At 35.6% G+C, this 72,089-nt stretch overlaps 2 protein-coding genes and 1 long non-coding RNA gene across 3 annotated transcripts in view; 1 reads left to right on the forward strand and 2 right to left on the reverse strand.

Annotated features, from left to right (window-relative positions):
* Positions 1-1,758: 1,758 nt before the first annotated feature.
* LOC144350754 (uncharacterized) lies at positions 1,759-17,512 on the reverse strand. Its single transcript, XM_085493052.1, has 6 exons — positions 16,172-17,512; positions 13,894-14,098; positions 9,224-10,342; positions 8,893-9,079; positions 7,681-7,781; positions 1,759-3,636 (listed from the first exon to the last, which is right to left on the reverse strand). The coding sequence occupies exons 1-6, from the start codon at positions 17,510-17,512 to the stop codon at positions 3,521-3,523; spliced, it is 3,069 nt and encodes a 1,022-aa protein (XP_085349178.1). The 3' UTR covers positions 1,759-3,520.
* Positions 17,513-17,630: 118 nt separating this feature from the next.
* On the reverse strand, positions 17,631-29,607 carry LOC146731999 (uncharacterized). The gene is made up of 3 exons (XR_014927094.1): positions 29,535-29,607; positions 28,758-28,847; positions 17,631-17,674 (listed from the first exon to the last, which is right to left on the reverse strand). It is a non-coding gene; the product is annotated as an uncharacterized LOC146731999 (long non-coding RNA).
* Positions 29,608-36,347: 6,740 nt separating this feature from the next.
* Positions 36,348-72,089, forward strand: part of LOC146732000 (high affinity 3',5'-cyclic-AMP phosphodiesterase 7A-like) — a 150,147-nt gene continuing 114,405 nt past the window's right edge. The window contains exon 1 of the mRNA XM_085493113.1: positions 36,348-36,827. Coding sequence (XP_085349239.1) covers positions 36,675-36,827 — 153 coding nt within the window. The 5' untranslated portion in view covers positions 36,348-36,674. The remainder of the gene's footprint in view (positions 36,828-72,089) is intronic.

Consider the following 72,089-nt stretch of genomic DNA (forward strand, 5'->3'; position numbering starts at 1 on the left):
AATCCAATTAGTGAATTATCCCTAATAGTGCATCTATTACAACAATGCATATCCATATCAAAGTTGACTCAAAGGACAAACATTAGTCTCTACGAGTTTTGGATATATATCAACATAATGTTATCATCGACGCTCAAGTTCATTTTTTTCTTCAAAATGTTTAATTTGAAAACGACAAGTTGACAACATCGAGTTGTGTCATATCAGTACCTACCGATGATGTTGAATAATATTTTTGTGTTTGATTCCATTTACCCACTGACATGATTGACCACATTACGATTTTGTGTGCTTCGCACAGACCATGGAGCTAAAAAAATTCCATGCACAGACCACCCATGCTCAGGCGAAGCGAACGGTACTCTCGATGAATAGCTGTATGTGGTTCATAGCTCTCTTGTCGCCGCCCGACTTTTTTATTGCTCGACGGTATTAGTCGGCCCCAAAGGCGACTGACAAGATACAAAACCATACTACAAATATAAAATAAAAATGTAAAAATCAGTTGTCAGTCGTACAAAAGAGCTATGGAACCGCAGCTATGGATATAGCCGCTGGTTGTTGCCTGTCAGTGACCAGTTCGTGCAATAAAACAGCGCAGCAAGTGTTCAATTCGTCCAATAACACACACTACGGTATAGATCAAGCTCATTCAATGATCGTGACTTAATTTTAAAAATTGAATGTCAAATTTTACCAGACGTGGACCGATGTGGATTCGATATCGTTATTTTTGGAATTAATCACTAACATTTCCTCGTTTCTCTGCTCTGTCAAAAGGAGTTACCTAGGCTTTTTTCACGTAACTGTCTCATTAAAATAAAAATAAAAATATTACATCTAGAACAAGCACCCAAAACACGTAACAAGAAGTCCCAGTTCAGTTGCTTTCACGATACAAGTGTAATACAGCTATTAGATTTGAAGTGTCGTTCAGAATGTAATAATAGTTAATACTAGTTGTATGTTCACACTTTACTATCAAAACCACCATTTCGACCACCCATGTGCCAGTTTCCAGTGTTTGGGCGAGCGGTCAATGTTTTCAATGAGCGAGCGAGCGAAAAAAAAAACGCGATTAAAATGCGGTCGGTTTCCGGTCGGACAAGACCGCGTGGTCGGAAATTAAGCGATAAGCGGTCGATGTAAAAGCGGAAGGTTGGGCGAAATGAGTACTGTATGACCATGTTTCTCCGACGAAGTCTCGACTGACAATAATGCTGACAATGGACGTTAGATAAACACGCATTGTTTGCAACTGGAAGCTTATCACCCGTTATATCAGAATCGTCAACAACAGAGTATACAGATAAGATGTTATCATTTAATTCCTTCCAAAGATAAACACTATGCAAATATCCACGAAACGGCAGTTGTAGTCTTTTCTGCTAATGTTTTAAAACACTAATTTGAGCAACGTTATTTCGCAATTTCGATCTTTTGTAAACCTGGGGTGATGTATCAAGGTCTAAAGTAACCGTTTTATCAATTTTTGAAAAATCAAGAAAAAAGTGAAAATTTCCCTTCTCGCTACCTTAAGACAGCGCCCATGTAATCACAAATACACATCATGCATTGTATTCTATCAAAACTATTACTAGTATTATACTGTAATTTTCATAGCGAAATTTGAGACGTCGAATCACACTGTCATTTTATGCGTAACTGCGCATGCATGATAAATTCAAATTAGTACTATTTAATCTATCATTAAACGAATAATTTATGCGATAAACCATCACAACATACATGAACACATCAAATAATATACATTCTTTATTATGAAACTACAATTTGATAAGAGAAGTGTGTATCAGAAAAAATAACACAAAATGTTTACTATGCAAATTGTGGCACTCACCATGTATGGTAATTGAACAGAGATTACCTACACTAGAAAAGTCTGATTTTGGGAGGTTTTGGGGCCAAAAAGTAATTTTAAAATGATTCAAGCCAAATAAAACAAGCCATGCATGGCACAGTCCCCGTTAGTTATCAAATTTAAGATATATAATTTTATTTATAGTGATATATCTGGAATATAACCATGGCAGGAATATGATTTTTTAACATTAAAATGATTGACAATTGTATCTGATCGTCAAACAAGTACTTGTCCATATTGAGAGATATTGCTCTGGAACAGCATTCAAAATCAGCCATTTTGAATACATGTATATATATAACATGATGTATAACGAATATATAAAATTTGAATATATAATCAGTTAAAGCATTTAAGAGATATGGCTCTAGAAGCCCATTCATTAAAACAAAATGGCCGCCAGACATCCATTTTGAATCCGATCTGAAAAATAAATGATGTGCATCAGGAACCTGTAATGTCTAATATATGTACCAAGTTTGAACAAAATCCATCCATAAATGCCAGAAATGCTTGATATTTTATGATTTTTTAGCACAAAAAATGACCACCATTCGGCCATTTTGAATAGGATCGTCAAACCAATATATCTGTCTATCTATGACATGATGTATAATGAATATTTGAAATTTGGACATAATCGGTGAAAGCAAGTCAGAGATATGACACGAGAACCACATTCATTAAAACATAATGGCCGCCAGTTGGCCATTTTTAATCTTATCTGAAAAACAAAATTATTTGCATCAAGGTCCCATAATATCTAATGTATATACCAAGTTTGAACAAAATCCATCTGTAAACAGCCGAGAAATGCTTGATTTTTAGGATTTTTTAGCACAAAAATGGCCGCTATTTGGCCATCTCAAAATCAGATCGTGAAACAAAATGATGTGCATCAAGGTCCCATAATGTCTAATGTATATACTAAATTTGAACAAAATCCATCTGTAAACAGCCGAGAAATGCTTGATTTTTAGGATTTTTTAGCACAAAAATGGCCGCCATTCGGCCATCTTGAATCAGATCGTAAAACAAAATGATGTGCATCAAGGTCCTATAATGTCCAACGTATATACAAGGTTTGAACAAAATCCATCTGTAAACAGCTGAAAAATGTTTGATTTTGATGATTTGTAGCACAAAAATGGCCGCCATTCGGCCATCTTGAATCAGATTGTGAAAAAAATTGACGTGCATATGTATAATATCATGTATGATGTATGTGTGAAGTTTGATTTTGATTGGTCCAGGCATTTCTAAGATACAGGTCCGGACACACGCACAGACGCACGCACGCACGCATGCACGGACACACGGAGGTCAAAACATAAGTCCCCGTTTTCGGACTGCATCCGAACGGGGACTAAAAAAATGCCCTGGAGATATTCACACAAGCTATTATAATGCCAAGTTTCAGAAAAATAGACTGAAGGGTTTTTGAGATATCTTCGTCAACAGCACACGGTCTACGGCCTACAGATTGTGATAGCATTAGTCCATTGGACCGTTGGTTCAAAGGACTAATAAAAATGACAATATTTTCACTTTTGAGTAATATTCAAATATTCAATATAGGTGAAATATTCAAGTATTCTAGGAGTGAGACTTCCTGTCAAGGCAGTGTATTCCTGGTCAGGTGGTAATCTCATTATAGTTGCCAACTTGTACACTACTATATTTTATATTGAAATGATAATTCTTCATACTGGGGCTATTTACTATAATTTTCCCTTTGTTGTTCTTCTCATCTGTAAGAATAAAACGTAATAAATTAAATATTTATTTGGCTATAGTGTTTGATGGGGGTTAGTTTCTAACTTTCACAATTACCTGAACATGTGCAGTGGAATGGACGACTGTTTATGGGTAATACCTTTTTTATCACCTACAAACTTACTAGGTAGGGCTTCAATGATTGGCTAGATGGAAAGGTAAGGCTTCAATGATTGGCTAGATGGAAAGGTAAGGCTTCAATGATTGGCTAGATGGAAAGGTAAGGCTTCAATGATTGGCTAGATGGAAAGGTAAGGCTTCAATGATTGCCTAGATGGAAAGGTAAGGCTTCAATGATTGGCTAGATGGAAATGTAAGGCTTCAATGATTGGCTAGATGGAAAGGTAAGGCTTCAATGATTGGCTAGATGGAAAGGTAAGGCTTCAATGATTGGCTAGATGGAAAGGTAAGGCTTCAATGATTGCCTCGATGGAAAGATAAGGCTTCAATGATTGGCTAGATGGAAATGTAAGGCTTCAATGATTGGCTAGATGGAAATGTAAGGCTTCAATGATTGCCTAGATGGAAAGGTAAGGCTTCAATGATTGGCTAGATGGAAATGTAAGGCTTCAATGATTGGCTAGATGGAAAGGTAAGGCTTCAATGATTGACTAGATGGAAAGGTAAGGCTTCAATGATTGGCAAGATGGAAATGTAAGGCTTCAATGATTGGCTAGATGGAAAGATAAGGCTTCAATGATTGGCTAGATGGAAAGATAAGGCTTCAATGATTGGCTAGATGGAAAGGTAAGGCTTCAATGATTGCATAGATGGAAAGGTAAGGCTTCAATGATTGCCTAGATGGAAAGGTAAGGCTTCAATGATTGCCTAGATGGAAAGGTAAGGCTTCAATGATTGCATAGATGGAAAGGTAAGGCTTCAATGATCGCCTAGCTGGAAAGGTAAGGCTTCAATGATTGGCTAGATGGAAAGGTAAGGCTTCAATGATTGGCTAGATGGAAAGGTAAGGCTTCAATGATTGCATAGATGGAAAGGTAAGGCTTCAATGATTGCATAGATGGACAGGTAAGGCTTCAATGATTGGCTAGATAGAAAGGTAAGGCTTCAATAATTGCATAGATGGAAAGGTAAGGCTTCAATGATTGGCTAGATGGAAATGTAAGGCTTCAATGATTGGCTAGATGGAAAGGTAAGGCTTCAATAATTGCATAGATGGAAAGGTAAGGCTTCAATGATTGGCTAGATGGAAATGTAAGGCTTCAATGATTGGCTAGATGGAAATGTAAGGCTTCAATGATTGGATAGATGGAAAGACAAGGCTTCAATGATTGGCTAGATGGAAAGGTAAGGCTTCAATGATTGCATAGACGGAAAGGTAAGGCTTCAATGATTGCCTAGATGGAAAGGTAAGGCTTCAATGATTGGCTAGATGGAAATGTAAGGCTTCAATGATTGCATAGATGGAAAGGTAAGGCTTCAATGATTGCATAGATGGAAAGGTAAGGCTTCAATGATTGCCTCGATGGAAAGGTAAAGCTTCAATGATTGCCTCAATGGAAAGATAAGGCTTCAATGATTGGCTAGATGGAAATGTAAGGCTTCAATGATTGGCTAGATGGAAAGGTAAGGCTTCAATGATTGGCTAGATGGAAAGGCAAGGCTTCAATGATTGGCTAGATGGAAAGATAAGGCTTCAATGATTGCATAGATGGAAAGGTAAGGCTTCAATGATTGCCTAGATGGAAAGGCAAGGCTTCAATGATTGCCTAGATGGAAAGGTAAGGCTTCAATGATTGCATAGATGGAAAGGTAAGGCTTCAATGATTGCATAGATGGAAAGGTAAGGCTTCAATGATTGGCTAGATGGAAATGTAAGGCTTCAATGATTGCATAGATGTAAAGGTAAGGCTTCAATGATTGGCTAGATGGAAAGGCAAGGCTTCAATGATTGGCTAGATGGAAAGGTAAGGCTTCAATGATTGCCTAGATGGAAAGGTAAGGCTTCAATGATTGCCTAGATAGAAAGGTAAGGCTTCAATGATTGCCTAGATGGAAAGGTAAGGCTTCAATGATTGCCTAGATGGAAAGGTAAGGCTTCAATGATTGCATAGATGGAAAGGTAAGGCTTCAATGATTGCCTAGATGGAAAGGTAAGGCTTCAATGATTGCATAGATGGAAAGGTAAGGCTTCAATGATTGCATAGATGGAAAGGTAAGGCTTCAATGATTGGCTAGATAAAAAATAGGTCTTCGTAGATTGTCAAGAGGTCTATATATATGTTTGTATTAAATCTGAAATAATTCATACGAAGCGAATGGGAATGCCAAACGGTGATTCGCATAACTTAAACTATATAGATCACACTTGTTGTGGGTTCTTTTCACGGGCCATAAAGGCATTGGAAATCATTAAGATGGTTATCGTTACAAGACGACAATGATCTCAGGCCAATAACAATTGGACATCTAAGAACCATAGAGAATTTATAAATAAGGGAACGAACACATTCATCATACACGCACAGCACTAAATGACACCAAATTTGAATTAACTGCAATGTGCGTACGCACACTTTAATACAAAGAGCAAAAGTTTGACAGTAAATACACAAATAGCTTCACAAAATCTGCTAATTAAATATTACTGCATTGCCTAAATATTTTAGACGGTTCCGATAAAAGTAACCGCGGTCGAAATATGCAAGTAAGGCAAGGGGAAACTGAAACCTGGCTGTTTGTGCGTGTAAGGCAGATGTACTATACCGGACGTAACGATGTCGAACTGCAGCAACAAACGTGGCGACAAACTTCAGACGGCTTGGTTTCCAGGGGTGGCTCACATCACGAGGACGCTGTACAGTACTATAGCTGACACCAGGACGACCAGAGAGTGAATTCTCAATCCGGAGTTCCATGGTGATGTTATCTGTGTTATACCGTACTTCTGGTGGATCGTCCAACACGCCCACCAAGGCACGCTTTCTTGTTCAATTTATTGTGCACCATATGTAAATCGAGATGACACCCCTTTGTTTACACTGCTCATTTCTAATTGGTCGAAACCAGAAGAATTGCGAGAAACTACCACATCAGGTGCGACAGGAATGTTATGCAAACTGACAGAAATGCAAAACCGAGTTTGTTGACCCGGCTAACCAAATTCACCAAAGTTTATTGACCTCAAATTCATTCTGATTCTCGGGAATCAAGTCTTCGGTACCATAGTATTTGGAGACAAATCTCACCCCAGGTAAATTCTTTGTCGTCCAATCAGGCTGCTCCCCTTGCGAAGAATGTAACAATTCGTGCATGCAATATATGTATTAAGTATTTCTTTATTTCTCCACCTATAACAAGTAACAAAGTATTCCCCTTTCTATGTAAATCATGTATGCATTTAAAAGCTTATAAGCCTAACAGGGAGGGCGTAATACTTGGAAATAAATTAAACTTTGGATTCCTGACATAGATGATTGGCCACATGGTTAGTAAATGTATTCTGTGATTGGCTAGAAGATTGGATAGGTCTCACTGATTGGATACATGGTTATATTTTGTCTTCAGTGAATGGAGGAACGGTTATTTAGGTCTTCACATATTTGCCAAATGTTTAGTAAAAGATTCACTGATTGGATACATGGTTATATTTATGTCTTCAGTGAATGGAGGAATGATTATTTAGGTCTTCACATATTTGCCAAATGTTTAGTTAAAGATTCACTGATCGGACACATGGTAAGGTAGGTTTACCATGATTGTTCGTATGCTTAGGTAGATCTTCCCTGTTTGACCAAATATTTAGATGGACCTTGACTGATTGGTCAGATGGTAATTAAGGTAGGGGTTTAGTGATTGGCTACATACATGTTCAATACTGTTTTCTGATTGGTTACAGTTAATCACTGCCTCATTGCAGTTTGAATTTAACCATTTTATCATTACATATCCTAAAAATGATCCAATAAACAATGTATTTACTTGCATTTTATATGATGCATGGGACCCACACACACGGTGTGACAACTGTGATACCCTAGACTGAGGTTTGTTGAACTCACCTGATGCAACTGGCTGTACTAAATCATATTTTATTTTTTTGTTACACCTGTCTTCACCTTCACATTGCATCATTCCACTCATGTTTCGCCTATAAGAATAGCTGTAAATAACAAATAAACATTGAACACCAAAGAAAACAAAATACAAATATGCATGAGAATGACAAGTGACAAAGTAAATTATTTGAAAAAATATTATAAAAAAAAAATAAAACAGACAAGGTCAACATAAACTTGACATTGTTGTCAAAAGCGACATGTATGAATTTCCCCAATTATGATATGTATTTACACGAGTAATGTGAATACAAACAAGTCACAGATAATCCACATAAAGCCAGGACTGGTGATAACGCTTTGATCTTGGTGCTATGATTTTTTCAGCCATATTGAATTGAATATTGTTACAAATTTATGTATGACATGATGGAATCATTGCCATCATGTCATAGATATAAAAAAAAACAGCCTGTCGGCTGAGATAGCTCCGCTGTTAGCGATGCACATTTCAATTAAAGAACAGAAGATATCATTAGAAAATGAACAATATGTATAGTATCAAAGCAATCAGACTTGCTGTTTTCAACAAGAATTCGAAAGTATCACTTTTTATTCAAAATTAGATAATTGAAGATATCACCACGAAATGAACAAATCCGAAAGTAGTCCACATGTAATACCTATATATGTAATATCAAAGCAATTGGACTTTTGGTTTTTAACAAGAAGTCAAAAATATCACTTTTTACCAAAGCAGTGTTGTGTATGCGTAAAAGATGTGTGTGTAAAGTCATATCAGATATGGTCCATGTATTGGTTATAAAATGACATGCCCTTTATACATGGAACGCAAGTGACTGTAAAACCAGCCAGTTAGCTTCTAACATGGCTACAATTTGCAACAATTTATTCAATTTTATTTTTGTTTTGCGCAGTACAGTCAATCAATATCAGCTGACAAAGCTAAGTTCTAACTAACTTCTCTCAATTTATAAAGAGAATATAAATCGTGAATCCGGCGATCTGATTGGTGGAGGGCGCATAGCCATGTTAGAAACACGGGACAAGGATTCTGTGGCAAAATTAACTACCGGTATATGAATATGCTGCACAAAACAAATGTCTGAAAATAATTCACAGTAACATTCAGTGTTTGCACTCGCCACAAAATTATCACAAATATAATTGATGAGTGAACAATGTATAACTTACTGAAGTGGCAGTGAAGATGGTAGTTGAATTTCAAACACCGAGGCATTCTCCGGGCCTTTATCAGTCAAACATGTTGGACACAAGGAAAACATCTCCAAACGTGTACCAGACCATAATTCTAAGATCATCAACATACATCCATATATATTCAGTATAAGATTCCACATATCTGCAAAATGTTGGTTGGCTGCATGGAAATAAAATGAAACAAATGAAAATTTGGATAAAACTGCAAAAAAATGATGTACCCGGTAGGTTTTATTTTGTGAGTGGTAGAAAAAATTGACTTTAGTGCTCACAGGATTAAACTATCAAAAACAAAACAACTTACGTGAAGTCTTTCTGACACACATCATCATTATTTCGTCGTTCTCATTGTCAATATAGATGAGCGCTTCAACGGAATTCTCGTCTAATATCTTGATGTGTCTGTGTCGTAGAGTTGTTGATCTGAACTCTTCAGAATGGCAACACACAGACAGTCTCTCAAAAAATCCACGGGGTTTCATTGGAAATATCTCAAACTTTATTGTAATTTCATCAAAATTGTCAGTTGTATTCCATATCTCTTGTCTGATGCCATCCCTTGATTTCAGGTAACATGGGAACAGGGAAAACTTTTTCTCCATATTATGTCGTCGCTGTGTTGAGATATTTAGTGACCTATTTTCAGATTCCTGCTGACTGGAGCCTACAGCTTTAGAGGTTCGTGGTGTCAGAGGTGATTCACCAGATCCATGAGTTAACTCATCCATGTCGGGTGCAATGGAAGCCTTTCCAGGGGTCTCTCCAGGGGAGAACTGCGGTTGGCCTAGTGCTCTTGCTGATGAGTCATCAGTTTCAGGGCTCAGAAATTCTGGAGAGGAGCATCCACTATCAAAAGACTGTGACGCCATATTCCCGGGAGAGTTGGAGAGAGGTTGCCTATCTGGTGTTTCTGGTCTTGTGTACAATTTAGAACCAGGTCCTCCTGATGTAGAATGCTGCTCCAAAACTGGTTTTGTTGGTGTTTTAGCCTCATCTCTGACATCTATAGTGTAACACAATCTAAACTGCTCCAATACTCCAACTAATGTTTCCACCTGTGATTCATTCTCCAGTAAATCCATCCAAAGCATTTGCAACAACTTATGATTCACCAGTGCTCTCTCTTGAAACTTTCGCATGTACTCATTATATTTTGTTTGCGTTAGGTTGACTTTTTTTCTATCTCTGTTCATTTTTTTCAAATTCTTCTCCGGTTCATGACAGATGACCTTCTTAAATACACTAATCAGCATAGGAGGATTGATAAAGATGTAGTTCTTTAAATCAGTGACATCATCAAACCATATGATTTCACCCAAATTATGTAGGTACTTCAACACATGGTGTATTCTATCCTCACTGTTCATGTCATCTATGTTCCTACTCAGGATGAGGCTAACTGTATCTTCCAGCTTTCTCATGCCTAAAAATTAATATACAATGTAACAAAGATTTATTTCTCCAAGCGTTTATTCGTTGTGTTGAATAAAGTGAAAATTTGCTTATTTTATGTGTATGCAGTTAAACTTTTCTGCATGTCTACTGCATTCTCGAATTCTACTGGTTAGCAAAAGAGTATAGCGACCACCTAAGACACTTCCTTCAAATAATTTTCATAGACAGATGGTCTTCATATGGAGGTTCGATTATTTTTTTATGGATTGGTAACTCACACATTTGAAATAATATTTGTCCAGAAAAGAAGAAAAAGACATTTACTTGAGTTGATCAAAATCAAAATCAAATAAGTTGGGGTAATTCAAAATTGTTTCATGAACACAATGATTATTATAATTAAAATATTACTGAAGGGGTGTTCGCATAGGACAGGAGATCTTTAAACACAGGTATCTCATATATTATGCCCTGGGACTGCCAAAATTTGGTCTTTATATAGAGGATGTCACTATAGGCAGGTGGTCTTTATATAGAGGTGATCACTATAAGCAGGTGTTCTTTATATAGAGGTGGTCACTATAAGCAGGTGGTCTTTATATTAAGATGGTCACTATAAGTAGGTGGTCTTTATATAGAGGGGGGTCACTATCGGCAGAGGTCTTTATAAAGAGGTGGTCACTATAAGCAGGTGGTCTTTATATAGAAGTGGTCACTGTAAGCAGGTGGTCTTTATATAAAGGTGGTCATTATAAGCAGGTGGTCTTTATACAGAGGTGGCCCCTATTGGCAGGTGTTCTTTCTATAGAGGTGGTCACTATAGGTAAGTGGTCTTTATATTGAGGTGGTCACTATAGGCAGGTGGTCACTATAAGTAGGTGATCACTATAGGTAGGTGGTCTTTATATAGAGGTGATCACTATAAGCAAGTGTTCTTTATATAGAGGTGGTCACTATAAGCAGGTGGTCTTTATATTAAGGTGGTCACTATAAGCAGGTGGTCTTTATATAGAGGGGGTTACTATCGACAGGAGGGCTATATAAAGAGGTGGTCACTACAAGTAGGTGGTCTTTATATAGAGGTGGTCACTATAGGTAGGTGGTCTTTATATTGAGGTGGTCACTATAAGCAGGTGGTTTTTATATAGAGGTGGTCACTATAAGCAGGTGGTCTTTATATAAAGGTGGTCACTATAAGCAGGTGGTCTTTATAAGCAGGTGGTCTTTATAAGCAGGTGGTCTTTATACAGAGGTGGTCGCTATTGGCAGGTGTTCTTTATATAGAGGTGGTCACTATAGGTAAGTGGTCTTTATATTGAGGTGGTCACTTTAAGTAGGTGGTTTTATATAGATGTGGTCACTATAGGCAGGAGGTCTTTATATAAATGTGGTCACTATAAGCAGGTGGTCTTTATATAGATGTGGTCACTATAAGCAGGTGGTCTTTACATAAAGGTGGTCACTATAAGCAGGTGGTCTTTATATAGAGGTGGTCATTATAAGCAGGTGGTCTTTATACAGAGGTGGTCACTATTGGCAGGTGTTCTTTATATAGAGGTGGTTACTATAGGTAAGTGGTCTTTATATTAAGGTGTCACTTTAAGTAGGTGGTTTTATATAGATGTGGTCACTAGGCAGGAGGTCTTTATATAGAGGTGGTCACTATGAGCAGGTGGTCTTTATATAGATGTGATCACTCTAGGCAGGATGTTTTTATATAGAGGTGGTCACTATAGGTATGTGGTCTTTATATTGAGGTGGTAATTATAAGCAGGTGGTCACTATCGGCAGAGGTCTTTATAAAGAGGTGGTCACTATAAGCAGGTGGTCTTTATATAGAAGTGGTCACTGTAAGCAGGTGGTCTTTATATAAAGGTGGTCATTATAAGCAGGTGGTCTTTATACAGAGGTGGTCACTATAGGTAGGTGGTCATTATATTAAGGTGGTCACTATAAGCAGGTGGTCTTTATATAAAGGGGGGTTACTAACGGCAGGAGGGCTATATAAAGAGGTGGTCACTACAAGTAGGTGGTCTTTATATAGAGGTGGTCACTATAGGTAGGTGGTCTTTATATTGAGGTGGTCACTATAAGCAGGTGGTTTTTATATAGAGGTGGTCACTATAAGCAGGTGGTCTTTATATAAAGGTGGTCACTATAAGCAGGTGGTCTTTATAAGCAGGTGGTCTTTATACAGAGGTGGTCACTATTGGCAGGTGTTCTTTATATAGAGGTGGTCACTATAGGTAAGTGGTCTTTATATTGAGGTGGTCACTTTAAGTCGGTGGTCTTTATATAGATGTGGTCACTATAGGCAGGAGGTCTTTATATAGAGATGGTCACTATATGTAAGTGGTCTTTATATTGAGGTGGTCACTATAGGTAGGAAGTTTTTATATAGAGGTGGTCACTATAGGCAGGTGGTATTTATATTGAGGTGGTCACTATAAGCAGGTGGTCTTTACATTGAGGTGGTCACTATACGTAGGTGGTCTTTATATAGATATGGTCACTATAGGCAGGAGGTCTTTATATAGAGGTGGTCACTATAGGCAGGTGGTCTTTATATTGACGTGGTTACTATAAGTAGGTGGGCTTTATATAGATGTGGTCACTATAAGTAGGTGGTCTTTATATAAAGGTGGTCATTATAAGCAGGTGGTCACTATAGGTAGGTGGTGTTTATATTAAGGTGGTCACTATAAGTAGGTGGTGTTTATATTGAGGTGGTCAATATAAGTAGGTGGGGTTTATATAGATGTGGTCACTATACGCGGATGGTCTTTATATAGAGATGGTCATTATAAGCAGGTGGTCTTTATACAGAGGTGGTCACTATTGGCAGGTGTTCTTTATATGAGGTGGCCACTATAGGTAAGTGGTCTTTATATTGAGGTGGTCACTATAAGCAGGTGGTCTTTATATTGAGGTGGTCACTATAAGTAGGTGGTCTTTATATAGATATGGTCACTATAGGCAGGAGGTCTTTATATAGAGGTGGTCACTATAGGCAGGTGGTATTTATATTGAGGTGGTCACTATAAGTAGGTGGGCTTTATATAGATGTGGTCACTATAAGTAGGTGGGCTTTATATAAAGGTGGTCACTATAAGCAGGTGGTCTTTATATAGAGGTGGTCATATTAGCAGGTGGTCTTTATACAGAGGTGGTCACTATAAGTAGGTGGGTTTTATATAGATGTGGTCACTATAGGCGGATGGTCTTTATATAGAGGTGGTCACTATAGGTAGGTGGGCTTTATATAGATGTGGTCACTATAGGCAGATGGTTTTTATATAGAGGTGGTCACTGTAAGCAGGTGGGATTTATATAGATGTGGTCACTATAGGCGGATGGTCTTTATATAGAGATGGTCATTATAATTGTTGACTATTGACTGTCTAATGTCCAATTGATATGGTCATGTTTCTGGTTGCTATGAACACATTATTAGAATCATGTGTATACTAATGAGGTAATATGAACACATTGATAAATTTTCAGGCAAAAATAAATCCCCACTAAATTGAAAAAAAAACAATGAAACAATCGCCCAGTGATGACATTAAAGTCACTTACACATACCAGTTTGACTGCCACCACTAGCATTTTTCCTTTCCTCCAGCAGTAGCTGCTCCACCGCAACCCAAGATTTGGGACGATTTTTGCCCTGCTCAGGAAAGAGATCTTCATTTTCAGCTAATTTCATAAGAGCAGTCTTAAACTGAGGTAAACCCTCTGTCTTTGGTTCTTGTGAGCATAGCATATGGTAATTAAGTTGTATCTGAAAGGCAAATATTGATCAAGTTACTAATGCCAAATACACATCATGATGCACACTCTATAATGTGATGCACACCACACACATAGCTTCCACACTCAGGATGCACACTGTGATATGCGTGATGCATACTCCATAATGTGACACATACCAGACACATACCAGGCAAATATTGATCAAGTTACTAATGCCAAATACACATCATGATGCACACTCTATAATGTGATGCACACCAGACACATAGCTTCCACACTCTGGATGCTCAGTGATATGCATGATGCATACTCCATAATGTGATGCACACCACACACATATCTTCCACACCCAGGATGCACACTGTGATATGCATGATGCATACTCCATAATGTGACACATACCAGACACATACCAGGCAAATATTGATAAAGTTACTAATGCCAAATACACATCATGATGCACACTCTATAATATGATGCACACCAGACACATAGCTTCCACACTCAGGATGCACACTGTGATATGCGTGATGCATACTCCATAATGTGATGCACACCAGACACATACCAGGCAAATATTGATCAAGTTACTAATGCCAAATACACATCATGATGCATACTCTATAATGTGATGCACACCAGACACATAGCTTCCACACTCTGGATGCTCAGTGATATGCATGATGCATACTCCATAATGTGATGCACACCAGACACATAGCTTCCACACTCAGGATGCACACTGTGATATGCATGATGCATACCCTATAATGTGATGCACACCAGACACATAGCTTCCACACTCAGGATGCACACTGTGATATGCATGATGCATACACTATATTGTAATGCACACCAGACACATAACTTCCACACCCAGGATGCACACTGTGATATGCATGATGCATACTCCATAATGTCACGCACACCAGACACATAGCTTCCACACCCAGGATGCACACTGTGATATGCATGATGCATACCCTATAATGTAATGCACACCAGACACATAGCTTAAACACCCAGGATGCACACTGATATGCATGATGCATACCCTATAATGTAATGCACACCAGACACATAGCTTAAACACTCAGGATGCACACTGTGATATGCATGATGCATACCCTATAATGTGATGCACACCAGACACATAGCTTCCACACTCAGGATGCACACTGTGATATGCATGATGCATACACTATATTGTAATGCACACCAGACACATAACGTCCACACCCAGGATGCACACTGATATGCATGATGCATACCCTATAATGTAATGCACACCAGACACATAGCTTCCACACTCAGGATGCACACTGTGATATGCATGGTGCATACACTATATTGTAATGCACACCAGACACATAACTTCCACACCCAGGATGCACACTGTGATATGCATGATGCATACTCCATAATGTCACGCACACCAGACACATAGCTTCCACACTCGGGATGCAAACTGTGATATGCATGATGCATACACTATATTGTAATGCACACCAGACACATAACTTCCACACACAGGATGCACACTGTGATATGCATGATGTATACTCCATAATGTCACGCACACCAGACACATAGCTTCCACACTCGGGATGCAAACTGTGATATGCATGATGCATACACTATATTGTAATGCACACCAGACACATAACTTCCACACCCAGGATGCACACTGTGAAATGCATGATGCATACCCTATAATGTAATGCACACCAGACACATAGCTTAAACACTCAGGATGCACACTGTGATATGCATGATGCATACCCTATAATGTGATGCACACCAGACACATAGCTTAAACTCAAGATGCTCATTGTGATATGAGAATTATGCGCATACTGAGATGCATGCTGTATAGTTGGATGCATTGGTACACTGACACATGCACTAACAGCACTTGCACTTCAGAGATAAGAGGGTATATTTTTATGGTCAAATTTGATAACACTGCCTCAGCATTCAAGAATAACATAGGGAATATCTATATGAAGCACACCAAGGCAAACTCTTTTGGCATCAGGCTATTGCCCTAAGTTCTCAATGACCAATGCAACTAGTGACTACATTATTAAACATCTTTCACCTGCAGTTCTTCTTCTAACTGCCTTTCCAGAATCTCAATTTTTTTCCTTAGGGTTTTAAGCTCCAAATCCTTGTTGTTTACATTACTTAAATCTTCCTTCAATTTCTGAATCCTTGCTTCCAGATTTATTTTATCTTCAGCTTGTTGACATTTGATTCTCTTCATGATATCTTCCATCTTTGCTTCAGGATCTTCACCTTGTTCTCTCACTACATCTATGTGTGTGCCAACTACCAGAACAACTGCATTGGGAACTCTCATTGACACATTAGCAATCCACAGATGGACAAGTTCTTTGTATGACTCACTTTCAGAGTGTTCATCAACCAGTTTGTATTCTGCAAGGTTGACAACGAGAACCACCAAAGCATCATGGGTAATAAAGATATGATGCGTCTGATAATATTCAAGCTGTCCAGCAAAATCCCAGAATACGAATTTAAAATCACGGAGGTCAACAGTGTACTTCTCGATACCAACAGTCCTTTCGCTTTCTCCGATGCTTTTGCCCTCTTCAATGGCTTTGCACAGGGTCGTCTTTCCAGCTTCTGACTTACCAAGGAACATCACTTTCAAACGATTATCTCTAACATCACCTTCTTTTAAAGCACGGCAGTATTCTCGAATGGCTGATAATCCAGAATTCACGATTCCAATCGGTGGCTGCTGGAGGGGATTGCCCCCAGCATGAAAAATAGATAGGCTAGATTTATCAAAGAGCTCTAATGGCACAGTTCTTATCTTGTTAACAGAAATATTCAGTTCCTCAAGATTATTTAGTGCAAGTACTGGTGCTGGAAACTCAAAAAAACGATTGCATGTTAACTTCAAGTACTTCAAGTTCAGACACTTTCCAAATTCCCCAGGAAGTGTCTTCAATTTATTTGAAGACATCAAGAGGCTCTCCAATTTTGTAAGTTTTGAGATGCCATCTGGTATGCACATAATTGAATTAGATGATAAATGTACAGATTTCAATTCTGAAAGTTCTAACAGTTCATTTGGAATTGTATTTAGATTATTGTTACTAAGATCCACTGATTCCAATGTATTTAACTTCCCAAAATAAGGTTTTAATGTCTGAATGTGATTGCGGTCCAGCTTACATGTTTTCAAACTATCGAAGACTTCTATACCATTTGGGATTTCAGTCAATTCATTATTCGACAGCCTCAGTTCTATGACACTGTGACATCTTCCATCATTTCGAACAAGTTCGGGAATTACAGGAAGATTTTTACATTTTATCGTTAATGTGTACTTCGTATTGATTCTTTTCCACAAGATAGTGCAGTCTGAGAAGATGATTTGCGATGTCTTCGGCCATTTTTCATGCTGCATGCAAACTGATGATAGTGCATATTGTTGGTCATCGTTTAGGAAAAGTTTTTGCGAAACCTTAAACTGATAAGTTCCTGTATCATTTTCATTCTCAATGAAATATTTGTCAATGTGAGGTTCAATATCCGACATCTTCACAGAATTCTTTCAATTCGTTGTTATCTGTTGAAAAAAGCAATTACAAAAGTTACTTATTAATTATTTCATTTGTACATTTGCAACATCTGGAGTTGACGAAGAACGTTTTTCTTCAACTATTGGCCAAGTGCAGGTATTAGCCCCACATTAACAATCTCAGCTGCTAGAGCCTCTGTCCACACAGTTCGTCAATCTGGAAATTGTTGGTTTGAATTAAGAGTGTTGCTGCTCAAAAAAATGTCCAATTTTAAATAGTGCGAGGAAAGTTGTACTCTCCACTTGGATCATGTGAGAACAACCTTGTTTTGAAAACAGTACTTTCCTAGTAAATAGGCATTGTTGAGAACATAGAAAATAGTAAATGGGAACTGTTTGGAACAAGGAAAGAGTAATTTTCTAGTTAACAGTCAGTCCAAGTCGACCCATACACTTCAACAAATTGACAAAGCCATAATGATAATTCCTTTTTATGGCACAAACTGAGCACATCTCGCTGCTATACACTCCATGTTCTTCAGTATGTTTGTTCGTTTCTTGCATGCATAGTACCAAGATGATTCCATTTTAGTAAATTTCACCAAAACTGTGGGTATATATCTGTTATAACACTCCTTGCCTTGTTGCATTGTCATGCCTTTTATTTTTGTAACCAACACTTTTTCTCAGAATCGTTCAATTTCTTTGTTTATAAACTGTCTAATTTACTTATCAACAAGTCATTGTTAATGACACAGTCCCCGTCCAAAATTTTGTGATCTGACATATCAATTTGATGCTGATAAAGTTATTGAGATTAGATTGAAACCATTAATAGAAGATGGATTTGTAAAAAATTATGATTTAGTGCTTTTTCACAAGTGCTGGGCAGTCATATTGAGTCAAATTACAAAAATAATGTTCATGTTGATGTATCTATTGGTATACTGTCTTTGTACAAAATTTAAACAGAAATGTTCATTGCATTCATGGGAAAGGAGGCATGGGTTTCATGAAAAACAAAATGACCACCAGTCAGCCATATTAGTTTTAATCACAGAAAAAATATGACATGCAACTATAACCGAATATGTATGGTCATCATACCAACTTTGATCCAAATTGGCATAGTCATCTCTGAGAAACAGCTCCGGGCATGCAAAAATTACGATTTAGCACTTTTACCTGAAAATTGGACATTGGCCGGCCATATTGAATCGAATCACAAAAATAATGTTGGTGCACATGTATCCCTTAGTATGCTATCTTTGTACAAATCTAAAGAGAAACGTTCATTGCATTCAAGAGAAAGTAGTATGGGTACCATGAAAAACAAGATGGCCGCCAGTCGACCATATTTGTTCGAATCATGGAAAAAATATGACGTGCACCTATAACTCAATATGTATGATCACCATACCAGCTTTGATCCAAATCGGCCCAGTCATCTCTGAGAAACAGCTCCGGATATGTAAAAATGACAATTCAGCGCTTTAACATGTAAATTGGGTGTCGGCCAGCCATATTGAATTGAATCACAAAAATAATGTTGGTGCATATGTATCTCTTAGTATACTATCTTTGTACTAAATTTAAACAGAAACGTTCATGGCATTCAAGAGAAAGTAGTATGGGTACCGTGAAAAACAAAATGGCCGTCAGTCGGCCATATTTTTTTGAATCACGAAAAAAGTATGACAAGCACCTATAACCAAATATGTATGATCATCATACCAAGTTTGATCCAAATCGGCCATGATATGTAAAAATGACGATTTAGCGCTTTTACATGTAAATTGGTGTCGGCCAGCCATATTGAAGTGAATCACAAAAATCATCTTGGTATACTATCTTTGTACAAAATTATGTATGGTCTTCATGTAAAGTTTGAATATAGCTCCAGACGTACGAACGAACGGACGGAACGAACCCAAATTATAAGTCCCTGTTTTCGGACTTTGGGGATTCTACTATAAAATTGTGAATTCTACTATAAAAACTAGTAAAACTTGCCAAATTCATGGTTTAACATAGTACACATACCTGATGATTTACGGAAATAAATTGTATTGTTTTGATTAAAAATCCATGGTGTTGTGAGCCTTTGAATTTTACTAAAAACAATGTGATTTACTTATTTCTTTAAATCTCAGAATCATACGTTCACTATCTGTAAACACACACATTTTTGTGGTGATTCTAACACATGCATACAGATTGATCAGTAGCTTTCATTTCAATTCTAATATTTAATGGTGATTGGCTCAGGGTTCAGTCTATACCCATAATGTACCCACATACCTTCACATAACATAGCAATTTTGACTACCTAAAATAAGGCGCTTGCTGATTGGATAATTGGATAACTATTTCATTAATATTAATTAGAACTAACGATGTCGCACTATAGTTTCTGGATTGGTAAATTTAAATTCAAACATCCATTTTGATTTATAAAAAGTATATAACGACCACAGTTTTATGTCTTTTACCATAATAAAAACCAAAACTACTTGTGTTTATGAATTCTCTAATTTGTAACATTTTATCTTATATGAAATCAGTTTGCCCACACCCTGAAATGTGCATGTAATATAGACTGATCACAAAATAAAAATACATTTTTCTTATTTCTGAATATATAATATGATGATGAAGGCAATACATAACCGGTAACATTCCACAGAGAATTTAGTATTGGACGGAGAAATTATGGTTAAAGAGCAGTGGTCGTTGTTCAGCACCACGTTAGATATGGGGTTCATAACAACGCATACAACATTGTGTAAAATACATGAAATTCGAAACATGCACCACACTTTAAGATTCAGCATAATTTGGGATTTGAAACAATGAAAAAAATAATAATTATTTACCAGACTGTGTAATATTCAAAATGGCAATGCATAGCAAACACTGGACCTCTAATGTGTGCAAATGCCGTTGTTACTCCAAGTACCATGGTCCACCTTGCACCAAAGATTAAAGGGCAAATTAAACAAATAATGTATTTTCTGATTAAAATCTGATGCATTGTACGGCATGTATTTTATATATTTATTTTACTTTTACTATTCTTTTTTAATTATTTTATATGTTATTTTTTATGCTTTTGCTATGTACTTGTGATTCGGTATATATTTTTAACATACATCTGAACCAATGCCTATGTAACGAGATTTCAACAAGACCTCCTCTGACTGGTTTAGTCAATTAATCACGTACCTCCTATAGTGAACCTGATAATATCACCGGGCAGAGTCAGGTCACAAACACGCTCAAATAAAATGGCGGATTATACCAATGTTAGTGATGAAAATGAAATGGAAAAACATTGTCAAATTCAATGAAAGTCTTCTATGATTTTTATGTTTATATTGGTTCCAGCTTAGGTTGTTATTTTGCATTGTTATTCCAGGAGTGACGATTATTTTTCAAACGGTTCGACCAAACACCATATTTTTTTCCAGTCACTTGCCATAGAGACGTGCGATGGGTGATGTTTTGTTGACGATTGTGCCATGTCAACATGGTATTGAAGCTGTAGCTGTAAATATTCATCAAAATGTATGCATATTTTGTACAATAACTCTTTATTAAAGTATTTGAGCTGATTTGGACTGAAATATAATATTTGTTATTTGGAACACATTGCAATTGATCAGGAAATATTTTTTTGCTCCAATATTTTGTGAGGATGCCGTGCGGCGGTGACCGTTATACAATGTTTACAGTGTTCTAATCATTATGATTTACTTATTTTTTGTTTCCATTCTAGATAATTATGCTCAGTGTTCGGTGTAAAGTGATGACTGAATAAACAAACCTTGGCTGGCAAAGATGTATCAGGAAGTGTACACATTTGTTGGAAATGAAAAAAAAAAAATTCAAGAAGGAATCTTTCAACAGAATGTATTTTGTTTCATTACCGATTATGTCTTGTTGGGAGTAACATCCGGTCCACGGCTAATGCATTGTTTGAACACATACAACTGTCCCACAACCGGTATGCTCAGCTTTACAGCCGCTTTCTACAGAGGTATCATTTAAATCATTTCTCTTTGTCTTGGGGTTTACCTGATCTATGACAAACTTTTCTATTGCATCCATTTTGGGTCGGTATTTTAGCCATTGTTATTAGCGAGTATGACATTGTCACCCTATAATCATCGTTGTCGTGACAACTACAGACAGTATTAGACCAGATCTTGTCCCTGTCATACGTCACAACGCTAAACTACACCACTAAACTAACTAAACTACACTAAGTTAATAAATGAATTCACATGTAAAAATTCTTGACAGGAAAATAATATCGTCAATATTCAAGAAAGAAACGGAATTTTTGTGAAGAGCGTATCCAACAGCGGTATTTACATAGCCATCTTTAAAAGTGACCTGACACGTAGGTCACTGAACACCTAATTGCTATGACACAATATCTAATTGGTGGTTGGAATAAAAGATCTATAGAATTGTGAACAAATATTCACCTAACTGTGAAATTTATCACAGTGACTTTGAAATACCTGTTTTTACTGCAAAAGATGCCCATCGTGTGATAATAATAATTACTCTAATAAAATCATATCCATTTTCTATTATGCTACATGTATTTATGGAATGAGTCATTGTGCACATGAACGGCAAAGATGGTTTTAAAGAACACTTAGTTAGTTTTTCATGTTGACGTAGCATTGCAAGAAGAAACCGATTGCAGCAGCACATAAATATGTGGACAGACAATGTTCTGCATTCATTTTACTCATTACTACAGTATCCAAGCATATTTATTTAGATTTACCCTTTTGTTAGGTACAAATCTCAGCATATGTTTTGGTCCTGTTTTCAACCGTTGCTTTCACTGGTTGTGGTTGCCAGGCGTTGAAAATGCCTGGGTGTTCGCACCCGAGAATTCCTGATTCCCAAATTGATAGCGTGTGCATCGTTATCGCTTGCCTGACATCAACAAATCAGAAGGATAAATTTTTAATGTTCCAATCATACAGAGTCATATGACACCACTTGTCTGTATTCCTAACTCGCAGCATAAAAAATCACCTCAAATAAAAGGACCATCATCTTTCAACTAACTCGTATAAGCCTCTGAAAATTTTCAACTTTATCTTTCTGTCCTACCCTCACCCGTTGCATGGATGGTTACGCATGCGCAAACTGAATTACATCGTGTCTGCCAGTAATTCTGACATGTGCTGATACTAAATACAAACAAATTAAAAAAGGGTGTGTTTATGGAGTCATGTAGCTGTGGGTGCATAGCTTTTTTGTGTGTCAGTCTTTAGTTTTAGCGATGGTATTTTAGTCCTTTCTGATACATTAAATTTGCTATTTTCAGACATTCGGATTTTTATCTACACAGAAGAGCTATGGTTCCTCCCATAGACTTATGTAACACAAACATGGAATGGTATTGCAAATAAAAGTGTAGGTAGATTCAATGCAGATAATCTTCCCTCATACGATAAATCACTCAACCCAGTTACACAGCGAGTGAATCTTCTTTGGACATTTTCCACAGTTCTCTCATCTTGCTTTCTAAGGTGGTACCATACGCTATCATCATAATCAAGGTGGGGCCTCACCAATGCCTTGTACAATTTAGTAAATGATAGTTGTGTTCACGTTACACGAAGTACGGGCTAAGATTTAAGCCAATTTAGGCTTATCTAGCATATTTGCATTTTGGCTAGACCCAATTGCGTCCACGCACAGGGAGGGCCAGTCGTTAGTACGGGCTAAGGGGCGGCATCAGTCGGTGACCTTTGGCAAGCTGCTATATACGAACGAAAAATGGATGACACACGCGAGGTTCTATTTCTGCTGCTGACATGTGCGACGTGCACAGGAACGCGAGAGAAGATGGACCCAATTTATGTGGATGCACAGAAACAGTATACAACGGCGTAACAGAATACAGAGTTTTATTAATGCATGTCGTAGACAGCAAACCAAATTTATTTTGTCTACGATTGGAGCTGCTGTGTGCTCTAGAGGGCGCTTAGCGTTTGCACACACTTCGTTAGCCCTTGCTAAGGGTCTAGACCGCGTCTTAAATTTGGATCAGATTTGGCCCGTACTTAGCATTCCTTAGCCCTTGCTAAGCGTTCACGCACGTTTGCTTAGCACGGGCTAAGGAATTTGACCTCTTAGCCCGTGCTAAGGAGCTGTGCATGAATGCAATTAATGATTGGTCCAAATGCCTAAAGCAACGATTGATAAGACCACACATTCTATTAGCACTATTCACAACTTTAGCAATATGTTTACTAAATTTAAGATTGTTCTGGAATACAATACCAAGATCCTTTTCTTCATTAACCATATCGATAGGGAACACTACACCTTCTTTGCTATACATACTATAACTATAATCATCAAAGTCCTTCTTGGCAAACTGCATCACCTTACACTTTTTAACATGAAATTCTAATAACCATTTTCTTGACCACTCACAAAGACTGAAAATATCATTCTGAAGTTCTATTTGATCCAGGTGACAAAAAATACACTTGTACAACTTTGTGTCATCTGCAAAGAGTTTACACACTGAATTAACCACATCTGACAGATCATTAATAAAAAGTACAAAAACAAGTGGCCCCAGAACACTACCTTGCAGTTATGCTACTCACTACAGGTAACCAACCAGAGAATGATCTCAAAAAGTCCTCAATCTATCTAAGAAGTGATCCACCAAATCCATATGCTTCCAAATTATGTATTAGTCTTTTATGGGGAACAGTATCAAAAGCTTTTTGAAAATCTAAATAAATCACATCCACTTGTCATCCCTGTACATAGCATACTAGTAAGTCTAATCCTCCAAAACTGTTAGAAGCTGGAGAATAGTACCACGTTTCCCCCTAAATCCAAACGGACAATCAGTTAGTAAGTTATTTACTTTCATATGACTCGTATTTTTTTTTATTTTTTTTTTATTTTTTTTAGGATAAAAAGGGTCTTACAGAAAGAAATTAAATCAAAGTTAAACTGTAAATAGCTCCCGTGTGATCAGAGCATGTATTATAAAGGTATAGGCTTTGCCTAATAAGTTAATGTAATTGCATGTCAATCCATCAATAAAATTGATCAAGATGTCTGAGAATCTATGACATACTGTATATGGAAACACATGATTTTGATATGGGCATTTTGAAAAACATGCAAGGACACTATACTTGTAAACAAAGGGCACTAATGAGGCACTCTATGAATGAGGTATTTCTAGAGGTCGGGGTTTGTCTCGTCTGCAGTTGAATAATTTTTGCTTTGATTTTCTTATGGTTTTTTTTCCCAATGCGACTTAATTTCACTTGTTTTTTTTAATTCTTGGTAATTAGTGTCATCAGCGATGGAGTAATAAAAACCGCAATTAACCTCAGTGCAGCAAATTGGGATAGATCTTCCTGACGCAATGGGCAAATTTCGCTATTTTCGCTGACAAGTAAAATCTGCTAAATTAAACCTACGTGAACATGTAAAGTAACAACAGATTGTTTCCTTGACAGATTCTTGAAATTAAAATATCAAAATAGTACAACTAAAAAGTCTGTACAACATACAATGTACCTAGAACAGATAAATAAAAACATCATAGTTTAATGTTCATCCGGACTTTGAGCCCTTGAAAGTAAGAGATCCAGCCCTTACATACGCCAACGATTGAAATTTGTTTAATTGCTATCAAATTATCACTCAAAAAAAATATTTCATTTGTGAGACGTGCTTTTGATACAAACTGAAGATCGCGATCGACCCTACACAAAACTACCGTCATTTTGTCTTCCTTGTCATCGTTTGGCAAAAACAAAAAACTTGCATATTTACTATTTGTTTAATGAGTGCATTTTTGTTTAAAAATATCAAACAAGAATAAACAATAAGTAAAATAGGAATCAACTGCTTCGTTTTATTTGAGTAAGATGGAAACCATACGAAAACAAATGTGAAACATTACTGTCTGCTCGAGGAGAAGACACTGGGAGTCGTGTGCAAAGAGATTGTTTACAAATTAGATTACATTGGAAGTGCTTTCAGTCACGTTGTGTAGCTCCAATGCGTAAAATAGAAAATTTATATCTTGAATAAAACTGACAAACTTCCTTGCTGTTGCTGTCGGGTGTCTACCTTATACATGGATTAAGTGTAGACGCAGGGATTCAGCTTTCCTTTTCTCTGCTGGTGGCGTCGCAATAGCGGTGAAGGTCAGTACTGGGTTGAACCGACAACCATGGCCACAATATTTTGAATGATCATAAATAATTTTTGAACCCAATAGTAGTGATCACTATGACCTGATGAGAACACTGCAGAATCGGGGGCGAAACAAAAGTTATGCGGCTATTGTCTAAGCGACGCAGGCCCGAGGAGAACACTGTACATGTAATCAGCACATTTACGAATCAAGATTGGCAGAAAGTTGTACGTCACCTGTCTTCGATTTTGTCTATTGATGAATATGATGCACAAAGTGAAATTGAACTTGCGTTCATGAAAATCGGAAAGGGTACTGCCTTTTCGTCAAACTGAAAAAATGGCCGTATCACTCTTGTAACTGCACATGCATACTCCCAATACTCACATACATTTTACGTTTTTAGTCGCTGTATCTGCTCAAATAACATCCATCATGATATAATAAATCATTATATACTAAAATTCCCAAATTTGCAGACCTTCCAATGAAATATTACCAGTTTTTTTTTGCGACAGAAAACGTTATTGCAATATGCAAATTAGGCTACCGGTACTCACCCGAGTCAAATATTTGTTAAGAAACTTTAAAGACTCTAAGTTATAAATTAACAAGCCATGCATGGCACAGTCCCCGTTAGTTATCAAATTTAAGATAAATAGTTTTGTTTATAGTAATATGGCTGGAATATAATCATGTCAGGAATATGATTTTTTAACATTAAAATTGACATTTGTATCTGATCGTCAAACAAGTACTTGTCCATATTGAGAGATATTGCTCTGGAACAGCATTCAAAATCAGCCATTTTGAATACATGTATATATATAACGTGATGTATAACGAATATATAAAATTTGAATATAATCAGTCAAAGCATTTCAGAGATATGGCTCTAGAAGCCCAATCATTAAAACAAAATGGCCGCCAGTCAGCCATTTTGAATCCAATCTGAAAAATAAAATGACGTGCATCAGGAACCCGTAATGTCTAATGTATGTACCAAGTTTGAACGAAATCCATCTATAAATGCCAGAAATGCTTGATATTTGATGATTTTTTAGCACAAAAATTACCACCATTCGGCCATTTTGAATAGGATCGTCAAACCAATATATCCGTTTATCTATGACATGATGTATAATGAATATTTAAAATTTGAATATAATCAGTCAAAACAAGTCTGAGATATTGGTCTAGAAGCCCATTCATTAAAACAAATATGCCAATACGCATGGAATTACACCAAAATCTAATCAGCGCATCTACTCATTATATATTAGCTGTGTGCCAAATTTCATTTGAATTGAAATTGTAGATCTTGAGTTATCAGTGGAACAAATTTTAGTCACAGAGTCACAGACACCGGTACCACATAAGCTCCGTTTCACGGGAGCTAAAAACTACAATCTAAAAAGGAAAACAAAAAATAAAAACTTTTCTAAAAATATAATACAAATCAAAAACAATAAAGACAATTTGCAGCCAATGGTGAATACAGAATATAGAATGAACACAAAATGTAGCCTAATACACTGATAGTTGTTTCTGTTTTGTTCCATAGCTGTTTTTTAAGAAGACAGCTAAGGCTGGTGCTAGAGTATGGTTTCCCATAATCAAAATGAATTTATTCTGACTATTTTCTTTATCATAATTTGGAACTTTATTTTGTGCAGTCAGGAATAATTTGTCCCTATGGTGACTGTAAGCTGGACATTTCATTATAAAATGTTGCTCATCCTCAATTATATTTTGGCTGCACATACCACATGTTCTTTTATCCAGTGGCATATTATTATGTCTGCCTTTCTCAATTTTAAGGTCATGGTTGTTTGTCCTGAATTTTGCAATTAACCTTCTAAGACCATGGTTCTGCATATTAATTAGGTAATTTTCTTAAATCTTGTTTGAAAAGTCTGTATGTTCTTAGTTTGTTTTTAGCCAAGGTTTGTTTTCTATTATCATTATGCATGTCTAAGATCCATTGGTTCTCAAATGATTTGTTTATTTTTTTATGAATAAAGTCTAAATTTTTCTTATTTATTATTTCACTTGAGTTTACAATGGTAATAACATCAATATCTTGCATGAGGGTTTCTACACTTGTAAACCATTTACTTTTTACATTCTTATTTACTAAGTAGGCTTCTCTTAATAATGTGTTATCAGAGTTTGTTACCCGGTTGAAATACTTAAGTCGTTGTTTCTTGGTAAAACAGTCAATGGGGTACCTTCCTAGCTCACCATAAACAGCCATTTTTGGTGTGAATTTGGAGAGACCAAGAATGAACCGACAAAATGAAAGATGGACATCCTCAATTGCAGACTTAGTTGTGCTTTCATCACCCCAAACATCACTACCATATACAATAATTGGTCTTATCAGTTTGTCAAATAAAGATAGTTGGAGGGGTATGTTTAGTGAGTTGTCATAACCGAGTTTGCATTTCAAAGCAAAGAGAGCTTTCATCCCTTTATTTTTTAAATTATTGATACCCTCTTTATGTTTGCCATTAGCACTTATAGTTATACCCAGATAATTAATTTGCTTAACTATGGCAATTTCTTTTTCAGCGAAGAAGAATATATTATTGCTCAGGGCTCTGTGTGATTTATTTAATACAATAACCTTTGTTTTCTCCATATTAACAGCCAGGCGCCATTTTGACGTATATATTTTTAAGTTGTCTAAACAGTTTTGTAGCCCCCTAGCAGATTTAGATAAAATGACAACATCATCTGCATATAGGAGACAACTTACTTTTAAATTATCAAGAACGGGGGAGTCACAGCTGATCAGCTGATCTCAAAGTTTTTCTAAGAGTTTAAAATTCACAGACGTTAAACTCACAGGTGAGTAGTTTCCAGGATCAGACCTATCACCCTTCTTGAAAATACAAGTAACATTAGCCTTACCGTGCACTTGGAACAGTACCTTCGCCAACAGATTTTCGGAAGATAACAAATAAGGGTTCATAGATGACATTTGCCACCTCTTTAAGAAATCTAGAATGAAAATTATCAGGTCCAGATGACTTGGATATGTAGTGTATATGACATCACATTAGCATATCAATGACGTCTAATTCTATATATGGAGATGTTCATTTGAATAAATTGTTTTTTCCTACCACTAGACTTAGCAATTGGGATCACACATTTAATGCAATTGTTCATATTTTCATCAAACAAATCCCATCCATCAATGATATCCAGGGTCTCCAGTCAACACTTCCAAGTATAACTCTAGCTTCATTATATCTACCCCGGTAAAAATTATAATGAACAGAATTATTCTTATTCACGAGACAAGAATACTTCAATTCAGACATTACAGAAACATGATCACTTAATGGGATTACCATATATAATATTCTCAACATTATGCTCATTATCTAATAACAACAAGTCCAGTAACCTGAGAGTCTGCCCATCCATATAACGGGTAGGTTTTGTTGGTGGGTGCATGGTCATACCATGCAAGGTACTAACCTTAGTACCTTCCATGCATGGAGGTAGTGAGTCATCGCGTATTCTTTTTAAAGTCAACAATGCTCGAGCGTCCAAAATAAAATTATACCATAAGTTGTACAACAATGGCCGTCTGTACCTGGCAGTGGCATGCATGATGTACGATCAAAATTATACAATATTATTACATAACGCCTTATAAATACTTTACATGTAATTTACCTGCAAACAACTGGACATGTCGCTCTATTTCGGTGATCATTGCCAAATCAATCTAATGTCTTCCACCAACAAGCATAAGGGAATTTCCCGATCTAAAAATAGAACCCACCACTGAGGGCGGCATTTTAAATTGAAAAAAAGATATTCTTGAACCTGTAACAATAATTACCCCTGCCACCCTTTCCCCGCCGAATCCCCCATCTCCGCGAGTGTTTTAAATATCGTTTTCTAAGGCGGGTTCTGTTACGAGCTCAGAGGATTCACGCAAGCGGCGTTTCGAGTAAAATACCATTGTAATCGTACTCAATGGCAGGCTGTCGTCAATCAAACTATGTTAAATGTAAATACGCAATAAAAGTAATTATTATTACGTTAGAATAGAATAGAATAATGCTTTATTAATACCGTAAAGAAAGAGTTAACATTTCTTTTTAGGTTTTCAGATTAATAAAGTAAATAATAAAATTACATGAAATGTAAAAATTGATTTAAAAACGAACTCAAAATTGATGAACGACAAAAATACTACACACAATTATTAATAATATAAGAAATATTAAAATACTGTGATATGTAAGTATCACTGTATGCAGCACAGAATATGTATAAGATATAAAAGAACATGACAAAATAAAAGAATTAGTCTTGTTTATATTTAACTAAATATTTGCAGAGAGTGATGAGATGGTTTGTATTTGGTGACTGTAGTACAAGTTTAAATTGTTCTTTTTTGTTTAAGTTTTGGTAATCACTGTTAATTTCTTTAAGGATATTATATATGTCATCTCTGTGTTCTGTGTACTGTTTACATTCTAGTAAATGCGTAGCAAATAAAAAAGTATTTTCAATAAAAGTATTACTGTAACAACCTACATATAAAAATACTTAATAATACCCTTCTTGAATATACTAAATCTCACAAAACTATCATTATTAGAGCGCGATTTAAAAAAAGTTCAGCATATGCAGACAGTATGCATTAAATTATCGCAGTCTTATCGCACATGAACACAGACTGAACATTTAATAGAATTGAAATTTGAACAACTGAGTTAGAGTCAGCACTTTTGTATTAAAACACAAAGATCGGCAACCTAACTGTGCAAATAGAAAGGTTTGCACAATTCTATATATTCTATATTTTGTAAATTTTCACTGACGTAGTAAACTGAAAAACGTAGTTCTTCTAGCACAAATCTGATTTCCATGAAACAACCTGATAACAGTATCTAATACGCATGTGCACTGGTTGTTTAACAACCACTGCGCATGCGTATTAGTGGTTTTGATTCACGTGTCTTGCATACTCAACAATGGTTTATCATAATCCGATTTGGTCTACAGTATGGAGTATATGAAAACATTTGTTTTCGTCTACACTACGTTCTTAACTGTTTACTATGAATGGTCCATTTAGTAATGTGTTTTAAAATTGTATCAGTAGTTTTGGGATGAAATATTTTGGGATGAAACCTTTAACTTTATACCTACCTGGTTCGATAGAAATAGCTAATTTAGATGTGTGCCTTGATAAACCTAGTAGGTACCGAGTACCGACAGACACTGAGATGTACATACTCAATGCTTGGTTTCATATCCTAACTCATCACCCCAAATATCGATACCGTAGATGATTGTTTTTCGATTAGTTTATTAAAAAGTGATAGTGTTAACTGAATGTTCAGTTTTCTACCATGGCAATTTAGTTAAATGTGTTGACAATGATAACGGTGTTATAACATGACTTCATGTAAAGGCCTTCATACCAAATGCTTTCCAGATGTTCATGAAACATGCATGGATTTTATTAGTAAACTCACTGCAGCTGTTGCTGACATATAATGTAAAGCAAGTAAATATTACCGAATAAACGGCATTTTAAATACTATCATGTCAAATCAAATAAGTAATTAAACATGTATTGCGTGCGTGGCTAGAACAATCGCCTATTCGCCTCGGTTCATGTCATGGCAAGTTTTCCCCTCGGCCACCGAACTTACTGCGTGAAGAGAGCGTGAAAGCCGTCCACGCCGACCCACGCCACGCAGCGTAGCTCCAGACATTGGGGCAAAGGCCCTCAGATGGTGAAAGTCAAAAGTAATGGCGCTGCACAGTGAAAAGTTCTGAGAAATAATAGATTTTATTAGTTTTTTTAATTTTAGATGTTGGAGTGTTTTTAGAATTTATGTTGTCACGATGGTACAGATATTTACTTAAACATTATCTTTAATATATAAAGAGGTTTGTACAACATTGTTGTCTAAAACCATAGAGGGAGGGTATATGCTAAAACCAAAATGCTGTTTTGATAAGTCGTTTCTAGTAAATATGATATCAGCCGATATCATGATGATATCATATTTGTCTTATGACTAGAATGGGTTTCGTCCTAAACGCTCACGTGAGTCACAGTTACTATTAACTGTCCGTGACTGGACGCCACCACGTGACAATTCATAAGAAGTGTACGGTTTCCGACACCGTATCTCATAATAATCTTATAAATAAATTGCATTGTTACGAGATAAGAGGTGGAAATAATAATTGGATTTCATTTTTTTTTTTATCAGACAATAAAGGTTTACAATCAATGAAACTGTTTCTGGATGGGTGGACGCATTATTATGCGTACCACAAGGGACAATTACAGACCGATACTATTTTATATCTTACACTAATGATATTGCTAAGAACATCGGTTTATATAATAAGCTTTACGAAGCTGACTGCATTTTATACAGGGTGATTTCTAATGATTAGATAGTTGGTTGATATGCAGTATCCGTTCGTTGATATCGTTAGTAAGCTCACGCACGCGCACTATCATTTTTATTATTTCGTCGATTATTTCCATTTTTGGCGCCAAAACAACGCTTTTTATCACATAGTAAATCGTACCCAGTTCATCAAGATGCGGTATGCCAAAACATTACATGAACATGCTAAAAAAGTTATCCATATTTTTTTTCTGTAATATTCGATCACGCGAAAACAAACCTAGCGAATCAGAATATCCAATGTAAGACCGTTATAACAAATTTTCAGAAATCAATCATTGGTTCGACGATTTTTAAAGTGGGGGAGTCGTCACCTGCGCATGCGTCAGATGGCCATAGCGTGTCATTGTAAACAGACGTCTACCCATGAGCCTTTGCGTTTTAGCGTGTGTTGTTATCGTCGCTTGGGACTCAATTCCCGCACGTGCGCGCGTGCGCAGGTGACGACAAATCTCACAAATGTAAATATTCTACTAATAGTGTCAGCTCAGAATTCCAAGGTTTAAAAATCGTTCTGAAAAAAAAAATAGTAAAAAATTAAACACGACGAAGGTTGTATCTCGAAAACACGCGCATTGATTGGGTGTCAAACTAGCCTGACAAGTTGGCGTAGGTGGCGCCCTGGACTGCTGCGATCCCCACCAACTGGATCACTGGATCGCAGCAGTCCAGGGCGCCACCTACGCCAACTTGTCAGGCTAGTGTCAAACATAATCGGTTGTATTATATTTGCAGTTGCATTTCTTGTTTGAATTCGACAATATGGCTGAGAATAGAGACGGCTTTATTTCTAGAATCAGTATTTAAACCCAATCTATCGGGACAGAAATAGCTTGTTTTATATTAGCATCCTGCGAAGACAAAGCATTGTTATAGAAAAAGATTTGGTAAATCTTAGAATTTATAGAAAAACAAAACTAGTTGATTCTTGTTTTTTTTTATTTGCCAATCATGGTATTATTCGATACATATTGTAAATACACATGTCACATATATACATGTAATATATTTAAAGCGCGGTGGTCGTCGCGCAGCGCGTGTTCGAATTTCATGTAAATAAACAATGTATTTTACATGCGTTGTATACGTCGCTATGAGTCCCATATCGAACAGGACGCGGCGCGACGACTACAGCCCTTTAACGTAATGGAAGTAGCTCACGCAATAGAGAAACTATAACGTATGTATTCTTCATGATCAAGCCGTTGGGGGCGGTGTTCGGACAAACTGCATTACTGACACAAAACATGGGAATCAGGAGGAATGACTCAGTTGTTTTCATCACAGTCCCGCGGTCCCACTATCACATTGTTTTCATGTACAACGCAACATGTATTTAAATTATGTCGAAAATTGGGTCTGAACACGTTGGTGTTCTCTAACTTATGGCTCAGTGTGTACGTCACGGTGGTGGAAAGGCCCAATGTTGCGTTAGGGGTCAAGCAGATGATATCATGAGGGTGGTTGGAAGAAGCCCGTGCATTTTTTTCAGTGTCTTATCAGTAGATTTTTCTTTTTCTTGAATGTGCCAACAGTTTTTTCCTGCAAATCCTTGCAGGCATTTTGCTCCCCCTCAGTGTCTAGCTTGCACATACTATTTTTTTTAAAAAATCTTCCAGCCCACGAGATTTAAAATTGCCAACCCCTTAATAACACACGCGCATTTTGCATACTCTGTATGTATTCGCACAATGAGGCAATATAGGATTGTTTTTCGTTTTTTCCCACTGAATATTATATAACAGTCTTATGTTCATACAATAACTTGAAACGGGATTCCCACTAGAAAAAAGTTACGCCGACGTCTAGTAAAGGAACAAGACAAACGCGATAATAATATTTCTTTTCTGTATGGCATCTTTCCGATAATATATACGTTGCTATAGCTACACGGCTAATCATGTATGGAGAATTCCGTTTTACAAATATAAGTTTCAAATATAAATTGTAGGTGATGTGAGGAAGGGCAGGTGGTAGCAAATTTAAAGCCTATCTGACAAGTGCCGCCGGTGTAAGTTGCGCCCGGTAATTAAAAGCATATCAATCCCATAGTTTTGTGACGTAAATGCGCCTAATGCCAGTGGCACTGATGATTGTTTCGGTTGGCCATACATCTGCCGTCTGTGTACTTTAAGTTTTTAATCGAGCACTAATGTTTAACAATTCTTGATCATGTGAAATATCAAAATAACATACCATACATATAATATAACAGCCTAGACTCAGCGCTTTTAAATTCGACGAACTTACATCGCAAGTACCTGATTTTAAATAAGATACACATAAATAATTTTGGCTGTGGCACTCAAATTCAACCAGGAGGCCACCACACCCGTTGCGAATAGTCGCCGGCGTTTTTCCCTTCAAAGGGATTTAAAGCGGGAGAGTCGTCACCTGCGCATGCACGGGATTTGAGTTCCAAACGACGATAACAGCACACGCTAAGGCTCATGGGTAGACGTTGGTTTGTAAACAATGACACGCTATGGCGTAGGTGACGACTCCCCCGCTTTAAACTTTACTGCCATTTACGCAGGTGTAACTTGTTCACATCTGTTTTAACCCGGTGAAAGTATTAGTAATAGTTTAACTAATACGCCTGTGCTGATATCTCTTTATAGCGAGAGATCTTCATAGAAATTATCTTTCATTCATAATCACACAACGCCATCAATCTCATGAAACTAACCTGAATGTCCCTCTTACGATGTTGAAAGAGGGTCGGCAAGGGGTATTTTCGTAAGCTGTAATCAATTCTTTTTTATTTTCGTGATAATGTAATTTGAATAAATAAAACAACGTAAATTTGTAGACATGGACAAGGTGTAAAAAGATCTTATTTTTTTGTAAGCGTATAAAGCATTTTCCACATTAGAATGTCGTAATTCGTACGCAATTTCCAATTTTGATTCTTAAACACAAATTATCAAGTATATTATAAAAATGTAATTAGTAATTTGCTTTATCTGTAAAATGTAAAAAAAAATATTTGTTATTGTAATTTGAACTTTCCTTTTTATTTCCCGTAAAAACGTAAAATGCATTATTTTATTTCCTGTAACCTATACCAGCTAACCCCACCTCTTGACATGTGCGGATATTTTAGCGCATTTTGCAGTGACAATATTCTTTTCAAAATCGGTCTATGATTAATCGTTTTAGTATTATTCATCATTATTTGGACATTTGCTGACTGTCACGGGCATGCAGTAATAATAATAATAATAATAATAATAATAATAATAATAATAATAATAATAATAATAATGTCATTTTTTAAAAAGAAAAATAGCTGTAGACATAAACACCATCGACTCGTTTGTCACCCCATCCCACTAAGTAAATGTTGAGATATTGAGATATTCCCTGTTCACAGGAAACACTGATTCCTTAGCGTTATTCTTTTAAAGCAACCTTTTCAAACCTCATTCCTAAATTCCCTAGTGTTGAAATTCAAGACCAATAATCCCCCCTTTTTTTAACAGATGTTCACGTTCAAGTTCTCATCGATTGCCGCCGACTTGGCAGCGGCTTCTGACTTGTGGGCTCCCGGGTGGGTAAACACAATGAAATGGAGGTTGGGCATGGAGGTCGTTTGAGTTATTTTTATATAGCTGTAGTTCTGTGGCTCTTGTTTTCTCTGTAACGATTCGATTTTTTCTGTAACGATTTGTTTATTGCGAAATCAGTGATCATACTACGACGGATAAAATTACCCTACCGACAATAGTGCCAGGCGATACGAAAAATGAACTACAGTACAGCGAAACCAAAAGCTACAGAACTACTACAGCTATTTTCGATTCCGTTATGTTATGTTTACAATCCAACTGCAAAGAAATCATCAGGTATTCAACAAAAGAATAACAAACCATGTGCTAGACAGACTAAGAGACGTGTGACACCCGGTCCAAAACCTCAGAGCTGGGGAAACTCGACTTTTTTTAGTACACGTTACCCTGGCTGCCCAAATATAGAAACAGGGAATCCCTTTATTAATATTCATAAGAACGTCACTTCCTGTTTTGTCAAAGGCATGCTGGGAGTGCTCGTTTCCTGAAATTGGAGAGCTTGAACTATTATTCGTGGCTTTGTGTTTTTACACAACTGTATAGTACGGACTCCAAAATTATGAGTGGAGATGACTCTATCGGTGCACACAGCAATCAAAACTACCCAATAGGCATCAACTCGACACGGTCCCTATTGCAACACTGAGATCGCGATCTGCATTTGACTCGTTTGTGGAGTGCTTCAAAATCGCTTGGTCAAGTTGGTGTGCGATAAGTTAAAACGATATTTAGATCGTTTGTACGCCAGTTCGTAGACTTTCAGCCTCCGCCAAAAATTACTACTCTCGTATATGTATTCCAGGTTTATGCTTGCCATGGAAGTATGTCATCAGCTGCCCTTCCTACCGCTTGACAGACCAATTCCCAATCATGTTCTGCAACGAAGAGGAGCCATCTCGTTCAGCTCAAGCACGTCTCTGTTCAAGAGCCTTCCCCGACTTCACGTAAGTTCTCTTTATTTCACCCTCCAAAAAATGAATGATTTTTCTTCTGTCCTACTTTTGGGACGAAGAATATTTTTGCATTGCCCGACACGACTCGGTATATGTTGGTCTGACACTATGTGCAATTTATACGGGGAGCTGTCGTGATGTGTTGTCAACGTTCCATGCGCAACCGGGAAAACAGTCGGATATAAGAACGAAAAAAAAAAAAAATAGCTCGAACACAACTCAAAATTCAGTTGCTTTTACAGCTCAACACACAACAGCACTGTCACACAGCATGCAGAATGATGCGCTCTGCGCGAATTTTAAGTAGGAGGTGTTACACGGTGACCTTGAGAAGAAGTCGAGTTTAATATCATCGGTCGATGATGTCATAACAAGACGTGTGGAAACATCTCGGCGCCTGTCACAGTACACTTGCCGCGTTTGAATGAATTGAGAAAACAATGATTATGCACCTGTACCTTTAGGTGTCGTCTGTTATATCAGTCCATGTTATTGTTCAATTGTCCTACGCCGTCATCATGACGTGCTACACTCGATGTTTTTTTGTTCCCCGTGAGAGTGCTGCTGCATCACAGATGTACCCCAAGTAGACGTATTTATTGCACATAACGAGTCATGTCAACCTGCATTTTACAGGGGCTTCTTTAAATGAGTGCATTTTGCATCAAATCTGCAGATTTCTGCAACAAAGATGATCAATACTTATTTCGAAACCATTGATTGACCTAGATCTTATTTCAGCAATCCATATTTTCGCTGTTCTTGTTTTGCAAAGATGTCTGGCTAAATAACATCAATGCATCATTTAATTTTTTATTAGAAAAAATAGAATTGATTTATACACATATTTTCTTATTGCAAAACATGCACATTTGTGTATGTCTTAATATTTGAAAAAAATATTACTGTATTGGCAAAATAGATGAAAAACTCATTAGAATTTTTATTTTTATTGTTGCCTTTATTTTGCCATATAAAATTGATGGCCGCTATTCAAGTGTTTTTATTGTAAATTATTGTTCCATTAATTAGATTTATCTAGCATCAACACTGAGTTTCATTGGGCATTTATACACAGTGGTTTTGAACAGTACAGTTATCATGATCACAACTGTCATTTCCCCCCTCAATTCTTATGCAAATTACATACACAACTGTCAGTTCAGCAGATTACTGTGCAATTCCCTACTGGACACTGCTGTTGTTTACTGGTAGCAGGATCATGTTATAAAGGATGTTATTTCTAAGTCAGCCATTTAAATTTCTATCTGCTTGTTAAGATCGCTGAATTTATCAGAATAGTCTCATTATTTAAATTAGGAAGGCAAATGTCCATGCATGAAGTCATTACCGCTCATATATAGATAATAACAATATATTGTGTGTCTCTCAGTCGCGACATTACTCTTTGAAATAAACAATTAATCACAGACATCAAAGATTCTTGAAGAACTATTACATGTAGTAAAAGTCCATACAAGTGGCAATGGTCAATTTTAACTTTATTGGACCACAAAATACCCAGGATGTTTAAAAGCTTTTCAGTCCAATAAATATACCTGTAAAATTTTATTAATGAAGAAAAATTGAATTTAACCATTTATTGTTGTTGGCTTACTAAATTTAATTTTGAAAGACAATATTTAACAAAGTACAAAATCTAAAATAGATGCACAAGTGTTCTTCAGACATTACATGATAGATGGGCTATTTGAAATCCTGTCTTGGAAGAGTAGACAAAATTTTGTTTTACTTAGGCCAGGAAAAAAATATTCATGTTTCTGGTCAAAAAAATGTATGTCACAACTTTTTTTAGGTTTTTGGTCATAATTGTTGAAAAAAAATGTACGAAAAATTCACTTTTTATGAAAATTCAAAGTAAAGCAATACTGAAGAATACTTTATTTTTGCTTGGAATTTATTTTCACTGGAGGGATGATTCCATGAAAATAAAATCCAGCGAATATACTTTTTTTCCTATATTTCACATTAAACTCATCAAAAATCAGTGAAAATTAATTTCATACAAAACGGCCAAAAAGCCTTTTCAGCGAAAATTAATTGCATCGAAAATAAAGTATTCCACAGTATTTGAATGGCAATTTGAAAATAAAAATTAAAGAATGTGCACATCTGTCAATTTAAAAAAAATTTACTGGAATACTTTATTCATTCTTATTTATTCAATGAAACATGAATATTTCTTATGGTTTGTGTGTAATTTATGAGAAATAAGTGAAAATACATATCGTCTTTCCAAGTTTAAATGAAAATGTAATATGTCCCGGTTCATTTGGGGGGGGGGGGTGTCAGATCCCCCCCCCCCAAAAAAAAGTCGGTTTGGAAGCTATTTCTGATCTTATATGCTTCTCATTATCAAGCAGTTCAAACACCTATACAACTACATGTATAGTCAGGTTTTCCCTTGTAAATGTAAATTAGTAGTATTATTAGAATTAGTATAAGACTGCATTCCCTCATGTACTGGTAATATTCCTATTTACTCTGTACTGCATGTAGATTGGGAATGTCTTTTTTTTAACTTGTTAAACAACCATATATTATACGTCGTAAACAAATTCTTTTTACTGTGACCTACATTAGCCGTATATGACGTCAATGCAATGGAGAAGTGTTTGCATTGTTCTTGTTCAGAACAAAGAATGCTATTGTATTGCTTGTCAAACACAAAAAGTATGTAGTACAAGTGGACTTTACAGGTTAACCAAAATGGCATAAAACTACCGATAAATTTAGAGTGCCCCCCTCATCTACCATGGTATGTATTACTTTAAATTTTAATGAATGCCAACCTGTGACCTCTTCCTCATATCCTTTCATTGCTTTAGCTTTTATACACTACCTTAATCTTAAGTTTAGTGCGGGGCTATAAGGTCAACAAGTTTGCACTTCAAATCTTGGCTTTGGTACAAGGTTGGGATTGTGAAGTTGGTGACGCATGACATGTTTTGTTTTAAATCTTGGCAGAGAGAGACTCAGCAGTCTGTTTCGTGTCAGTACCTCATCAAATGTTTTCCCTCTGTATTTTGTTTGCTAATCTTTGTGTTGGATTTTAAAATAGATGCAATTGTATAGGCGTAATTACCCTTAAATAAATCAATACAGGTCACTATGAAAAAAGAAACAGAACGGTGAATTTTAATCTCCCCTCCTGGAAACTGGCAAGTGACTTATAAGATCATCATTCATTGGCTGCTCAATTCAAGCACCTGACAGTCCATCGAATGAGAGTATAGGTTCTTTGTGCTCTGGGTGTGACAAGTTTTTTTAATACTCTAACCAACTCTTTGTTATCATCTTATAGTACACTGTGTAGGAGTCAATATTAAGGTAGTTGGCAGCAATTAAAACTTTTACTGTGTTTTTGAGCTATTTTCTATTGTTTAGAACTTCCTATGGTAAAAAGGTTATGTCATATCTCATATTATTAAATAATATTTTTCTTCGTTCTGCCTTGATAAGATTTAATATACCAGGGTAAGTGGGATTGGCTTCAAAGGTTTATATTAAAATTGTTTGTGCATGACAATATGTGCTTTTTTTACTGCTCACACTCAGCCTTGTATTGATTTTCCTGTTGTGGGTCATTTCCCTGTGATAAGTTTGATAGTTACGGTAGGTGTACATATGCTATAATTTAATACTGTCCCATTGAGAAAAAATAAATAATTTTACTGTGGTTTAATAGCAGGGAATTTTGTAGAAACTTTGCATTCATACTTTTTCTTTTTATAAATTATATATGTTTTCTACTTTACACACATTTCTGTTTCAGTGTTGACAATATTGTGAAACGGTTAAAGTTCACATTGATATGTTCTACAGATTTCAGCATGTTTACATTTAACTGGTAGTACATGTGCTACACCTAAAAACACATGTGGAATGTCCTCAGTATAGAAATACATTCACTATCCCAATTTGATAGACCTCTCTCAAAAAACACTGAGCCATTTCGTTTTTTTGCATCTAATTTGTTTATGAAAAGTTCTGTCATATATTATGCAAATTATCTAACAAAAATTGAGTCTTTTTTTGCTTAAATGACTTATTCTCTGACACTTTGCTTTGCATTGCTGTTATTTGTTGTGCAAATAGCTTTAGAGAATTTCTATATTCCAAAACAATTAATCGCTTTTAGGAGCTTTCTCAAAGCTGGCAATAAACTATTTAACTTGAATGAAACCACTGTGAAGTCATTTTCCTATTTGCAGTTTTTATTACTAGCATTGTAATAATAAATTATTGGAGCATTAAAAATAAATTTTGTAATAAATTGTAAATTCACAAATATGCTCTTGTTGATAAATTAGTTTTTGTGACAGTTGTGAGGATTCCAGTTCCACCCAACCCCGTCATTTGCATATTATCAGATATTCATCTTTTTCTGGATTTCAGAAACTTACCACTGATCACTGATGTCATGTGCATGGTAATCAGTTCCTCCACTTCTTGTTGCGGTGAAATTATTACAATATGTTTTTTGGCTCCCACTGATCTATAACACACATGTAAAAAGACGATTTTAATAATAACATGGCTTTCCGATTGCCTTGAAATGGAATCAGTTGTGCCTAGAGGTCTGCAAGTACACATATGTTATGCTGTTCATTATTTTTCTGTTATTTTTATTCAGTAATTTGATCATTTATTTATTACACAGAGAAAAAATGGGTTTGTGCCCAATTACCCTTGTTGAAATATAAAACATATTTGTAAGTAAATATGGAATCAATAACTTGGTTTCAGAGTTGATAATTGGAGATAATATCATAAGGTTTAGCTTCTTTTTAATATGCAATGTTGCTGAAGCACAGTCTTTGTTCGTTCTTATTTGCCATATAGTCTCCCACTAGAATTTTGGGGCAGCATTTTTTCACGTTTTATGTATTTTTCTGTAATTTCAGTGTTAATTTCAGATTTAATGGACATAATTTCCCATTAAAAAAAGCAAAATTCTGAAGCTTTGATTTGTGGAAAGGGGACAAAAAGTTGATTCTGCACGCAAAGGATTAATTATTATACATTTTTTTTAACCAATTGAAGTGACATTTCATAATCAGCATTGGTAATGACATAAATATTGTTTTTTTTTTATCCTAATTCATGAGTGATATTTGATGCTAAATGTCACAACTGTAAAACGAAACCCTCTATGGCATTTTGATGTGATTTGATGTCAGCAAGTTTGAATTATTTTCAGTTATATGTATATAATTATTATATATAATAATTATATATGTTTTGGTGTGTTGTTGAAAGTTGGTCCATTGCTGAAATGACACCGACATATTGTTAACATGATGGTGTACTATTTCATGCGAACATCTTGTCTACCTAGTATAACGATTCTGCTTAATTGTGATTTTTTAACTGAACCATTTTTCGAAGCGAGTGGATTTTGAAAATAAACACACAAGCTTGTCAGCACATGCCATTTTTACCATAATATCTATTTATCATCTGTACATACTCAGAACTCTGGATAATCTACAGATAGCAGTACAATGAAAAACACTATATGCATTTTTTATCTGTCCTGTACTACATCACACTGTGGAGGTACAAATGTGATAATTATAAATACCGGTAATACCTTGTTATTCTGAACATGTGTAATATCATCACAATCCAACTACTAAAGTTTAATAAAATGGTTTTACGTGAATACATTTTTGTTGTTGGAGACCCCACATTTTGTGCATGCTCAAAACATGATAACCAGCTTGTTTACAGTAGCAGCAAACCTGGCCGTGTAAACTCCGAAATAGTCCGGTAGCAAATCACATACATGTGTGCTCTACATGTGTGCTCTAGAATTTATGAAATGCATATTGCAAGGTGTGACATCCAACTTGTGTAATAAATGTCTGGGTTAGAAATACATTAAAAAAACATACTCAGCAATCCTTGAAATCCAGCGAGAGGAGTTGGGTCAGTGTACAAAATTCTGAAACCAAAATCTATGGTCACTGAACTAATTTTTTCCACAAAACGACCTCGAAAATTGATCAAAAATGCGTGTTTTGAATAGTTTGCATTTGGTTCCTATGGCAGAAATATTCCATCATATCTCAACAATTTTGTGTTATGATAGCTGCTTGTGGCTGTTACAAAATATTGGAGAATTTTGAGAATATTAGTATCCTTGGAATAATGTGTTTACATGGATTTCTATGGTAAATGATCCAAAATGGGTGCTTTTTTGATTATTTTGCGTATGTTTTTCTTGAAAACAAATCCTTCCTCCTCCATAAAAGCTTTAAAAACTTCAAGATTCACACATACTCCTAACTACTTAAATTTCAAAAAATAAAGATGTTCACAAATTTTGCAAGTCTGGTAATGACAATATTTGATAGCAGTAAAAATGTTACTGGGATATTAAAGACAGTCACCAAAAATTGTTCAAAATATTGTCCTCACACATTTCTAGCAGCAAAAATTAAATTAAATAATCTGTTCTGTGTTTCACTATATTGTCGTATTTGGTTTCCGTTCTTTGCTTCATGAAGGAAATGTCGATTCAGTAATATATCGACAGACTGTGGCAGATACATGTTGCTAAAGGGATGGGAGGAGGCTTTCATGAACATTTTTATTTTCATGCCTCCCAGCAGATTGCATCTTTAACAGGAATGTTTTTGTGTTTTTAATTGCAAATCTTGAACTAAAGAATTTGCTATTGAAGTAATAACGTGGACAATTTACTTGGAGAAAATGCATAAAGAAACAAATTATTAATCTCGGTGCTCTGATCACTATCAATGTTGTCTCATGTGTTGGTCTTACATCAGTTTTTTTTTATTATATTTTTTTATTATATTTTTATCATCTTTTTTATCCATGATTGCATTACAGTTTTATCTTAACATAATTTTGTCATCTGACCAGCCCATCTTTTATTTGAACACCTTATTGAAATTCTGGTTTCTTTCAGAAATTAAACTAGCATAATTTTTTTTTTCAAAAATTTGATCCCAACCTGTGTGTCCAGTGGGAGAATTAGGTTTATTTGGCCCAAAATTAATGAGAAAATAGGCAAAATGTGAAAAAAGAATGTCAGTTAACCAATTTTCCGGAAATAAAGAGATGGCTTTTGACGCATGTGATAAAGCAAATGATATGTATCATACATGTATAAGCAGAAATAAAAAATCACAATTACATGAACAAATTATTATTTGTTGACTGAAAAATATAACTTGAAAATATTTGCTTTCAATGCTAAAAACTGCTATATAGATAAAAAATGAATTGAGTTCAACATACTACCATTATATTTGCTCTATCAGAAGTGCATTTACAATAGAGGTGCGAATAAGCCTTTAACTTTTGTTTTGTTGAGATATTAGGCCAAAAAGAAAAAAAATTATCTGTTTCTGGTTAGTGTTTGTGTCAGTTGGAAGTTTTTTTTATTTGGAAGAAAGAAAAAGAAAGGAGGAGAATGTCTCGCTGACACATGCACAGATTGACTTACTTGATGTTTCTAAAGAAAAAAAGAAAATTACATCACCGCATCGTTCTTTGAAGAAACTTTGGACCAGAAACAATTATTTTGGCCTTACGTATATATATCAAACGTGTAATGACCTGAAATGACCTCAGTAGCTACAGTAAGTTTATTCCACTTCTGTACTGATTGACCTGAAATGACCTCTGTAGCTATAATGATTTTATTCCACTTCTGTACTGATTGACCTGAAATGACCTCAGTAGCTATAATGATTTTATTCCACTTCTGTACTGATTGACCTGAAATGACCTCAGTAGCTATAATGATTTTATTCCACTTCTGTACTGATTGACCTGAAATGACCTCTGTAGCTATAATGATTTTATTCCACTTCTGTATTGATTGACCTGAAATGACCTCAGTAGCTATAGTGAATTTATTCCACTTCTGTACTGATTGACCTGAAATGACCTCAGTAGCTATGATTTTATTCCACTTCTGTACTGATTGACCTGAAATGATCTCAGTAGCTATAATGATTTTATTCAACTTCTGTACTGATTGACCTGAAATGACCTCAGTAGCTATGATTTTATTCCACTTCTGCACTGATTGACCTGAAATGATCTCAGTAGCTATAATGAATTTATTTCACTTCTGTACTGATTGACCTGAAATGACCTCAGTAGCTATAGTGAAAATATATTCCACTTCTGTACTGATTGACCTGAAATGACCTCAGTAGCTATAATGAATTTATTCCACTTCTGCACTGATTGACCTGAAATGACCTCAGTAGCTATAGTGAATTTATTCCACTTCTGTACTGATTGACCTGAAATGACCTCAGTAGCTATAGTGAATTTATTTCACTCCTGTACTGATTGACCTGAAATGACCTCAGTAGCTATAGTGAAAATATATTCCACTTCTGTACTGATTGACCTGAAATGACCTCAGTAGCTATAATGAATTTATTCCACTTCTGTACTGATTGACCTGAAATGACCTCACTAGCTATAGTGAATTTATTCCACTTCTGTACTGATTGACCTGAAATGACCTCACTAGCTATAGTGAATTTATTTCACTCCTGTACTGATTGACCTGAAATGACCTCAGTAGCTATAGTGAAAATATATTCCACTTCTGTACTGATTGACCTGAAATGACCTCACTAGCTATAGTGAATTTATTCCACTTCTGTACTGATTGACCTGAAATGACCTCAGTAGCTATAATGAATTTATTCCACTTCTGTACTAATTTACCTGAAATGACCTCAGTAGCTATATTGAATTAATTCCACTTCTGTACTGATTGACCTGAAATGACCTCAGTAGCTGTAATGAATTTATTCCACTTCTGTACTGATTGACCTGAAATGACCTCAGTAGCTATATTGATTTTATTCCACTTCTGCACTGATTGACCTGAAATGACCTCAGTAGCTATACTGAATTTATTCCACTTCTGTACTAATTTACCTGAAATGACCTCAGTAGCTATATTGAATTAATTCCACTTCTGTACTGATTGACCTGAAATGACCTCAGTAGCTGTAATGAATTTATTCCACTTCTGTACTGATTGACCTGAAATGACCTCAGTAGCTATATTGATTTTATTCCACTTCTGCACTGATTGACCTGAAATGACCTCAGTAGCTATACTGAATTTATTCCACTTCTGTACTGATTGACCTGAAATGACCTCAGTAGCTTTAATGAATTTATTCCACTTCTGTACTAATTTACCTGAAATGACCTCAGTAGCTATATTGAATTAATTCCCCTTCTGTACTGATTGACCTGAAATGACCTCAGTAGCTATAGTGAGTTTATTTCACTTCTGTACTGATTGACCTGAAATGACCTCAGTAGCTATAATGAATTTATTCCACTTCTGTACTGAATGACCTGAAATGACCTCAGTAGCTATAGTGAATTTATTTCACTTCTGTACTGATTGACCTGAAATGACCTCAGTAGCTATATTGAATTTATTCCACTTCTGCACTGATTGACCTGAAATGACCTCAGTAGCTATAATGAATTTATTCCACTTCTGTACTAATTTACCTGAAATGACCTCAGTAGCTATATTGAATTAATTCCACTTCTGTACTGATTGACCTGAAATGACCCCAGTAGCTATAGTGAATTTATTTCACTTCTGTACTGATTGACCTGAAATGACCTCAGTAGCTATAATGAATTTATTCCACTTCTGTACTGATTGACCTGAAATGACCTCAGTAGCTATGATTTTATTTCACTTCTGTACTGATTGACCTGAAATGACCTCAGTAGCTATAGTGAATTTATTCCACTTCTGTACTGATTGACCTGAAATGATCTCAGTAGCTATAATGAATTTATTCCACTTCTGTACCAGTGTAGGAAATTCCTGCCCGTCCGCACGCCCGAGACGGCTAACTTTCGTATCGGACTGGTTGAATTTCAAACTTCCCTGTCCGGTGGTCAGGTAACATGTTACCACATTCTTCCGCCGAAATTAAAATAAAAACAAGCTACCATTCTTTATATGTGCTCTAAACATTTTAAACAGAAACGTGATCAGCCAAAACTATGAAAATATTGCATTGCCGTCTCACATCGCGACTTGCCGACACGCATTCTCAACCCACAACACGGAATCCATTGACTTATTAACATAATAATAGGTACGTGACCTCGGGTCAGGTCCTATCTCCCATGGTGCAGTGAGACTTCCGGTGACCCCTGACCAGTTCTATCGTTGCGTAGTTTGTTTACAAAGTTTTCATTTCGCGTACAACATGTATCGTTTTTTGGGGATAGACCCTCCAACAAAGAAACAGAAGTCGAGCATCGATAGAATTGCGGCAAATAATGAGTATGACCAGTCAAAACGTACTCGCAAAATAGTTCCAAGCTGGAAGACGGTGTTCAAAGAATGGCTGGTCACCGATGACACCGGTAATCATACGGTGTATTGCCGTATCTGCCGGGCTATTTACGGGCCGTTATCAAACCGCAAAATACCAGACAAACTCCGTAAGTACGGAAAGGGATGTACCAACTTAAAACATGATGCCCTTACATGCCATGAAATGTCAATTGGTCATAAACGAGCCAAATCGATATTCGAAGCAAAGAATGCTCCACCACCAAAGCAACTTCCTGCTGATAGAATCATCGAAATGTTGAATGGTAAAAGTGTTGACAGGTTAGACAATCTATTCCGAGGCTGTAACAGATGGTAATGCTCATTTGGTAGCTGGATTAAATTCTGACTAGGGTTCAGATTTTTCTGATCTAGCCGAGAGCAACAGTGACACAGACATCTGATATATCATGTTCTGAATATGCATGTTCTCTACAGCTACTTTGTTGTTAAAATAAACCGTGCATAGTATATTGTATACAACTTGTGTTTATTTGTGTGTGTGTGTGCGAAAATAATTGAAAAAAATGTGCGGGACTGGTAACATTTTAGCAGGGCTTGTAACTTTTGAAAGTTACCAGCCCTGATGTCTGGTATGTAATCTGGACAAATTTCCTACACTGTCTGTACTGATTGACCTGAAATGACCCCAGTAGCTATATTGAATTAATTCCACTTCTGTGCTGATTGACCTGAAATGACCTCAGTAGCTATATTGAATTAATTCCACTTCTGTACTGATTGACTTGAAATGACCTCAGTAGCTATAATGAATTTATTCCACTTCTGTACTGATTGACCTGAAATGACCTCAGTAGCTATAGTGAATTTATTCCACTTCTGTACTGATTGACCTGAAATGACCTCAGTAGCTATAATGAATTTATTCCACTTCTGTACTAATTTACCTGAAATGACCTCAGTAGCTATATTGAATTAATTCCACTTCTGTACTGATTGACCTGAAATGACCTCAGTAGCTATAGTGAATTTATTTCACTTCTATACTGATTGACCTGAAATGACCTCAGTGGCTATAGTGAATTTATTCCACTTCTGTACTAATTTACCTGAAATGACCTCAGTAGCTATATTGAATTAATTCCACTTCTGTACTGATTGACCTGAAATGACCTCAGTAGCTATAATGAATTTATTCCACTTCTGTACTGATTGACCTGAAATGACCTCAGTAGCTATAGTGAATTTATTTCACTTCTGTACTGATTGACCTGAAATGACCTCAGTAGCTATAGTGAATTTATTCCACTTCTGTACTGATTGACCTGAAATGACCTCAGGAGCTATAGTGAATTTATTCCACTTCTGTACTAATTTACCTGAAATGACCTCAGTAGCTATATTGAATTAATTCCACTTCTGTACTGATTGACCTGAAATGACCCCAGTAGCTATAATGAATTTATTTCACTTCTGTACTGATTGACCTGAAATGACCTCAGTAGCTATAGTGAATTTATTCCACTTCTGTACTGATTGACCTGAAATGACCTCAGTAGCTATATTGAATTAATTCCACTTCTGTACTGATTGACTTGAAATGACCTCAGTAGCTATAATGAATTTATTCCACTTCTGTACTGATTGACCTGAAATGACCTCAGTAGCTATAGTGAATTTATTCCACTTCTGTACTGATTGACCTGAAATGACCTCAGTAGCTATAATGAATTTATTCCACTTCTGTACTGATTGACCTGAAATGACCTCAGTAGCTATAGTGAGTTTATTTCACTTCTGTACTGATTGACCTGAAATGACCTCAGTAGCTATAATGAATTTATTCCACTTCTGTACTGAATGACCTGAAATGACCTCAGTAGCTATAATGAATTTATTCCACTTCTGTACTAATTTACCTGAAATGACCTCAGTAGCTATATTGAATTTATTCCACTTCTGCACTGATTGACCTGAAATGACCTCAGTAGCTATAATGAATTTATTCCACTTCTGTACTAATTTACCTGAAATGACCTCAGTAGCTATATTGAATTAATTCCACTTCTGTACTGATTGACCTGAAATGACCTCAGTAGCTAAAGTGAATTTATTCCACTTCTGTACTAATTTACCTGAAATGACCTCAGTAGCTATATTGAATTAATACCACTTCTGTACTGATTGACCTGAAATGACCTCAGTAGCTATAGTGAATTTATTTCACTCCTGTACTGATTGACCTGAAATGACCTCAGTAGCTATAGTGAATTTATTCCACTTCTGTACTAATTTACCTGAAATGACCTCAGTAGCTATATTGAATTAATTCCACTTCTGTACTGATTGACCTGAAATGACCTCACTGGCTATAATGAATTTATTCCACTTCTGTACTGATTGACCTGAAATGACCTCAGTAGCTATAGTGAATTTATTCCACTTCTGTACTGATTGACCTGAAATGACCTCAGTAGCTATAATGATTTTATTCCACTTCTGTACTAATTTACCTGAAATGACCTCAGTAGCTATATTGAATTAATTCCACTTCTGTACTGATTGACCTGAAATGACCTCAGTAGCTGTAATGAATTTATTCCACTTCTGTACTGATTGACCTGAAATGACCTCAGTAGCTATATTGATTTTATTCCACTTCTGCACTGATTGACCTGAAATGACCTCAGTAGCTATACTGAATTTATTCCACTTCTGTACTAATTTACCTGAAATGACCTCAGTAGCTATATTGAATTAATTCCACTTCTGTACTGATTGACCTGAAATGACTTCAGTAGCTATAATGATTTTATTCCACTTCTGCACTGATTGACCTGAAATGACCTCAGTAGCTATAATGAATTTATTCCACTTCTGCACTGATTGACCTGAAATGACCTCAGTAGCTTTAATGAATTTATTCCACTTCTGTACTAATTTACCTGAAATGACCTCAGTAGCTATATTGAATTAATTCCACTTCTGTACTGATTGACCTGAAATGACCTCAGTAGCTATAGTGAATTTATTTCACTTCTGTACTGATTGACCTGAAATGACCTCAGTAGCTATAATGAATTTATTTCACTTCTGTACTGATTGACCTGAAATGACCTCAGTAGCTATAATGAATTTATTCCACTTCTGTACTGAATGACCTGAAATGACCTCAGTAGCTATAATGAATTTATTCCACTTCTGTACTAATTTACCTGAAATGACCCCAGTAGCTATAGTGAATTTATTTCACTTCTGTACTGATTGACCTGAAATGACCTCAGTAGCTATATTGAATTAATTCCACTTCTGTACTGATTGACCTGAAATGACCCCAGTAGCTATAGTGAATTTATTTCACTTCTGTACTGATTGACCTGAAATGACCTCAGTAGCTATAGTGAATTTATTCCACTTCTGTACTGATTGACCTGAAATGACCTCAGTAGCTATAATGAATTTATTCCACTTCTGTACTGATTGACCTGAAATGACCCCAGTAGCTATATTGAATTAATTCCACTTCTGTACTGATTGACCTGAAATGACCTCAGTAGCTATATTGAATTAATTCCACTTCTGTACTGATTGACCTGAAATGACCTCAGTAGCTACCGGTATAGTGAATTTATTCCACTTCTGTACTGATTGACCTGAAATGACCTCAGTAGCTATAATGAATTTATTCCACTTCTGTACTAATTTACCTGAAATGACCTCAGTAGCTATATTGAATTAATTCCACTTCTGTACTGATTGACCTGAAATGACCTCAGTAGCTATAGTGAATTTATTTCCTATTAATTGTTTGCGCTTACTGAAACAAAAGAGATGCAAATATCAACATAATGAGTGGTGGCAAATAAACATTGCATTGTCTTGAGCAAGCCAGATAAACTGCATCCCTACCTTAATCTTTGAAACTTATTGGCACATAGATTAAACCTGTGTTGTTGATTTTGTCAAACACTACTGAGGCTGCTTTGCTTCCCTTCAGTAAATCTACATTTTAACCAACTTTTCTGAGATGTGGCATTTGTTTTTATACTAAAATATCTTAATTACTTTGAATAAAGCTGGAATGTATGTCCCTTAAAATAATCAAACAAACTAGGCACCAATGTTTTTGTAAGATATTTTATATCAATCAAGGACAGTCGGTAGACTGCTTTCCCAATGCTGTTCCAATCCTAAAAAAGAAAATTAATTATGACAATGAATATTCATATTGAATCTATGTTAAAGGGAATAAAATTATATAACAAAGGGCAAGGTCACCAGAGTTCTACTTTTATTAGCTCCGCTGTCGACTTTGTCGAGCGGAGCTTATCATATGAGTGATTGTCCGTCGTCGTCCGTCGTCGTCGTCCGTCGTCCGTGTCAATGTTTTACTTTTTAGACTTCTTCTTGAAAACTACAAGCCTGAATGCTTTGATACTTGGTGTATATGTACATTGGGTAGACCTCTCTTAGATTTGTTCATTTCATGTTGATATCTTCAATTCTCTAATTTTGGTGAATATTTTTGTCATTTTTGGTAAAAAGTGATATTTTCGACTTCTTGTTAAAAACCGCAAGTGCAATTGCTTTGATATTACATATATAGGTACTACATGTGGACCTCTCTCAGATTTGTTCATTTTGTAATGATATCTTTAATTCTCTAATTTTGGTGAATATTTTTGTCATTTTTGGTAAAAAGTGATATTTTCGACTTCTTGTTAAAAACCGCAAGTGCAATTGCTTTGATATTACATATATAGGTACTACATGTGGACCTCTCTCAGATTTGTTGATTTTGTAATGATATCTTTAATTCTCTAATTTTGGTGAATATTTTTGTCATTTTTGGTAAAAAGTGATATTTTCGACTTCTTGTTAAAAACCGCAAGTGCAATTGCTTTGATATTACATATATAGGTACTACATGTGGACCTCTCTCAGATTTGTTGATTTTGTAATGATATCTTTAATTCTCTAATTTTGGTGAATATTTTTGTCATTTTTGGTAAAAAGTGATATTTTCGACTTCTTGTTAAAAACCGCAAGTCAAATCGCTTTGATACTACATATATAGGTACTACATGTGGACCTCTCTCAGATTTGTTCATTTCGTGATGATATCTTCAATTCTCTAATTTTGGTGAATATTTTTGTCATTTTTGGTAAAAAGTGATATTTTCGACTTCTTGTTAAAAACCGCAAGTGCAATTGCTTTGATATTACATATATAGGTACTACATGTGGACCTCTCTCAGATTTGTTCATTTTTTAATGATATCTTTAATTCTCTAATTTTGGTGAATAGTTTTGTCATTTTTGGTAAAAAGTGATATTTTCGACTTTTTGTAAGTCCGATTGCTTTGATATTACATATATAGGTACTACATGTGGACCTCTCAGATTTGTTCATTTTGTGATGATATCTTCAATTCTTTAATTAATTTATTTTGGTGAATATTTTTGTAATTTTCGGTAAAAAGTGATATTTTCGACTTCTTGTTAAAAACCGTAAGTCCGATTGCTTTGATACTATTCATATTGTTCATTTTCTAATGATGTCTTCAGTTCTTTAATTGAAATGTGCATTGCTAACAGCGGAGCTATCTCAGCCGATAGGCTGCTTGTTTATTTATTTATAATTTGAATTAAAGACAAATGTGTGAATACTTACCAAGTGATATGTGTAACTTAAAATCGTCAGAATTAAAATTAAAAATAATCAAAAATTAATTAAAATATATAATTTTTTCTATATTACAGTTTTAAAGTCTTGATTCATTTATATTTGTTATCACAGTTGAATATTACTACAGACAATTATACCTTTTTTTTAGAATTATTGAATTAATGTTTATTACTATCACAGTGGAAGTACGGAAAATTAGACTACCGGCTAATTTTAACAATAATTCTGCAAAGCACTATGTCATGTTTCCAAGCTAGATTATAGTCTTTTAGGTTTTTTTCTGATCTGATCCAAATTATGTTTGCTCAGACATTTCCATGATGGATGTATAGGAGTGCACGTGGGTGTAGTGATTCCGTCAGTATCATGTCACTGTTATCTTTTTGTAACATTTGTTTATAGGTGATCACGTTCTTGTGAATCTCCAAATGTCGTCATAATATACGACATACATTCAGAAAGTTCTCACTATTAAAATGAAGAGTCTAAAAAATTTTATGACATGATTTAAGATGGATATAATATTAATGTAAATTTTATCATCTTGATAAAAAATAATGGATTATTTGAAATAGATATAATAAATCATGTATATAGATTGGGAAGTCAACACGATAATGTGTACTTTGACAAATTATAAGTGGATCTGCACAACATGGCGGTGTTCCCATGATGCACTGCCCTTAACATGTACATGACTTCCTGTTGTTAAAGACCAATCAAACTACATTATGTAAGTGCATATCACTACTTTATTAATGCAATTGTGCTGTCACAACATGGCAGTGTTCCCATGATGCATTTCATTTATTATGCATGCAACTTCCTTGAAGGCAAATGTACGTAAACATTTTTCTATGTAGTTTCTTTATTGTTCTTGCACATAAAATGAAGCATATGAGTACTGCCATGTTGTACAGTCAGGATTCTCCCCACGCTGGACGGCGGTGGACGCCGGGGGTGGACGGCGCCGTCCGGCACCGTCCGGCACTCAGAATTAGCGACCAGCACACATGGCTGCCGTCCGGCACTATTGTTTTTGTTCAGGACACATCCAACGCTCTGATAGACAAAATAATGTTCGAGAGAGTGGATAATCAAAGCTTGGGTTGTGTCACCAATTAAAAACAAAACAATAGGCGTGAAACTCAACTCAACGAGTTGGCGACGTAAGACGCCCAGTGGCAATCGACACGAGTAAGTGTGGAACCCTACTCAGCACGGCGGTAACGCATAGAAAAGTGGATTACCGTACCCATATTTTTACTGCCAGGGTGACGTCAAATATATAAAATCTATATCGGTAAAACCATTCGTCGAAACATAAGGTCTATGGTTAAAACCAAGATAACGGCATTAACGCCATGACTTGTAGCGGCAACATCGTGACCGCCGAGGGGAACAAATGCAGCCATGCCATCACAGACATTGTTGATCACCAAGAAGTCCAGACGAATGCTTGATTAAAGATGTAAATGTAAATATTTTGACGAATGTCACTATTTAAAGTAAAATTTTCTTTAAATCACGATTTAAATACTCCGGTAAAACGGCTATGCTTTCAACTCGCATCATAAGTGGAGGAAATAAATTTACTTGTGTTCTTCTTGGATCAAATATTCTGATTGGTTGTTTTTCGCGTCAATCAAAATCATCGTTACATAGTATCAGGATGCACACCATTGACGCTGCAGTTCGGCGTCTTCTACGGCCCAGTTTGTTCTTACAAGCTTTCTAAGTTTCATTTATCATTATTTAGTAAACAGGTCTCTGAAACGATTTAATATATCCGTAAAATACGTGGCAATCGACGATTGACTTCGAAATTTCGAACAAACTCCCGGCACACCTAGCGCGATATGCGTCAGATCGGTGTAGAAGACGCCGAACTGCAGCGTCAATGGGATGCACACAGTAAAATTAACTGTTTCCGGGTCATAGCTGTTTTCAAGGAAGCAGACATCAACAAACTTTCGATTCGAAAGAAAATTATTCCTTTAAGTATGTATTGTTTATACATAATGCTATTATTTTTGCTAGAAACTGTTAACTGCAGATCGAAAATCTTCTGCAGATTTTATTGCGTTTGATCATTTTGCTTTTTGGCGCCGATGACGCACATTCATGCAAGTTTTTTAATGAGCCGAACGTTTGTGCGACAACATAAATTTTGTATTGCCACGTCCAAATAAACAAAAAAATACAAACTTAAAATTTCCAGTAGCTATTGATTTTTCTCAAAACAAAAATACAGAAAATAAGTTATAGTACTTTTTTGAAACATTATTTTATTTTCATACAAGACACTTCGCGATGAGCGTCTTTTGCGGTCAGTGATATCATGGGGTTTATAGTTCCATGGTAATATTTACGAACATTTTTGTTCACTATTGGCGATCCGTTCTGCTAGTATTGCCCTTAAAATCAATTTTGTGTTTCTGAGTGTGTGGTTTCCGGTGTTTTCACGTATTAATTCTTCTGTGATTGTTTTGGCTTGGCCTATTTCCCTCAAACTTGACAGGCAGGTCACACCATCACCCTAGTTATTAGGTAAAATCTGAAGAAAAAATTGGCCTATCGTTGCCATAGTAACAACCAAAAAACTGGATAGCTTCGTGCTAAATGAATCTCCTCCTACAAATTTAGGATAAAACTCTTCAGACATAGCTCATTCTACTCAGCTTGAGTGTGGGCACTAAGTTACTATTTGAATTTTTGATATCTGTTTTCATTACCGACAAATTTGACTCTTCTGTGATTTTTTTGGCTGGGCCGTTTGGTTCAAACTTGGCGGGCAAGTCACACCTTCACTCTAGTTAGGTTGTAAAATCTGAAAACAAATTCTCGCTCACCGCTGCCATAGCAACAGCCAAAAACTGATTTTTGAATACTTTCGCCCCAAATTTATTACCTACTACCAGTCTTTATATTATTATAAATAGCAGTGTTTATATGATCATGTTTTTGTTTTTTCATTTTGGCTACGTTGCGCACTGGTTAGAGATCACCGGCGCCAACATTGTTACACTCTATCAACGTAATCCCAACGCAACTTTGAACTATGAATGAACTGTAAATGCTGCCTTCAATCATGGAGCTTTTTGCCTCCATGTTTCAATCTAGAAAATACTATCGCAAAACGGTTGGAAATAATAAATTTAACAGCAGAATACGTCCTAGCAATAAAATAAAGTGACTTCTAAGGACTGAACGTTTTTTTGCGAACCTTGTATACGAGGCCCGGTTTTAGTTATAAACCGACGTTAGCTGCACGTTCATGTCCTACCATTGCAACAGCCGAAAACATGATACTTGTTTTTGAGCGGAGCGGATGCCAACCAGCCTACCGGCTTGTTTTATAAACTGGCTTGGTAATTACCACCACCAATAGTAGACCATGTCACAGCATTTCAAGTACTTTTCCAACAAATCCAAAATCACTCGATAATTTTGTTTACTTTACATTTGTACTATGATTACATTTTAAGTTTTGATAATGTTATGGATACATGTACACTCACAAAAATACACCCAAAATAAGGGAATTTAGTATATAGCCTTGACAAAAAAAGCATAATTTTCTTGTCTTAATATTGCATTTTTTTTCTATCTGTGTAAACTTCATGTGGATATCCTGATGAGATTTAAACTGAAGTTCAGTTCACAACTAACGGTTTTGCAATATTAGAGGCTGTGAACTTGTCCATAGAGGCTGCAAATTATTAAATATTGTATTCACTGACATTTATTTTGTATTTAAATTTGCAATGAGTTCCACAGTATCTTTTTCTTACTGGTGTGGCTACAGTGACTGTGTAGTGTTTTTGTTTTGTCGATTGTTGTCAGTTGTTTGTTTTGTGTTCTTGGAATTTTGTACAAAAATCAACAGCGGTTAGATAGGTATGTTATTTCCATTATGCAGTATATTGCAGACAGTACTTGTATACTTTGTTATCCAGCATAAATATCAGATTGTTCGGAAGCATGAAATTGTAATGTAAATTTCGTTCATTAATGTTGTAAGATGGCGCTTTCTCCGGGTTCAGAGTCCCACTGGCATGTTGACTATGTTCCGGCCCGTTTACTTACTTGTTGTCAGTGTCTGAGTGGTATATACAAAATACGACCAAGTGAACGTCAGAATATCAAAAAAACAGAAATCTAAAAATCAGTTGCCCATGCCAAGAGAGCCGCAGAACCAACACAATCTGTCAGCCGTCGCCGTCCACAGCAGCGATATGATTTTACACATCGAAATTGAGAATCGCAGGTGTAGACAATATGCATAGAAATGAACACTAAATACATCTATCCCGGCCAGCAATCGAATCATCAATCTTCATGAGTGACGTAACTGGCATTTCCATCTATTTGCTTCTATTCCCACTATCCTAAAACGCTCAAGTGAGTGTTGTCAAATTCGCGAGTGTGCGTTTTCGTACAGTGGCGTAAACATTGCTACAATCAATTATATATAGGGTATATAAACATTACAACACAACACAGGATAAATAATACACAAACAAATCATCTTTGAAGACATGATGCATAACAAATTGAAAGCACAAAATAATTACAACAGTTACAATATGAAATCATATTACTATTTGTTGATGTTAAATCTTTTTTTTAAATGTTTTATGAAGTTGTTATATACCCTATATATAAAATATGTTTTTGAAAATGCTCTGTTCCAATAAAGGATTTTGATATGCAAATCAAACAATTTTATTAGTTCCTTATTGTAACGTCTCCCATGTAAATAGTCCTGTACTCCCCCAGAATTTGACAATGGTACTAGCCCAGAATTGACTTTCTGTTCAGAATTTCTGTTCAGCGCGTCTTTGATTGTAGCAATGTTTACGCCACTGTACGAAAATACGCACACTCGCGAATTTGACAACATTCACTGAGCGTTTTAGGATAGTGGGAATAGAAGCAAATAGATGGAAATGCCAGTTACGTCATTCATGACGATTGATGATTCGATTGCTGGCCGGGATAGATGTATTTAGTGTTCATTTCTATGCATATTGTCTACACCTGCGATTCTCAATTTCGATGTGTAAAATCATATCGCTGCTGTGGACGGCGACGGCTGACAGATTGTGTTGGTTCTGCGGCTCTCTTGGCATGGGCAACTGATTTTTAGATTTCTGTTTTTTTGATATTCTGACGTTCACTTTGTCGTATTTTGTATATACCACTCAGACACTGACAACAAGTAAGTAAACGGGCCGGAACATAGTCAACATGCCAGTGGGACTCTGAACCCGGAGAAAGCGCCATCTTACAACATTAATGAACGAAATTTACATTACAATTTCATGCTTCCGAACAATCTGATATTTATGCTGGATAACAAAGTATACAAGTACTGTCTGCAATATACTGCATAATGGAAATAACATACCTATCTAACCGCTGTTGATTTTTGTACAAAATTCCAAGAACACAAAACAAACAAATGACAACAATCGACAAAACAAAAACACTACACAGTCACTGTAGCCACACCACACAGTCAGCTGGCGCACACGTGGTAATAAAATAAATACGATATTTACTATATGGGGGGGGGGGCGCCATCTTGAATGACGCATAAAAGTAAATAAGAGACAAGTTGTGAAACGCGTTTTTCAGATTCCTACAAATCAGGACAAAAATACCAATCTTTCACAAAAATACGGTCCGTTGGGGTTATATTAAGCCAATCGATAACAAAATTCGGCCGAATTCGTCGTTTTTATGTGGAAAAATCCCTTGCATACGAACACCTAATTACGCGAAGAACCTAGAACACTAAGCTGGGGTATTTGAAACTAAAAATTGGCATTTCAGCACAGCAGCCAATCAGCGACGGCCTAACGCTTAGATGAACTTGTCTCTTATTTAGTTTTATGTGTCATTCAAGATGGCGGCCCCCATATAGTAAATATCGCATTTATTTTATTATATCAGATGTGCGCCAGCTGACTGTGCCACACCAGTAAGAAAAATATACTGTGGAACTCATTGCAAATTTAAATACAAAATAAATGTCAGTGAATACAATATTTAATAATTTGCAGCCTCCATGGACAAGTTCACAGCCTCTAATATTGCAATATTAAGACAAGAAAATTATGCTTTTTTTGTCAAGGCTATATACTAAATTCCCTTATTTTGGGTGTATTTTTGTGAGTGTACATGTATCCATAAAATTATCAAAACTTAAAATGTAATCATAGTACAAATGTAAAGTAAACAAAATTATCGAGTGATTTTGGATTTGTTGGAAAAGTACTTGAAATGCTGTGACATGGTCTACTATTGGTGGTGGTAATTACCAAGCCAGTTTATAAAACAAGCCGGTAGGCTGGTTGGCATCCGCTCCGCTCAAAAACAAGTATCATGTTTTCGGCTGTTGCCATGGTAGGACATGAACATGCAGCTAACGTCGGTTTATAACTAAAATCGGGCCTCGTATACAAGGTTTGCAAAAAAACGTTCAGTCCTTAGAAGTCACTTTATTTTATTGCTAGGACGTATTCTGCTGTTAAATTTATTATTTTCAACCGTTTTGCGATAGTGTTTTCTAGATTGAAACATGGAGGCAAAAAGCTCCATGATTGAAGGCAGCATTTACAGTTCATTCATAGTTCAATGTTGCGTTGGGATTACGTTGATAGAGTGTAACAATGTTGGCGCCAGTGATCTCTTACCAGTGCGCAACGTAGCCAAAATAAAAAAAACAAAAACATGATCATATAAACACTGCTATTTATAATAATATAAAGACTGGTAGGAGGTAATAAATTTGGGGCGAAAGTATTCAAAAATCAGTTTTTGGCTGTTGCTATGGCAGCGGTGATCGAGAATTTGTTTTCAGATTTTACAACTTAACTAGAGTGAAGGTGTGACTTGCCCGCCAAGTTTGAACCAAACGGCCCAGCCAAAAAAATCACAGAAGAGTCAAATTTGTCGGTAATGAAAACAGATATCAAAAATTCAAATAGTAACTTAGTGCCCACACTCAAGCTGAGTAGAATGAGCTATGTCTGAAGAGTTTTATCCTAAATTTGTAGGAGGAGATTCATTTAGCACGAAGCTATCCAGTTTTTTGGCTGTTACTATGGCAACGATAGGCCAATTTTTTTTCTTCAGATTTTACCTAATAACTAGGGTGATGGTGTGACCTGCCTGTCAAGTTTGAGGGAAATAGGCCAAGCAAAAACAATCACAGAAAAATTAATATGTGAAAACACCGGAAACCACACACTCAGAAACACAAAATTGATTTTAAGGGCAATCCTAGCAGAACGGATCGCCAATAGTGAACAAAAATGTTCGTAAATATTACTGACCGCAAAAGACGCTCATCGCGAAGTGTCTTGTCCATACTGTATAATAAATATACATATGACCTGTCTTCTCGCCAGTATGTGGCCTTCTTGAATATTAATTAGTTCATGAATATTCATACCGTCCAGCACTGTCTGTCTGCTGGGGAGAACCCTGTGTACAGCTTCATTTACTGAAGTAGAGAAAGCTGTTATTTTGTGGGTTCACTAATTGCCAAGATACCATGTACGTGAGAGGGGGGTGGGTCAACGTTGGTTCATTTCAATTTAGCAGAAATATGCAATGTTGATTGTGATTTATACGTATCCATTGGGAAAAAAATGAGGCAAATGTGTTCACAAACCCCATGTGAACAAGCATGCTCAGTCTTGTAATAGTTGGGACCCTGTTCAAGGGAACTGAAAACATGTTCATTTGTTTTCGCTTATACATTCATTCCTGAACTTTATTTTAGCCCGAATTAATTTTGCTAAAAAGACTTTTTGGGTGTTTTGTATGAAATTTAATTTCACTGATTTTTGAAGAGTTGAATGTAAAATATAGAAAAAAAGAAATACTGACTAGATTCAATTTTCACTGAATCATTCCTTCAGTGAAAATAAGGAAAATTGATGCCAAAAAAAAAAAAAAATAACTTCCACTTTAATTAATTAAATAATTCTCATAATGAACACCAGTTTCTATGACAGTTAGTCTATTAAATATATTTATAGTGGGTTAATTAAAACTGTGTTTGACGTCATTTTGAAATACAATCGTTTCAGCACAAAATTTAACGTATCATTGTGTTTAAATGTATCTTAGGTGTACTTATCTGGGAAACCCTTTATTTAATACCCATAATGTCTGTAACATGCCACTCCCCTTCTGTAGGGCTTAAATGGGAACCACTCAATCCCATGGATTGCACCATGTGCTCATGGGTAATTAACTCCGCCTCTGTCCACTAAGTAAATGAATGCTTATTATGCTCGCTTACTCAAACTGTGATTGATAGGCATTTGCATACATTAGCCGCCATTTTAAACTCAAAACTTTTAATTGTTGTGGCACGTTTCGACCGAAAACAACAACTTTTATACATCAAAAGTCCAACCAGACGAGTGTATTGGCTAACGTACATATTCATGCCCTCGTAGAAATGTATTTGGAATCACAGCTTGATCTCTAAACATCGTAAATGGCACATTTCCCGGAGCTCCTGCCACGATGTGAGCAGCTTGGTTCGGATTAGCGGACTAATTGCGGTGGCCATCTTGCCCCTATTTATAGTATCGGTTCCCCTTTAACCCATTGAACACCACAATTTAACCAGCAAACATTTTGGAGTCCACTTATAAGACTACCTGATTGGCTGCTCAACCCTAACAGCTAACAGTCGGACCAATCAGAGAGCAGCTACTTTGTGTGTGCTCTGAATCAGTTGACATATTGATGCCACTCAATTATGTGATCAACATTTTGTCGCCTCATTTCGTGAATAATGTTAAACAAAAGGTGACTTTCAAAGTTAGCATTTATTTTTCAGAGAAAATTGGATAATATTAAAAACTTCCTTCTTTTTTTTTTTTTTTAAATATCGTCAAAAACTGCAAAAATAAAAAAGAAGCCTGGAGTCCTCTTTCCAGCCTTGGAAGTTAATTTGTTTGTGTTTAGGATGTGTAACCATTAGGGTTGTTGCATACTAATTTATTTATTTAGTAAAATATGTAAATGATGATAGGTGCTATATATTGTTGGTGATGAGTTATGTTTGTGATTAACATGGGTCACGAAATTTGATGACTTTTAACTACCTGGTCCTGTTTCTCCCTTATTACTGAAGTAAAAGTTTAGTGTTTGAAATTCAACGAGGTCATGATCACATTTGCCTTGCAAAATAGTCAAATATTTCCTTTACAATTTTTCAAAATGTCAGTCTCAAAGATCAAATTATTTTGAAAAATAATAGTTAGAAAACAGATTCTCCACTGTTGCTGCAAAAACACTAAATGCTTTGGCTTTTCCAACTGCAGTTGAATGACTTTTTAGGTACACTGTAGGGTGTCCCTTGTTATTTAATTCAGTCTGACATTTGAGAACCTGTTGTCAATTACAAAAAAATAATAATACTCTATTCTATCATTTCACCAAATTAAAGCTACCTACAGTTTGTATCTTCTCACAATGACATCAAGATTTTTTTTTAATTTTTTTTTTGCGCAAATTCTGCTAGTTCATTGTATGTTAATTGTTCAGCTTGTCAGGGATTTCAGATAGGACTGCTGGGAATTGTGCATTTTTGGACAAAATGCTGGGTGTATTATTTCCTGCAATGTGATTGGTTAGAGGAGCTGATTGACGTCATTCCCAGGCTGCTTTGTGGCTTTTATTACTTCAGGGATACCAGGGTCTGGGCCACACATAATTCAACGTATGTTACAAAAGGTTGGTAATTTGGAAATAAAAAAAAGAGGTCATATGAAATACACTGACACTGTGTTCTTACTTAACTAAGCTGTCATTTTATATATTTCTGAATATTTCTGAAGTGAAAACTATTACAAAATTTTTTAAAAATGCCATAATTTTTTGGGTAATATGTGCAGTATGCAATATGTATTTTTCGGCAAAATTACATGAATCTTCAGCGTTCACAGAACTCAATGTATGACAATATAATTTATGCCAGAATCATACCCATGTTAGTTGTGACAATAACAATGGTTGTGAGCCAGCAATGACACCCTTCTTTAAATGCTCAATTATGCATGGGTATGTACATGAACATGAACACTTATGTACATGTACCATTATTTGCTGGCTGGGAATAAATCCATGCAACATTTTTCAACAGTGTTGAATGTCAGAAACAGAATAAAAAAGTCTATTCTATATTAACTGCACACAATAACATCTGTTGAAATACGCAGAAGCGCTGGACAGTTAAAAAAACACTGTGCATGTAAAATACAATATGTTGTATCAGTAATATAGATTTCCGTGGCAGGAAATACATGGATATTATGTTTTTTGTGTGTGTGCGAATTCTAAACAAAAACTTTTAATTTAGGTTAACGTGATGTTTCTGCATTTACCCATGTATCATAATATTGACTGTTCATTAAATTTTCCAGTGTCAAGTTCTTCTTTTTCATGGATAATGGAATTCATCATTTCGTCCGTTTTTACATAATTTTTGTTATTTTTTGGGATAATCAAAGGGTCATAATTTCCTATTGGCTTCAGGTATTGATCAAAATGTGAAAAATATTATGTGTTTTTTATTTTCAGAAGGGCAATGAAAGTTGACTTTGGCTCTTGAAGTGTTTATAATTAAATCATAATTCTGAAATTTTATGATAAAGTGTTGAGTTAAACGGTTCTGACAACAAGCAGCCAATGGAGTCAGAATAAATTATGTTTTCATTTTATTTGTCAGATGCATGTACCACGCTCATCTAAGGGAAATGTATTTCTAATCTAGTACCCTTTTTTTTAAGTGGCTGTGCACTGTGCAAATGCATTACGTTGCTCAAGACAAAAATACACAATATCATATTTGCTCTGTTAATACAAATGAGAGAAGTGTTTAGTGTCAAAATAAGTCATCATTATACATTGGGGATGCACTTCTAATAGAACAAATATGGTATTATTTTTGATTAAATAATGAATTCAACAATGGTCTTACAAAAAACATTATTTTTTCTTTGTAAACTAATCTGTCTTAAATTCCCAGAACTAATGAATTACGATTATAGCATAATAGCGATTATAAGACTTTTATTTTAAATGTCAATTTGTGCCCAGGGCTCTGGTGCATTTTGTATTGTTGAACATAATGTCTTAATCCGAAAGTGTGAAAACCACTGGATTACATTTGGTTCAGATCCCTACAAAACTGTGCCTGTCTGCTCACGTTGTCAGATAGTTGCATATGCTCTTGTTTTATTATATTTATCCAAAAAAGAATCTTTTTCTGTCTGATTTATTAGTCTCTGGGGGTTTTGTTGAGAAGCATCTACAGGATAAATATCTGTCTACTTAGCTAGTTCAGCTATAGAAAAGTTTTGGCTTCCTACTTTTTAAACCCAGCTGTCTATTCCAGAGTGAAGTCTGAAAATGAAGAATGCCCTCCATGTCGGTGTGCGCTATGTGTTTTCACCTGTATCTTGGACATTCCTTGACCAATTACGTTGAAACTTCACACATACATCTTGAGATACATTTAAAGCTTAATCAAAATCAAGAATTTCTGCCATTCCCGAACCAGATCCTGGTCATGTATGGATGGATTTCATTCAAACATACAGTGGACCTTGATACACGTCATTTTGTTTTTCAGATCAAATTCAAAATGGCTGACTGGTGGTCATTTTGTTTTAATGAATGTAGTTCCAGATCCTTAACTCTGAAATGCCTCAACTCATCATGTTCAAACTTGTTATATTTGGCATGCATTATGTCACACATGTATGCACATATATTTTTTGATGATCAGATTCAAGATGGCCGAATGGTGGCCATTAGAATGTTAAAAATTCACCAGAATCAAACATTTCTGTACAATTTTGGAACCGGATCTTGGTCTTGTATTGATGGGACATGACATCATGGGTCCTTGATGTTTGTTTGTTTTGTTTTTGTTTATCTCATTGGCATATTTCAATGATTTTGTATGCAAAAACGATAGTAAATACAGTATTTCTTATTTGTACTCCATGCCTTCACTAACCTTCAAAGCTTTCTTTGATTTTATTTTGAACCTACTGAGACGTGGCTTGTTTATTGTTGCTTGGATAGGTAAAGGTATTTCAGTGGCTAAAAATTTGGGAGAATTAGGCTCTAACAAACACACAAAACAAACAAGGTGTTTCCTAATTGGTTAGAATAATAGATTTAGGTAGCCAATCAGAAGATGTGTTGTTAACTTTCTGTGAATACTATGTTTGTATAAATTAAAGTAAAATGCAAAGCATCTGTCGAATTGTCTCAATGATTTTTAATACTGAATTTCTGTATATTCTCTGCTTTTTAATTATGTACACACTTCCATAGGTTTATGTTGCAGTGACATTGTTGTGCGGTGTTTTAAGGTTGATATTGTTTGAAGGGTGAAAAGTGAAACTTCCTTCATAACATAGAGAATTCCACTTGTGTTACAGCACCCTCTATAGTTTGATTTGTGTATACATTCAATACTGCGTGAAGGAATTTGTTGTTCAGTCTCCCTATATTAGTATGAACTTTTAAAATGCAATGCAAATTCAATCTACGCTGCTTTGTGCATATCATTTTTCACAATAATTTCTGGGTAAAATTTTAGTAATATTATTAAAAATAAATGTCATGGCAACTTTGAGCTTTAGACCAAGAAAAAAAATGAAAAAAAAAATGCTGTAATGTGCGAATGTGATGATTAGAATACTTTTATGATTTTTGATTACTTAATCACTATACCATATCTGCTCTATTAGTAGCACATGTGTTTTTGTGACTGATATAGGCGTGTCTGCCATCAAAATAAGTCAATTTAATTATTTAATATACAAATTCACTTGATTCGGCTGCGTTTTCACTACTTTTTTTTTTGCATCCATGTTTTCTCTGTTCTTTTATTTTCTATGTCACAATGGAATTCTATAAGGTTATAGATAGGTATTGTGTGTTGCAAAATGTTTGTTTTCAGATATGTTTATCCTTCCAGGGAAAATAATGAAAATTAAACCCTTTGGGTGCTGGATAATTTTCCCACCAAATATCAGTGCAGACATTTTGTAAATTTTTCAGATGAAAAAAATTATGTGAAAATTGTTGGTAAATTTTATCACCCTTTTTCGCCATATAGACAATGTCAGTGATTGCTTTTAGGTTTTTATCAAAAGATTTGTCAATTTTTACCAAAAGTTGCCAATGGAACTCACAAGGTTGAATCCAAATTGAAAATATTCCACATTACTGCTTTGTATTGTTTTATTATCAAAAGTGCTTCTAATAATTATTTGTCAGAGTGATTAATGTGATGACCTTTAAATTTATTGAACTCCCAGGGACCTCTTTGCTTCTGTACCAGAGAATAATGATAACATTAATAAAAAAACATTGGTATTGTGATTGTATATAATTTCAATAATTCAATGAAACAGCTGTTTACTGCCATTTGTTACTGATTTGGGGTACCAAATAAGAATCACCGTTGTCTGCTATTCGTTTGCAACTGCAGTTTTAAAAGGTGTTTTTAAAAAAATCTTAGTTACTTAGTTACTTAGTTAGTTAGCGATACTCATCGTTAATTCCCTCGTCTTCTCAATTCAGTAATTTTTCCCTTTGTCTTTCAATTCTGAGATTATGATGAAATATATAAATAATATAATATATATATATATATATATATATATATATATATATATATATATATATATATATATATTTCATTAAATATTAATACCGTAATCAAAAATGTTATTTGGCCCACTGACTTTTGTAGTGGTAATTTGGTGATCGTTGCACTAGTTCTGTGATTGTGGAGTGTGTGATTGCTTTCTGTTATCATTGGACCTATAAAACAAATACCGGTAGTGTTGTGTATTTAATTCATAGCGTTATTGCATTCATAGTACCTGCTCAGCACATGTTCAGATATAAACAAACAATGTGTTACATACACGTTGTTAGCAAGATTCATATAATCACCATGTGGTTTTGACATCTAATGTAATTTCGCGAGAGTCAAATCTTATAAGCAGTGAACGTTTTTTTGGGGTCTCAAGAGCCTACAGGTCAGTCACTTTCGCAAGATTTTGTCTCCATGAATATCATATAATCTGGAATTCACAAAAATTTCCACCTGTGCAAATTGAACGGTTTACAGTTTGTTGCTTGGTTTTCATTTTCACTATTTTTGGTGAAATTTGATAAATTCAACTGCCCTATATAATAAGCATTTCAGGTGATGAGATGCGTGTAGATTTAGTCTTGAATAAGGATTGCGAAATTTCTTCTGTGGTTTCCCCCAAATCGTGTTACTGATGCTAAGTGAAATGCACAGTGTATGAACACATGGCAATGTAACTGAAGTGCAAAATGCAAAATGTATTTGAAAAAAAAATGGCATGATCTTTTGCAGCACTGAATAATAATTCCAATAGAGCTAAACTTATTTGTCATTCTGGATTATTTCAAAAAATGAATGTTAACATGTGCTAAGTTTACATGGCAGCATATCTTGATATGATTGCGAACATCGTATGAAGCTTGACCTGGTTTGTTAAAGCCAAGCTTGAATATCGTCTATATAGTCAAGACATGTCAAGATTCAGTCTTATCGGATTTCAATCCTAAAGGTTTATTGGAGCCAAATTTTGCTTGAGCTATACGCGTTTATGAGTTCATTTTTGCTGACTAAAGCTTGCTTGAGCTGTTGGGCACCTATAAGAAGACCCTCCTAAACAACATTAGAAAATAGTTGTCCACATCACCAATGTCATGACTTCAAAGCTATGTGAAAATGGCAGTAGTACTTAAATTAAATCTTGTGAACATAATCAGGATAAAGAAATTGAATCCCAGTGAGAATTAATACTTTAATAGTACTTTATTTTGCACTTGAAAACTTCCTGCTTGGTTTGTTTGTTGGAAAATTTATGTCTACAATATTGCTGTGATCACAGTCTGTGTCTGCATGTACCGGGCAATGTTTTTGCATTCAATGTACAATACTGTCTCATTAAAATTTATTTCTTTTTATGGTTTTTGTGCCTGAGACATAATTGAAGGGGGAGGTGGAGGGGTGGGACAATTAATACGCCTCAAGTGTTGCTGAATTCAAAGTCTTCAGGGTTACCTGTATTGGAAGAGATCCTTTGAAAAGGTGCGACAGCTCTTGGAATTTTAAGTGAACTGTCCATTAAGAGTGAAGGAGGCTATTTGGTCATTGCAGAGTAAATATTAGCAGTGTGTATATGGGTTATGCTAATTTGAACAGTAGTCTATCTTGTGTTTATGTGTGTACATTGTACTTTGCTGACTGTGCTTGTACAAACTTTGTTTTTAGGTTTCAGTGTCAACTGCGAGTAAAACAGCCACTGAATGCCACCATTTTTCACACCCAAATTTTAGTACAACTATTTGTCATTTTAATGTATTTTTACATTATTTCTTTGTGAACCAAATCGACATATTAAAATATCCCATGGGCTCAAAATCATTTTGGAGAAATATGAAAATAATTTGGCAGGTCTATTGTGTAAAAGATGATACTTGAGTTCCGGCATTTGGAAGTTCAGCACCAGACCTTTTGCCATCAAAAAAAATTTGTTGTTTTTTTTTAAAAGAAATTTTGTGTGTCAATTTTTTTAAAGTAACTTTTAGTTGGGATATCTTCTTTGCAATGCAGGCAAAAAAATGCCATGGTCATGATTATCTTCAAGTTCAGGGGATTTCTTGAAAGGATGCTAATTAGCCTTTAAAAGCTATTAAAAGCCAACTTTGCCAAATACAGCGTGGGAAAATACAATTTAGTTGCCTGCTTTTTTGAATGCGCCTTCTGATAAAATTTTTTTGAAAAACCCTGATCTTACTTTCAAATGATCAAGACTCACTGACAGGATTTCTGTGTAATTGCACATTTTTCTGTACATTATTGTTTTTGTCATCTAGACAACTGTGTATCCTGTTTTAGCACGCTTGCTGAAATATCCGAATGGAACTCATTCATTTTGTGGTGTGCCCCATACTAATTATTGTACTTGTATTCGGTGTTTCTTGTCGTCTCTGCGTTTAATTATGATCAGTGCTGTGATTTATTAATATTATGCAAATTGTATTGATGTGCCCCCCCTCCTCTTCCTCCCCCCCATTCTACCTTTTGAATGAAGTCTCTCATATCCATGCAAAATGCACAGTTAGTTAAACAAACCAAACAAGTGTATAGAAAATTACGATGAAGCCCTGCGTCAATGTCTTGTTTACTGTGAATAGTACACTGCATGCCCTGGGCAGTTGTATAAAAGCAGGGATGGAACCTCGCCAGCTATAATAGTGCCCTATTGTAGTGGAAAGGCTTTTAAGCATGCTGTCAGTGGTTTTGATGGCAGGCCATTGACGTCATAGCGCACAATAGCAGCATGTTTCTTGTGGTATCATTGGTAACGGTGCTCACCGTTTCTATGGAATTTAACCTTGAAATTGAGGCAATCTGTCCTCTCTGCCCAGGCAGGCAGACAGACTTTAATGGAAATGAAACTTTAATCAAAGATTCTGCAGATGAGAGCCGTCATACCAATGTGATAGACTGCAATTTCCTGCCATAGAGGGCAGTATTAAATGAATGAGTTCTCTGTAATGGATGAGAAAGACATTATTAAATTGAAAGAATGATAATAATCATTATTCCTCATTATACAAATTTGCAATGAATATTTCTCTCATTTTTAGTAACAGCACAGAGTAAAAAAATAACAAGTAAAATAATCACAAAAATGCTTATAATAAATATTGACAGTGTATCCTTGTATTCCTAAATAAATAAATAATTGCTTTTGTTTACTTGTTTGTTGCTTGTGTTTTTACTTGTTTGTCACTTGATTGAAAAATGATATTTCTCTTTTACACCATAGAGGGCTGAATTTAGTGATATCGATATGCAGTTTAATGGTACCATATTAATTTCTAATTTTGGTTGACTCTCTGTGATTGGCAGATGCCTTTGCTATGTCACTTTACTTTAATTACCTGAAGATGTCATATTGTTCATTCTTGGTGTGACCTTCCGTACAGAAACTAGAGAAATTTGATCAGTATGAGCTCAGTTTCTGTGTGTGTGTGTGTCAGATCAGAGATTGACTTGAGAAACTGACGAACTGGCTGACGTCATTCAGATCGAAACGATCAAAGGCTATTCCATTCTGATTCAGTCTGATTTTTATTATCACTTGGCAGAACTGCTCTGCAGCTTCTCATCACCAGTTGGTACAGACGACAGCTTTACTCTTTCAGATGTTAGTTTTATCTACTTGCGTTTATTGAGTCATTTTCTTGCTGTTCCTCGTCTTATCTATTGCGTACTTGTGAGCCTGTCACATTTACAGCTGTGAAATCAACACACAGACGCTGCAATCTCTGTTTCATGGTCATTTAATTCCCATTTATTGTTCAGTCAAGTTCTCTGCAGGTAAGCTTTTATTTATAAGTATTTTGTTTCATTTTCAGCTGCAAAACATGATTACTAGTTGTTTTGCATTCACATTTTTTCTTTTGTAATTTTTTTACAATTTCATTCATAAATGTGAGAACCATGTGAATTTTTTTTTCTGAAAAATATGTTACCTCATTTTATGGCTTGTCAGTGTCACTAATTTGCATAAATTAACTGATGTGATTAACTTCAATTATTCATTAATATGAAATGAAACAAGAAACAAAAAATGGAAGCCTCGGGATAGAGAATTTTTTATGTCCTCACATGACCTGCATTTTACGTTGCAAATCTGTGGTTTTCATAATCAGATTATGGCAACATGAAGTAAGTTTTATTCGCATGAACAGCTGATTCTGTCATTTTGACTCTCCAGTAATTTGATTTTATGACCTTTTCTCTGCACTTTTTTCATTTTCATTAGATTATGCACAGTTTTTACACCAGCTCATAATATTACATGAACAGAAATATTACATGAACAGAAATATGGTGAATTTTTATATGGTGAATTTTTTTTCTGGTTTTGGTTTTATAATTCCTTATTATATTCAAGTATTACTAGAAAAAAAAAATATAACAACAATGTGAGGCTACACTTGCAATGTAACTAGAATGGAGGAAACATTGAAAAAGGAAATTGAGTGTTACTGAAAGCAGCCCTGCGACTCCAAGAAAATCTTTGAACAATTATTATTGTATATCATATCGTAGATCTACATTTTCAAAGCTCTCTTCATATTCCAAGCTCTCCTGTTTGCAAAAGTATACAGTACACAGTTGTTAATAAAGTTGTCACTAGCCACTGAATGTCAAAATCTATCAAAATGTTGTTCTATTTCATATACATGTAATACACCAAACAATTTGATACACTTGTTCCAAAAAAAAGTTTGGTAAAAAAAACATAAAAATGTGTAAAATATAGTACCAAAATTTTTGCTCGATCACATTGGGTGAAAAAGTTGTGTTTTTTTGGATAAGACTCCTAATAATTGTACCCATATTTAAGATATTAATTTAGTATATTTTCAGTTTAATAATTTTTACAAAATATAACACATGTAATTATATTCACTTGGAATTTTCTCTAACAAGGCATTGCACATGTGCTCAGTAATGTGTCACAAATATTTTATCGGCAATGCATCATTGAACGTGGTGGTCGATTGTGCTATAAAGTGCGGTCTTCTAAATGCAAGGGAATGTTGTGGCGATAACCAAATGAATCTGATCAGACTCCTTGTGACAATAATGACAAACTAAAGACACTTCACTACATTGTTAATAATTCGTTGAACATTAGTTTACACTAAGCATATGATGAGTAGTGATAAACTAACCTTAGCTGGTTTCCATGGTAACTATGATTCTGTGATTTCTTTAATTAGCTTTGTAGCATGACTGCATACTTCCACCAATTGAATCGGTGGAATCAAAATCTGATATAGATCTGTAAAGTAGACATCAATGTGATTGACAGTTGGGTGTTTGAATAAAAGTATGACATACAACATTTGCAGCCATCTTATATTTTTTTATTACAACTGATACATAATATGTACCGGGTACATACAACCAGTATATCGTTATTGCTCTTACAGAAATACATCTCCATAAATGCACATATAAACCAAATATCACAATTTCTGTATATTGAATCATTAAAATATTATT

This window comes from Saccoglossus kowalevskii, chromosome 18 (genome assembly GCF_978046115.1).
Source record: "Saccoglossus kowalevskii chromosome 18, keSacKowa6.1, whole genome shotgun sequence".
NCBI classification, from domain to species: domain Eukaryota; kingdom Metazoa; phylum Hemichordata; class Enteropneusta; family Harrimaniidae; genus Saccoglossus; species Saccoglossus kowalevskii.

Bases quoted from the DNA above. Each gene is read 5' to 3' on its own strand.
- LOC144350754 (XM_085493052.1), bottom strand. From the start codon at position 17,512: ATGCAGCATGAAAAATGGCCGAAGACATCGCAAATCATCTTCTCAGAC. The intron at 10,343-13,893 runs GTAAGTGACTTT...ATTAATTTTTAG, and splicing joins TGGCAGTCAAACTGGTATGT to GCATGAGAAAGCTGGAAGAT. The intron at 7,782-8,892 runs GTAAGTTATACA...TGTTATTTACAG, and splicing joins CCATCTTCACTGCCACTTCA to CTATTCTTATAGGCGAAACA.